The sequence below is a fragment of the Aotus nancymaae genome, unplaced genomic scaffold, assembly GCF_030222135.1.
Source record: "Aotus nancymaae isolate 86718 unplaced genomic scaffold, 86718_ANA_hifiasm-v0.15.2.pri h1tg000019l, whole genome shotgun sequence".
In the NCBI taxonomy this organism is placed as follows: Eukaryota; Metazoa; Chordata; class Mammalia; order Primates; family Aotidae; genus Aotus; species Aotus nancymaae.
The window spans coordinates 17,643,461-17,715,549 of NW_026988431.1; the positions used below are offsets into that span (position 1 = coordinate 17,643,461).

A 72,089-nucleotide genomic window follows, 5' to 3' on the forward strand; every position below is an offset into this window, starting at 1 on the left:
TGAAAAACTGATTCCAAGATTTATATATAGAAGCAAAAGATCTAGAATCACCAACACAATATCGAATGAAAAGAACAAAGTCAGAGGACTGACACTACCTGACTTCAAGAATTATTATAAAATTGTAGTAATCAAGACAGTGTGGTAGTGGCAAAAGAATACACAGGTATATGGAACAGAAGAGAGAACCAAGACATAGACCTATATAGTCAACTGACATTTGACAAAAAAGCAAAGGCAATACAATGAAGCAAATATAGTACGTTCAACAAATGGTGCTGGAACAATTGGACATCCATGTGAAAAAAAAAAAGAATTTAGACACATACATTACATCCTTCACAAAATTTAACTCTAAATGAATTGTATACCTAAATGTAAAATGCAAAACTGTAAAACTCTCAGAAGATAACAAAGGAGAAAATCTAGGTCACCTTGGGTATGGCAATGATTTTTTTTTTTTTTAAAAAGGAAGAAAGAAAGAAAGAAAGAAAGAAAAAGAATGAAGAAGAGGAACATAAAGGAAGAGAAAGAGAGAGAATGGGAGTATTGCTTTCTTGCCCAGGCTAGAATGCAGTTTAGAAATGGGTATTGAAAACCTCTTTTATACCAATAATTATACTTAATGATGTAGACAGGAAGGAATAAGGGAAGAAAATAACAAACAAGCAGCCGACCAATATTTCATTTAAACCTATGAAATGCTATGCGATTACTGAGGAGTGATTTACTTCCAATTATGTAGTCACTATTGGAATAGGTGTGAGGTGGTAATGTATGTTTTGTGTGTTTGAAGTGGAGAGTTCTATAAATGTTTATTAAGTTTACTTGTTCCAGGTCTGAGTTCAAGTCCTGGATGTCCTTGTTAATTTTCTGTCTCATTGATCTATAGAATCGTTAGCTCTTCTTGTTACATTGATCCTTTTGCCATTATGTAATGTCCTGCTTTGCCTCTTTTGATCTTTGTTGCTTTAAAGTCTATTTTATCAGAGGCGAGAATTGCATCTCCTGCTTTTTATTTATTTCTTTATTTTTACTCTCTGTTTGGTTGGTAAATCTTCCTCCTTCTCTTTGTTTTGAGTCTTTGTGTATCGTTGCATGTGAAATGGGTCTGGATGCAGCATACCGATGGGTTTTGGCTTTTTATCCAATTTGAACATATATAAGTTTAATACTGCCATTTGATGCTAGCTGGCTGTTTTGCCCATTAGTTGGTGTAAATTTTTCACTGTGTTGATGCTCTTTGCTTTTTGATATATTTTTGGAAAGGCTGATATTGGTTGTTCCTTTATATGTATAGTGCTTCTTTCAGAAGCTCTTGTAAAGCAGGCCTGGTGGTGGTGAATTCTCTAAGTACTTGCTTGTTCGCAAAAGATTTAATTTTTCCTTCGCGTATAAAGCTTAGTTTGGCTGGATAGGAAATTCTGGGTTGAAAGTTCTTTTCTTTAAGGATGTTAAATATTGGTCCCCACTCTTTTCTGGCTTGTAGGGTTTCTGCTGAGAGATCTGCTGTAAGTCTGATAGGTTTCCCTTTGTGGGTAACCTGACCTTTCTCTCTGGCTGCCCTTAGTATTTTCTCCTTCATTTCAACCCTAATAAATCTGGCAATTATGTGCCTTGGGGTTGGTCTTCTTGAAGAATATCTTTGTGGTGTTCTCTGTATTACCTGGAGTTGAATATTATCCTGCCTTGCTAGGTTGGGAAAGTTTTCCTGAATGATATCCTGAAGAGTATTTTCCAACTTGGATTCATTCTCTTTGTCACATTCAAGTATGCCTATCAAACGTAAATTAGGTCTTTTCACATAGTCCCATATTTCCTGGAGACTTTGCTCATTCCTTTTTATCCTTTTTTCTCCAGTCTTGTCTTCTCATTTCATTTCACTAAGCTGGTCCTCGACATCTGATATCCTTTCTTCTGCTTGATCAATTCGACTGTTTAAACTTGCGCATACTTCGCGAAGTTCTCATGTTGTGTTTTTCAGCTCCATCAATTCACTTGTATTCCTCTCTAAATTGTCCATTCTCGTTAGCATTTCGTCAAACCTTTTTTCAAGGTTCTTAGTTTCTTTGCATTGGGTTAGAACAAGTTCTTTTAATTCACAAAAGTTTCTTCTCACCCACCTTTTGAAACCTGCTTCTGTTAATGGAACACACTTGTTCTCCATTAAGCCTTGTTCCGTTGTTGATGAGGAACTGCTATCCCCTGTAGAGGGAGAGGCATTCTGAGTTTGAGTATTCTCTGCCTTTTTAGGCTGGTTTCTTCCCTTCATTATATATTTATCCCTCTGTTGTCTTTGTAATTACCAACTTTCTAACTAGGTCTCTGAGCGGACGTCCAATTTGTTGATTCCCAGCGCTGAGATCTGAGCAATCCACTGCGCCGGCCAAAACAGCGGTGTTAAGATTGATGGTGCTTTTCTGCCCGGAAATCTCCGGACTCTGCACCAAGAACTGCCGCGCTAAGGCGCCAGCAAAACCGCCGCACAGGCCACAAGAGTCGCTCTGGCGACTCGTGGGGCTCCTCCGCTGGGAATCTCTTGGTCCGTGAGCAACAAAAATTCGTCTGAAAGTGTGGCGTCCTCTCATTCTCTGCACTTTCACTGGGAGCTATGAGCCCGAGCTGCTAGTGATCAGCCATCTTGGCTCTCTCATGGCAATGATTTTTTAGATACAGTATCAAAGGCATGAATCACGAAAGACAGATTTGATAAACTGGACTTCATTAAAGTTAAAAACTTCTGCTCTGTGAAAGACACGGTCAAAATGGTAAGATAAGATACAGACTGGGAAAAAATATTTACAAAATATATATCTGATAAAGGAACGTTAACCAAAATTTACAATGAACCCTTATAACTCAACAATAAGAAAACAATCTAATTTTAAAATGGGCAAAAGACCTAAATAGACACATTACCAAGAAAGATATTAAGATGGCAAATGAGCATATGATATTCAACATCATATATCATTAGGGAATTGTAACATAAAACAACAAGGGTGGGTGCAGTGGCTCATGCCTGTAATCCCAGCACTTTGGGAGGCCATGGTGGGCAGATCACTTGAGCCTAGGAGTTCAAAACCAGTCTGGACAACATGGTGAAACCCCTTCTCTACAAAAAAATTAACCAGGCATGGTAGCACATGCCTGTAGTGCCAGCTACTTTGGAGGCTGAGCTGGGAGGATCATCTGAGCCCAGGGTCAAGGCTGCAATGAGCTGTGATTGTGCCACTGCACTCCAGCCTGTGTGACAGAGTGAGAAACTGTCTCAAAGAACAAACAAACAAACCCAATGAAATAGTATTACACATCTATTAGAATGGCCAAAATCCAAAACTCTGACAACATCAAATGTTGACAAGGATGTGGAACAACAGGAACTATCTTTCATTGCTGGTGGGAGTGCAAAATGTTGCAGCCATTTTGGAAGACAGTCTGGCCGTTTCTTACAAAGTTAAACATACTTTTATCATATGATCTATCAATTTTATGCCTTGATATTTACCCAAAGGAGTTGAAACCATACCCACACAAAAATCTACATGTAGATGTTTATAGATTTATTCATAATTGTCAAAAATATGGAAGAGGAAATCTGGATGTCTAATTTCATATAATTAAGCTTTCAATCAATCCTGGTTTCAGCCTTCACCCTACACTAGCATTTAGAGGTATTTGGTACTTCAAATTCTGAGATTTTCTGGTTCCGCTGAGCAAATCTGTCCCCAATTCATAGGAAGCAGGTTTCAGTTTCTCATTTCTGCTAAGTCAGCTATCATTTTTCCATGTTTTTTTGCTTTTCCACAGTTGTATTAACATTGCTCATCTGCTGCCAACTCTTCTCATTCTCTTTGTCCTCATGGGTTTATATCACTGTTTAAAATTTGCTGTCATTTTAGTAAGGTGTGGGAAGAGGGCAGAGTTAATGTGTGTGTTCAATCTGCCACATTCAGTCAGAAGTCAGAGGTGACCTTTCACCATTTGGAAATCCTCCTTGGTTGCTAGAGACTATGGCCATAGACAATCTATTTTTTGAAGGTTGGTTGTGTAGCCAAACAGTGTTTGAAGGACCCAGCACACCCCAGAACTTCTATGCCCTTAGAGCTGCAGTGCAGGTGGGGGCCTCGGGAAGGTAGAGGAAGGAGAGGTCTCAGCCCTTTGAGGAGGAGGCTCAATTATAAATACATCTATTAACTGTAACCCTCACCACAGCCCTATTTTCTGGATAAGGAAACAGTGGTTCAGAGAGATGATGGGACTTTTCAAAGGTCTTATATCTGGTTGATGGCAAAGTGGGATGAAACTGACCCTAGGCTTCTCTGGCTTTCCACTGTGTCTTTCCCAGTGTGAGAGATTATTTGGTTCCATTGTCTACCCCTCCTTGTATCCTACCCTTTACACTTTTGTGTCCTGATTTTGCATTTGACCCTGTGACTTGGTTGGGCTAATGGAATGTTAGCTTGTGTGATGTCCCCAAAGGCTTGAAAAGTCCTTGTGCATTGGGTCTGCCTCCACTGCACGACAGGTCTCAGAAGAGGAAGGGAGACAGAGCAGAGATGACCCAGCTGAACCAGCCTCTATTAGCAGCCAACTTCCAGCTGACCCACAAATCCCCAAGATAAATAATTATTGTTTTAAGGCACTGAGGTTTGGGGTGGTTGGTTACACGGCATTTTTGTGGAAGTAGCTGATATACCATGTCATAAAAACTCCTGCCATCAAGAAAAATTAACAGATGACTGCTGATGGGGAATAATAAAAAGGCCCAGCATCTGCCTGGCTCAAATTGCCAGATTTAGCAAATAAAAATACAGAACCCAGATCAATTTACATTTTAGATAAACATCAAATGATTTCTTAGCATGAGTATGTCTCATGTAATATTTGGGAAGTATTTCAGAAATGATTGTTTCCTTGCATGACACATTTCATGGGGCATACTGTTTTTTATCTGGCAACCTCATTCTGGCAGATTTGCAAGAGTCAAACTATGCAGAAAGCACTTGTGTATAAAAGTGGACCTGGGTAAGAAAAGAGGAGACATTAAAACAAGAAGTCATTTGCTCCACTCTGCACTAGGCAGTAAGTGTATTTATAAGGCAGGCTTAATTTAGGTCTCTCAGGTAGCTACTCACAGAGGGACTTAGTCAGAGAAAACCTGCCTGAAATATTAAGAATGGGCTGGTGGTTGGGGGAAGTTCCTTTCAGCTTTATTATTCAACCATTCTAAAATCGGGGATCCATCAGGGAGGCTCTGACTTGCCTGCCTTCATCATCCCGTGGCTCTATAGAGAGTATCCTTCCAAACAATCTGAAACCTACATCCTTTTAGCTTGGATCCAAGAAGTGTTTCCCCGGGCTACTGCGCCATCTGTCTCCCAGGTGCCTGCAAGGGAAATGTTCTGCGGGGGGTAGAGAAGAGAAGGGCTGTAGCCCTGGGCTCTGGAAGTAACTGTCTAAGAATGGCTTGTCAGGAGGTCAGGCCTGCTCACCAGTGGCCAGTGAAACCAAGGGGCTGGATGAAATCTGAATAAACCAAACACTGCGAGAGGTCAGAATGCCCAAACAGCCACGATGTGGGAACTCAGTCTATCCTCTTCCTCATCTCTCTTTAACAGATTCCGGCAAGCCACTGTTTTTGGCTTTGCATAGCCTAATTGGCCATTTTCACGAGTAGTCGCCAACTCAATCCAGGAGGAAATTCCACGCTGTCAGCCAGCAGCACAGATTGTTGCAGGAAAAATGACATAACTCATCCTCTGGGCAAACTTGCAAATTATTACAAATTTCCCCATCTCTCCTCCACTCACACAGCTGGCTGGAGAAGGGTGTAAATTTTTCCATGGAGATAGGAGACTTTTCCACCATGTAATTTCTTGTGATCAAACAAATCTCTATGGCTCTTGATTCACTTTCATTTCTGATTTCATTCTCCCGACATTCAAATAGAACCTATGCAGACTCTGCATGTGGACACCTCCCCAGAACTCGGATACCAAGCTCCCCTACATAGATTTATAATATAAATGTGTATTGGTATATATATATATTTATTATATATTTATTCATAATTTTCAAAAATACGGAAGAAGGAATCTGGATGCCTAATTTCATATCAATTAAACTTTCAATCAATCCTCACCCTATACAAGCATTTAGAGGTATTTGGTCCTCCAAATTCTGAGATTGGTACATTGTTAGGTTCCTGAAAGGGATGATGACCAGCTAAAATCCTGCACCTCTAGATAAATGACACCATGAAAACCAAACAGGCACAATGTGGTCATTGGTGCCGAACAGCTTTGGCATAAACCACACCTCATTCATCTGGGGACCGAGGTTGACTAATTCTGCCCCTGACCACTGACAGTACTCCGTTTTCTCCTGACCCAGGCTCTCACTCAGATGTCGCTTGTAGATTCCATAGACTCTCACACTTGGATTCAATTCAGTGAGTAATTATTGAGCCCCATACTGTGCTCATCTTACTGAGCGAGGCTCCAGGGGAACACAATAATTAATAATGCACAGGATCTAGCTTCAGGAAGCTTGCTGTTTAGAACGAAAGGAGATCTGCAAATTGCTGTTATGGAGAAGAGACAGATAAAGGTGTAGCATGGAAGTAGCCGCAGTTGGAGGAGAGATTTGGAGAGATACTGCTTGGCAGGAGAGGCTTGGGGATGCCTCATGGAGGAGGCAGCATTTGAGCTGGACCATGCGGGGCTTCAGTGATGGCCCGTGGGAGGCCAGGAAATGGAGGCACCAGGACAAGCAAAGTTGTGGAGTGAGAGTCACCCTAAAGAACAGGGCGTGTAGGGAGAGAGACGTCAGGTTTTAGTTTGAGACAAGAAGGTGAGCCTCAGAAGCACTTCCCTGAAGGAGAAAACAGACTTTGTTTTGGGTTCCCAACAAAGTCCCAAGATGCTGAGGGATCGCCATCCCATAGTGCACAGCTCAACGCTTGTACATTCCCCTCTCCTTTACTAGGCCAGATTCTAAAATATGTTACCCTGGTGGCTTAAATGATTAATCTTATGCATATCACCATTAAGTTATAATAATAATTCCTTAGGCTGTTTCTTTAGAAGACCTCAGACAGCTCTGAGTGCCAGCTGTCTCTGTGGATAAAGAGAAAGCAAATGCCCCCTGTTGCAAAAACTTTTAGAGCAGCGGAAACCAACCTGTCAACTGAAATTGATTTATTCACTCAACTGCAATGACCCGACCCACTTAACACATCCCCTGAGAGGGAGCAGTTTACTTCATTCAACCCATAGGATCAGGCTGATTACCATATAATAGTGTTACATCTTCATAAGTAAGTCAGGGTAAAAATTACCATCCCCACTTAATAAATGGAGAAAATTAAATGCAACTTTGACTATCACACAAGAGAGACACTTGCCTATAATGTGTTCACGAGATCACACACAGTTTCCTGAGGTATAGGATGAATCCGACTTCCTTTACACCTCTATGTGTATTTTCCCTTTAACAAGAAAGCCAGATGCTATAGCACTTCTTTAACATCATAGAGAAAGAGAAATCTGGTTTTGCATTTTCTTCCCCCACTTATTTGAACATACCTGGTAGTCTCTGTTTTCTTCCCGATATGGCAGCTCCTTCCAACCTCTCTTGCTCTTGTTCAGAAGAATTCCTTGTAGTCCTTTCTGTGTCTACAGCTTGCAGGCTGATGAAGAGCTCAGAGTTCCGACAAGCTAACTTTGATTCTGTGAAACGCTGGCTCTAGGAATTTGGTCCGTGAGGAAATGACATGTGCAGCAGTGTCAGCCTCCAAAACTTCCACCTGGCCTTGATCACCCCAGGTCTCCAGACACTTGTGCGTATTCATCTTGGGATGCAACACAGCTGCTGGCCTCTGAGGCATCTCAGTAACTATGGAGACAGAAATATAAACGTCAATGAGTATGGCAGTAAGCAGGTGGCCAGTCTTAGGAGTCAGAGCACTGTGATGTGTTGCAAATGATGAAAGCAGGACTACCAGGTGTCTCTTATAACAAATGGGACGACTGTAGTTCTACCATGAGACTCCTCAGCTATGTCTCCATTTTCATCCAGCTGCTTAGTTATTCACTCATTTATTCCACAAATACGTACCGAGGAGTTACTATGTGTGAGGTCGTGTTTAGGCACCAGAGACAGAGGTGAATAAGGCAAATCTCTGACCTCAGAGAACTTACACCATAACTGTCCCAGTTTGCCTGGAACTGAAGGGAGTCCCAGCACATGGGAGCTAAAACTGGAAAAGTTTTGGGCAAATTGGGACAAGTTGGTCACCTGCTGGGGAGACACACAGTTAATAAGTAGATAAATAAATATAAAAACTTCAAACAGTGATAAGTGCAATGAAGGAAGTAACACTGAGTGAGGCTGCTGAGCGGCTGGAGGTGGGAGGTGGGAGGTGGGAGCAGGGTTTGGTTGATAGCTGGGTAAAGAGGAAGTGACTCTGAACTGAAGCCTGAAGGGCCTGTAGGAGCATTGCAGGTTAGAGGAATAGGGACAAACTTGACAAGTTTGAGGTAAAGAAGGAAAGCCAGTGAAGCTGGAGTGCAATGAGAAGAGAGGAGAGGAGGTCAGGGTCTGCACAGGCCATGTCTTTCAGGTGTGGTAAGGATTTGGGGATCCCGCAAAGTCACACATACTGTGGCCCAGTGTTCTTCCAGGGTTTTACATATGCCGCCTCATTTCATCCTCACAATAAAGGCAGGCTGGTATTACTATCCTCTTCTTGTTACATATGAAGAAACTGAGGCACAGGAGGAGAACTCTCCCACATTTCCATAGCATCAGTGGCAGAAAGCTCACGCTTCCATCCCAGGTGGTCTGACTCCGAGTTTGCCCCCTTAACTGCTTCCCCATATAGCCTAGGTTTCAGGCAGAAGTGCACCAGGATCTGATTTGTATTTGAGCCAGATCCTAGCTGTGGCCTCCCTCTTTGTCTCACCTGTGACAGACCCATCAGATCCCAGCAGCTCATGGACTGTGTGAAAGTCCCAGATTATTGGTGGGCTATACCACTTGGATATTTTCCTGATGGGCTTCAAATGGAAGAAGCCAGAGAGGTAAAAATATTACGGCATATTGCTTTTTTAACTTCCTCTTTGCTTCTTTATAACCACCCTCAATATGTTATTTTTGCTTCTTGCTGAATACAGAAAACAACATAACCATCCAACTGCAAAGGCTGTTTTATCAGCAACCAAATTACTTTATCGGGTGTGGTTAACAATGGGTTTTCTTTCCTCTACCATTTCTGATAAAATGTTTGCACAGTCTTATGTGAGGAAATATAGAGTTACAGCAATAAAAAATGAACAAGGATAATTTGTGTGTTAGCATTTCCACAATAGAATGTCAAATATTTCATACTCCAGTAATATTAAGCTTTCCTATGCTTACAGCTACTTTCTTTTAGAAAATACTTTATGTTCATTTTATTATTAATCTGAAACTGCACATATATATCATATACACTCTTTTTATATGACATGTTTCTCAAACAATATTTTAAAATCTGCCATAAAAATAAATACGTCTTGAGCATTGAAAATGATACCATGTCAGGTAAACTAACAGGCGGTTGGAACTGAGAGGGAACATTCTTTCTAAAGATTATTCTTCCCTCATTTTATGTAATACCCCATATTTTCCAGAATTCCTTGCAAAGATCTACATAGGGAGTTTGTTGCTTTTTGTAGAACATGGTGATTAATCAATGTTGATGCATTTCTTCTCATTATTCTGTAAGAATTCTTCAAACAGAAACTTTCCAGGTGGTAGATATGGATAATCAGATCCCAAATTTAACTAGAAGTTATCACATTTTAAGAGTACTTACAAATCACATATTGTGAAATGAGTTGAAAAATAATCTGTATGCATCATTTGAATTTTAGGGGTTTTTTATTCTTAAGAAATAACCTTTAAATTAAACCACAATAAATATTTCGTTAATTAATTTTTACTTTTTTTTTGAGATGGAGTCTTGCTCTGTCGTCCAGGCTGGAGTGCAGTGGCATGATCTCGGCTCACTGCAGCCTCTGCCTTCCGGGTTCAAGCGATTCTCCTGCCTCAGCCTCCTGAGTAGCTGGGATTACAGGCATGCACCACCACTCCTGACTAACTTTTGTATTTTTCAGAGTGTTAGTAGAGAGTGTTTCACCATGTTGGCCAGGCTGGTCTTGAACTCCTGACCTCAAGTGATCTGCCTGCCTCAGCCTCCCAAAGTGCTGGGATTACAGGCATGAGCCACTGTGCTTGGCCCACAATAAATATTTTAGCTTAAAAACTATCAAAAAAAAAAAAAAAAGCAAAAGCCAGAGAGACCTGTAGCTAGCTCTGGTTTTACAAAACAAACAAACCAACCAACCCTCAAAACAGAAGGATCCAGTCCTCAAGTCTCCCTGTGTTATCCTGGAAGCTGGTGAAGACCTTGCTTGGATGGTCTATGCAGACATTTGCTCTCCAGGTTCAAAGCTGGTCTGAAGGAGATAGGATAGAGGTTCACAAAGCTCTCCCAAAGGAGAGTGTTTTGGAACCCGAGGTGATCTGTCTTTGTGAATTGCCAAGACTGAGTGGTTGCATAAGTGCATACAGACATCACATTTGATACCAAATACATTTTTAATTTCTTTTTTATGGCAGTAAGAGAAACACAGCCTCTTCAGCGTCCCAGAGTGAGCAATGGGGAAAGATGTCACAAACACCTGCCATCTGACAATTGGATACTGGTACCCAGATTATGGGAGTGGGGAATAGGGACAGTAGGTATGGTAGGTTAAAAACTGGCACCCAAAAGATATGTCCATGTGCAAATCCCCAGAACCTGTAAACATTACCTTGTATGGCAAATAATATCACATTACACAGCAACAGACGCAGTTAAGGATCCTGAGAGGAGCTTATCCTGGATTATGAAGATGGGCCCTGATGCAGTCATGTGTATCTTTATAGCAGAGAAAACAGAGGGAGTTTGGGCACAGACCCACACAGAGGAGAAAGTGATGTAAAGACAGAGGCAGAGATGGGAGTGCTACAGCCACAAGCCAAGAAATGCCTGTCCCCACCAGAAGCTAGAAGAGGCAGGGAACCTCCATAGGGTTGCTGTAGGGGGTGTGGCCATGCCAATACCTTGACTTCAGACTTCAGGGCTCTATAACTGTGAGGCAATACATTTTTTTTTTGAGACAGAGTTTCGCTCTTGTTGCCCAGGCTGGAGTGCAATGGCATGATCTTGGTTTACTGCAACCTCCGCCTCCCAGGTCCAAGTGATTCTCCTGCCTCAGCCTCCCGAGTGGCTGGGATTACAGGCATGTGCCACCACGCCTGGCTAATTTTTTGTATTTTTAGTAGAGACAGGTTTTTCCATGTTGGTCAGGTTGGTCTCAAACTCCTGACCTCGGGTGATCCGCCAGCCTTGGCCTCCCAGAGTACTGGGATTACAGGTGTGAGCCACTGCATCCAGCAGAGAGAATACATTTCTGTTTTATTTTGTTTTTTAATTTTTTTTGTAGGTGGGAGTGGGGAGTCTTCCTTTGTTTCCTAGTCTAGTTTCAAATGCCTAGCCTCAAGAGATCCTCCTGCCTTAGCCTCCTGAGTAGCTGGGTCTACAGGTGCTAGCCACCATGCCTGGCTAATTTTTAAGTTTTGTACTGCTGGGCACAGTGGCTCACGCCTGTAATCCCAGCACTTTGGGAGGCCGAGACGGGTGGATCACGAGGTCGGGAGTTCAAGACGAGTGTGGCCAACATGGTGAAACCCAGTCTCTATTAAAAAAAAATAAAAAGAACTTAGGATTTTGGCCGGGTGCGGTGGCTCATGCCTGTAATCCCAGCACTCTGGGAGGCCGAGGCGGGCGGATCACCTGAGGTCGAGAGTTCAAGACCAGCCTGACCAACATGGTGAAACCTCGTCTTTAAAAAAAAAAAAAGTTTTGTATAGAGACAGCATCTAGCCGTGTTGCCCAGACTGGTCTTAAACTCATGGCCTCAAGTGAGCCTCCCACCTTGGCCTCCCAAAGGGCTGAGATTACCAAGGTGAGCTTCCATGTCCAGCCTTACAGTCTGTTTTGTTTATTTTTTAAGCTACGAAGTCATGGTAATTTGTTACAGCAGCCACAGGGAATGAATACAGTGAGTAATAGTATGGAGGAGGTAAGGAGGAAAGGAAGTTATTTTTTAGCTGAATACTTTCAGAGACTAGATCCTTCCATTCACTGTATAGAGTAGAGATTCTGGGAGCTGGAAAATAGCTGTGACAGTCTGTAGCAGGCAGATTCCTAAGAAAGCTCATGACCTCCACCCCTGGGTGTTACTCCTGTGGTTATGTAACCTTTTTTTTTTTTTTTTTTTTTTTTGAGGCAGGGTCTGGCTCTCTCACCCAGGGCTGGAGTGCAGTGGCATGATCATAGCTCACTGTGGCCTCAAACTCCTGGGCTCAAGCAATCCACCCACCTCTACCTCCTGAGTAGCTAGGACTACAAGTGTGTACCACACAGTTGGCTAACGTTTTATTTTTTGTAGAGGTGAAGTCTTGCTATGTTGCTCAGGCTAGTCTCAAATTCCTCAAGCAATCCTTTTGCTTTGTCTTCCCAAAGTGTTGAGATTACAGGAATGAGCCACTGTGTCCAGCCAGTTATATTATTTTATACGGCAAGAGGATTTTGCAGAGGCAAAGTTACTAATCAGTCTATTTTAAAATAGGGAGATCATCTGGTGGCCTAATCACACGAGCCCTTTAAATGCAGAGTTTTCTCCACCTGGTAGCCGAACAGGATATAGTGAGACACATTCCAGCTGGCTGGAGAAAAGCAAACATTCATGTTGTGAACTGCCAGTGAAGAGAGGCAGATGGAAACCTTAGTTCTATAGCCGTAAAGAAATGGATTCTGCTAACAACAAGTGAGCTTGGAAGAGGATCATGAGGCCCAGATGAGAAACATGTGAGCCAATACCTGGATTCTGGCCTTGTGATGTCTTCAGCAAGAACCTAGCCACACTGTGCCCATCTCCTAACCTACAGACCTGTAAACTAATACATGTGTGTTGTTTGAGCTGCTACATGTGTGGTCGTTTGCTACACAGCAACAGATAACTAATATACGTTCCCAGGTGTTGAACTGACCAGGAGTGGGCAGGGAGGGTGCAGGGAGGAAAGGGTTCTCTCCAGCTTCCTCCTCCTACACATTCCCATCTTCCTCCACCACCTACTACACGCACACCGCTGTATACCCAGACTCTTGGATCTACCAAAGCCCAGGATACATTTTTTATTATCTGATGTATCCAAGTTAATCCTGAAGAAATCGAGTTCTTATTCCACCAGAGGTTCCTGTAAGCAGGTGCTAAAATCGTATGATATGGAAAAATAACTTGGTGGTTCACACCTGTAATACCAATGCCTTGGGAGGCCAAGGCAAGAGGATCACTTGAGTTCAAGATCAGGCTAGGCAACAGCCTGTAGAGATGTAGACCTCATCTCTCTACAAACAATAAATTAGCCGGGTGTGGTATCACGTGCCTGTAGGTCCCAGCTACCTGGGAGGCTAAGGTGGGAGGATCACTTGAGCCCAGGAGTTCAAGCCTGCAGTGAGCTGTGATCATGCCACTGGACTCCATCCTGGGCAGCAGAGCAAGACCCTGTCCTTATAAAAAAAAGAAAAGAAAAGAAAAGAAACTTGCCCATTCCCAATTGGGATTCCATGTCATTTTACAACACATACACATAATGGTACAGCTAAATGCTAAGCTGTATTTTGCTCACTTTTGAGGAAAAAAAAAAAACTATAGACATTCACCACTTCAAGCAAGAGGAGGAAAACTGCACTAGATTCACTCAGAGATGGACTTTCTCTCCACGGGCTCCAGCCCCACTGGCTCATTCCTTCATCTCTGGAATGAGCCCGCTGGCCCTTCCTTGCTCCCATGTATTTTTCCATGCTTTCTGTTTGCCTCAATAAGTCTTTCCTCTACTCTTCCAATGGCTGATTTCTCATATTTAAGGTTCCAATTTAAATATAATCCCCCCAAACTCTTTTCCCTGACCACCCAGTCTAAAATCAGTCTCCCTTGTTAGTCTTTCCAACCTCCTTGTTCTTGCTCGTCATGGTACTTTATCACATTTTGTGATTATGTATTGACTTTTTTGTCTGCTTGCTTGACCACCACACTATATAGCTTTATATATGATTCAGTACTCTTTTGGTTGCAAGCAACAGAAACTGCCTTCGGCTTGCATAAACTGTAAGACAGGTAGCTTTTGTAATTCAAAGAAGATTCCTGTCTCATCAAGGACAGGAATGATAAATATTGTAGGAGTTTTCAGACCTTCTTTCACAATTCCAGGTACTTGAGAAATCTGTGAGACGTCCACTCCTGTTTCAGATTCCTGGGAGAGAGAATCTGCCAGGTTAGATTGGGTTGAGTTTCTGCCTTTGGACATCACTGTGCTTCCTACGGCAGGCCACTCTGAGGTTAAGAAAGGACAATCCATCATTTTGTTATGAGAAGAAAGGAAGGGGTGAACGTAGATGATTCTGAGCAGGGAACATAGCATCACCACCTTTTATTGACCATGGATTGTGTATAAGGCCCCAGCTAAGCAGGCCTGCTGTGTCTATAGGCCTCTGATTTCTTCGGTCTTCCTGCAGGCCTTTCAGTTTTCTGATGACCCAAGTCCCCAGCAGGTGTTGTCACCATCAAGAGGCTCTATGCCAGTGTGCCTAGGTGAATGGGATGTCATAGGCTGATCCAGTCTGCTGCATTTCACAGAGCTGGAGGGCTCCAAGCACACCCTTAACAAGTTGATCTGGGCACCAGGAAACAGTGAGAAAACCTGTGGCTCTAGAGAGAAACTTGAGGGAACTTAGTTACTGTGATTTTAACCAAGTCACTTAGCCTGTCAGAGCCTCAATTTCCTCATCTATAAAATAGATGTAATTACATATATATGCATGCATGTATACATACACATGTGTGTATATACGTATACATGTACAGTTGACACTTGAACAACATGGGTTTGAACTGCCTGGGTCCACTTATATGTGGATTTGTTTCAGCTAAACGTAGATCAAAAATACAGTATTTGAGGCATGTGAAACCTGCTTATATGGAGGGCTGACTGTTTGATTTTGGTGTATGTGGGGGTCCTAGAGCTGATTTCCTGAGTATATTGAGGGATGACTATATGCGTGTGTGTGCACAGGTGCACATATATACGTGTGTGTATAATTGTGAGAACACTGTTTTTAAATGATTGGCTATTAAAGACTTTCAGAGATTCCTTTCTACCACATCACCTTATTTTATTTTCCCATTACTACCTGTCACCATCAGAGATTATTTTATATATGTATTTAGACATCTCTTTATCTGTCTCCCCACCTGAATGAAAGTTCTAGGAGAACTTTCTGGTTCAAAGCTATATTTTCAGTATTTGGCACATAGTAGCTCCTTAATAAATATTTTTTGAACAAGTGAGTGCACGAATGAATGAACAAATGGGGACCCAAGAGGGAACAGAAGGAAAAAACAGCAGGTGCCATCTTTTTCTGGGGTCTTATGTAGATAGAAGTGACTATGAGTTCCAGCAAATGGGCTGCACCCAGTACGCCGCAGTTTCTAGGTTCACGTAATTGTTTTCCTTTTGCATGCCTTGACTGAGTCCCTCCTATTTGAACATTCCAGCCTTGTCTCAGCTGCAGAGGAGTAAGATGAAGGCTAAGGATCTGAGGAGCCCCACTTTTGATGATGCTGGGATGCCAGTGACCACAGTGAGTCAGGAGTCAGGAATTTTGATGGAGGTGCCCCTCTCTTTTTGGAATCAACCTGGGAGCTTCTGGGTGGTCTGCTCAATGAAAGTATCAATTTCCTTAACACTTCGTTAGAGGGCTGAAGACTCAATGACATCATGTGTAAAGTACCTGGCACATAGTAGGTCCTCCAGGAATGCCAGTTCTAGAAATTAGGCTTAGACTCCATGATCCGAGCCCAGTACATGTTTCTCCTTCAGAACTGGCTAAACATTGCTGCTGAGTGATAAACTATACTTTCTCAGAATGACTGCCAGCTATCACCCTTGGCATTTTCTCTCTTTCAACAATGTAGCAACTCAGCTCAAGCAGAGAAACACAAATTGCCAGGTGCACAGGCAATCTTCAGTGCAATCTAGTGGCTCTCCGGTAACAAAGTTCCACAAACAATGAAATGGCTGACCCCTGGTTCTGAAGTCTCCCACCTGCCTTGTAATTAAACACCTGTTTATGGCCCTGGAGGAGGACGGGTGAATGGCATGATGCTACAGTATGTTTTCAAGCAAACCTTCTTTGTGGTCTTGGCAAGAAGATTCTTCTCACCAGTCTGGGCACCCCCCACCCATTGTTCACAGGGGCTCAGGGGAGACCCAGATGGATTCATAGATGTGAGGAAGCTGCCCAGACAGCCCACCAGGGTCCAGGAGTGTGGCTTCCTAAGCAATCCTGGCAGATACAGCAGGTCACCTTTCAGCGGGGGTTTTAGAGTTACTTGTGATTCGATTGTTTGCAACTCAATGGATAAATGCTTGAGGGGATGGATACCCCATTCTCCATGATGTGTTTATTTCACATTGCATGCCTGTATCAAAACATCTCATGTACCCCATAAATATATACAACTACTGTGTACTCACAAAAATAAAAAAAAAAAATAAGGCTGGGTGCAGTGGCTCACGCCTGTAATCCCAGCACTTCAGGAGGCCAAGGCAGGCGGATCGCTTGAAGTCAGGGGTTCAAGACAAGCCTGGCCAACATGATGAAACCCTGTCTCTACTAAAAAGACAAAAAAATCAGCCAGGCATAGTGGTGCGCTCCTGTAATTCCAGCTACTCAGGAGGCTGAGGCACGAGAATCACTTGAACCCAGGAGGCCGAGGTTGCAGTAAGCTGAAATCATACCACTGCACTCCAGCCTGGGTGACAGAGTAAGACTCTGTCTCCAAAATAAATAAATAAATACAAAAAAGATAATTACTTGTGAGATGTTTGTACCTTTTTAAACACTGTAACCTGCTTTATCTTGAGGACCCTTCTTTGGGAAGTCTCAAATTCTAAGATTCCAGAAATCCAAGGAAGCTGGAGAAGCAGCTGGTGAATTTCAGCATATTTCACTGGCTGAACCTCCTACTTGTGAGACCTGGTGCAAGGAAGCTACTTTGCCCCTCCGTAAAATGGGAATAATAATAACAATAATATATATCTTGTGGGTGTACACAATTGCATGATTTAGAACACTGCCCAGCACTCTATATCATTCAATACATATTTATTCCTCCTTTCCTTTTCTCTGTGTTGCAAAATGACTGTCTTGATTGAGTGGGAAATACTTCAACGTGATTTCAAAAAATATCAGAATTACACATGAATTACAGTAAAAATAAACTCTCTCTTCTACTCTTAACTGTCATTCCTCTCTCAGAGAAGGTTTCAGTTTCTTGCTTATTCATCCAGATAGTCCATACAGACGTTGGTACTTACATACAGGCACTTTTAAAATGACAAACGGTAGGCACAACACACTTCTGTGACTTTCTTTAAAAACAAAATAACAGCTTTATTGAGATATAGTTCACACACCATACAATTCGCCAATTTAAAGTGTGTTCTGCCTTTTTATGTATCACTTATCTCAGAGAGTTCCATATCAGTGTGCCTACATACATCTCACTCCACCATATGGTTGTCCCGTAATTTCATTCACTGAGTCTTTTTCTGATGGACATTGAGGTTACTGCCAGTGCTGCAATGAATAATGAGTATCGTCGGATGTGGGCCTTTGTGCATGTCCACATGTTTCTCTGAAATGTCTCTTCCTGCCGTTATCCCCTCACTGAGAGTACAGACCGGTTAATGGTCAATAACAACATCACTCACAAACGTGACGCCTGCAAAATAATCCTTCACATTGTTCTGTTGTTACTCTTGGCTTATGGTTTTAACATATACTGGGCAACTCAGGTTATTATCATTATTATTTTGTTATTAATGAGATTGAGCATTTTCACAGCGGCTTGGCAGAAAAGTCACAGGGAAAATTAGGGGGTATTTGTGGTTTAATAGATAGAATACTATTTACTATTAACAATTGTCAAGGCTGGGTTTGGCAAGAGATAATTGTGGACACATTGTGCACTTTGTAAAACCAATTTCTCCCCATTTCTCTTCCCCATCGCACTCAGAAATGAACTTACACAGACTTGCATAGAGCTCATCCTTTGTTGATGGAATAGTTCCCGACAACCTGAGGCTGAAATGAAGATGCCTGAGCATTTGTTTGACAAGATACCAGAAGCATGTTTCAGTCCGTCTTACCATAATAGCGGGAGTTACTTACAAAAGCTTTTGCCACTGGTCAGGCACAAGTCTAAGCCCCTTGCCTGTATTAACCCAGTTGCTCTTCACAAGCTGAGGAGACAGAAGCTGCTACTATCACAGTCACCCCCATTTCACAGATGAGGAAACTGAGGCAGGTGGAAGTTCTGTAAATTGTCCAAGGTCTTTCAGCTTGTGAGTAGGGAAGTCAGGATTTCTCTAGCAACCTGACTCCTTTACGTGGGTAACTGCCCCTTTCTATGGTTGCAGAGACTGTAGATGCCACAGCATCATATGTCTAAGTAAGACACACACACACACACAAAAATGCATGAGAGAATTCAGTCCCTGGCACAATGCTGGGCTCACAGAAGATGTGTGATATATCACAAGCATAATTATCATATTACTAGTGACATTCTCCTGCTTCTTGTTAAATTCTTCCCTCCAAGATGTATTCTCCTCAAGGCTTTCAAGAATGTCCTATGAAAACACAAATGTGCCTGGGAACAAATAGGACTCCCTGGTGGAAGTCAGATCGGTGAAAGGAAAGGGCCCTGGCTCAATTCTCTGCTCTGCGACTTGCCAGCTGCGTGGGCTTAGGCCACTCCCTTCATCTTTACTAAGTCTCAGTTTTCTTACCTGTCAAAGTGGGATAAGGGTGACACTGATGCCCACGAACTGCTGCAGAGCACTGCATGATGAACTTAAACTATTCACACAGGCGCCGCAGCAGGGGAGGTGGTGGAGAATCGTGGCTCATGCACAAACCTTGAGCTCTAACTGGTTGGTTTCAAGATCCTCCTTTACCATTTGCCGGCTGGGCCAAACTGGGCAAATCATTTCTCCTCTCTCTAAGCCTCAGTGCCTCACCTGTCAAATGAGGCTTTTCATGGGATCTGTATGGTGGCGGTTCAATGACGTGCACTTGCCTAACAGCCTGTATTGGATAAGAGTTAGGTAAAGCTATCTTGATTGTCTGGATTGTAAAAAATGGTTGGATTAGGGTTCTCCAGAGAAACACTTTATTGCCCATTATATTAGCTTGCTGAGGCTGTCATAACAAAATTCCAGGGCGGGTGGCTTAGACAACAGAAATTTATATCTCACAGTCTGGAGACTGGAAGTCCAATATCAAGGTGCTGTTTTCTTCTGAGGGCTCTTGCCCTGCCTTGCAGATGGCCACCTTCTCTCTGTGTCCTCATATGGCCTTTTCTCTGTGAACACACACTCCTGATGTCTCTTATTGTGTCCAAATTCCCTCTTCTTATAAGGACACCAGTCAGATTGGATTAGGGCCCACCCCAATGGCCTCATTTTAAATTCATCACCCTTTTAAAGACCTCAGCTCTAAATACGGTTACAGTCTAAGGTTCTGGGGCATAGAGTTTTAACTTATGAGTCGGGGGGCCACAATTCAGTCCTAACAATGGTCTAATATCTATTTGAAAGAATTATGTTGATAATTAAACAAGACACGTGACAGATAGATGATGGCTTCTGTCTGTAGCAGCCACTCAGTAAATATTATTTTCTTTCCCTCATCCTGGAAACCATTCAGAGTTTTAACAAATGATGAGTGTAGTCCTCAGCTGGTGGGGGCCACAAGGGAATCTGGAGAATTGGTGGGAATCCTAGCCCACTGAAAAGAAGAAATGTTTTCCCTAGGACTTGCCTAGTGCAGTGGTTCTCAAATATGCATATCAATCCCCTGAAGGGCTTGTGAATACCCAGATTGCCCATGCAGAGGATCTGGGGTGGGGCCCAAGGATTGGCATTTGTAGCAAGTTTCTAGGTTATGGTGATGCTGCTGGTCTAGGGACCACAGTTTGAGAATCACTAGCCTAGTTATTCCTTGTGCATTGGAGGCTAAGAATTAATAACACAGTGGGGAGTGCGCCAGGAAATAATGGTTTACACAGGTGTGCTGGACTGCGTTTCCGGGTGTCCATTGGGATGACCCCAAGTTAGCTTCTGCCCTATTTTTCCTCCAAGGATAGGAACTGGGAAGATTTTCCAAGCAATCTGCAAGGAGTGAATGCCGCTCAGCTCCCAGGCCCCTCCTTTGCTACCTTCCTCTCCTCCTTCCACCTGGTCCCTGCTGGCTAAAGCCCTGTTAATCAGCCAGGCCAGCTCCCCAGGCTGTTAGAGCCCTTGATGAGAGAGAGATTCACAGTGAGAAGCTGGCTCTTCACCACTCAACGGCTCCTACAGGAGGGAACAGAACCGGAGCCTCTAGAAACGTCAGCTTCTCCCACAGAGTCGATGGGATGATGGGAAAAGGGAAGGGTTTTCTCCTTCTCATTTAAGTAGTTTTTATGTGTCTAAAGATGTTTTATAGAAACAGAAATTGTACCTGATAAAGCGCCAACATTAATCCATTTGATGTGTTTAAAGGAGGCATTTTCACAGCAACACATCTTATTAATGTAATGCTGATGGATAAGAAATGGCAGAGGATGATTTCAAAAGTTTTTTTTTTTTTTTTTTTTTAACACAATGAGAAAAAAGAGAGAGTGACTTTCCATTTTATTTTTTCCTGGGAGTAAATATATCTTTAACCCTAACAGAATGTGCTGAAATAGAGTTTTGGCAAAAGTCCAAAGGGAGTTTTCAGAGTGGGGCAATTTCTTTTTACATCTGCTTTACTGACTCAGCCATCAGACAAGCAATTCAGTTCAATAAACATTTACTGCACTCCTACCGTGCGTCAGGCACTACACTGCCGTCCAAGGAGCTCAGAGGTGAGCTGGAAACACAACAGATGACGATGCAGGGTGACAGCTGGGCAACTCCCACCTTCTCCTCTCTCGATCCATGAGCTCCTCTATCATTTCTGAACGCCCAGTATGTCCTACATGATGCTCTATGACAACAAATCACACCCTCTACTCCACTTATGCTAGAATTTCAAAAAATTCTGTATTTTTAAAGTAATGTTGGCTGGGCGCAGTGGCTCATGTCTATAATTCCAGCACTTTGGGAGGCCAAGACGGGCAGATCACCTAAGGTCAAGAGTTTGAGACCAGCCTGACCAACATGGTGAAACCCCATTTCTACTAAAAATACAAAATTAGCTGGGCGTGGTGGTGGGCGCCCAGCTACTTGGGAGGCTGAGGCAGGAGATTCGCTTGAACCTGGGAGGTGAAGGTTGCAGTGAGCCAAGATCGTGCACTGCACTCCAGCTTGGGCAACAAGAGTAAAACTGTCTCAAAAAAAAAAAAAGTCATGTCTATCCCAAGTAAGTCCCTAAACATCTTCATGAAAGGAAGCATAGCATTAATTATTTTAATATTTTCAAAGGTGTTTTATATGCATATTTGAGGTCTCTGGTTTAGAATATATGGAATACATTTTGATTCTTTTTTTTTCCTTTTTTTGATTTTGAGACAGGGTCTCACTCTGGAGCCCAGGCTGGAGGGCAGTGGAATGATCACAGCTCATTGCATCCTTGAATTTCTGGGCTCAAGTCATTCTCCCACCTCAGCCTCTGGAGTAGCTGGGACCAGGTGCACATCACCTTGCCCAGCTAATTTTTGTATTTGTGGTAGAGACAGGTCTCATTTTGTTGCCCAGACTGGTCTCGAACTCCTGGGCTCAAGTGATCCTCCCACCTCGGCCTCCCAAAGTGCTAGGATTATAGGTGTGAGCTACCGAACCCTGCCTTGATTATTTATTTATTTATTTTTCCTGAGATGGAGTCTTGCTCTGTAACTCAGGCTGGAGTGCAGTGGTACAATCTCAGTTCAGCTCACTGCAACCTCTGCCTCCCGGATTCAAGCTGTCCTCCCGCCTCAGCCTCCCAAGTAGTTGAGATTACAAGCATGTGCCACCACGCCAGCTAATTTTTGTATTTTCAGTAGAGACTGGGCTTCACCGTGTTGGCCAGGCTGGTCTTGAACTCCTGACCACAAATGACCTGCTAGCCTCAGCCTCCTAAAGTGCTAGGAATACAGGCGTGAGCCACTGCACCCAGCCTGCCTTGATTCATTTTTAAGGAAAGTAACTAGTTGTTTATTACTAAGGACAGATAAAACATCATAATTATCTAATGATTGGCTTTTGTTTTGTATTAGAGGAGATTCAATGTCACTCTCATTCACTGCATTACAACAGGCTGGCTGGGAACAGCCCACCGCACCCAGTGTGCTAGTGAGAGTGGCAAGAATGCCCCTCTCATTCATCACGGGTAGCTCTGGCAGAAAACCAGACCAAGGGCAGCTGACCTAGGCAGGACAGGGTATGTTTCAGGCTGGGATTTTCAAAGCTGGACATGTGGGCATGTGGGAAACAAGGCTAAGGCTCTAATTTTATCAAATTATACCAAGAAACATTGAAAAGAAGCCAGTACTATGGAAGGAGAAGGGATGGAACGTACAAAGAGAAAGAAAAGGGAGAATGGAGAGGAGAGAAGAGAGAAAGATCACGACGGAAATAACATTAACTTCATCTTCCTTTGGGATCTAACTCCAACCTGGCCTCCCAGAGTGCTGAGATTGTAGGCATGAACCACCGTGACTGGCCGACTGGCGTTTTCTGAGAGTTATCAGACAGAGAGGATGTATTTGGCAAGAAAGTTTGTTACATGATCTTTTCATTTTTGAGTAAGACTTCGAGAACCTGGAGCCTAGGCCAGAGCCACTGTCATCTATAGGATGCTTTGCAAAGAAGAAATTGTTGGCCAGGTGTGGTGGCTCATGCCTATAATCCCAGCACTTTGGGAGGCCGAGGTGGGTGGATCACCTGAGGTCAGGAGTTCGAGACCAGCCTGGGCAACATGGCGAAACCCTATCTATACTAAAAATACAAAAACTAGCCAGGCGTGGTGAGGTTGCAGTAAGCCGAGATCGTGCCACTGCACTCCAGCCTGGGCAAGAAGAGCAAGACTCCATCTCAAAAAAAGAAAAAAGATATTGTCATCCTGAAGGCCCATAATGAAATGACCCAATAAAAGCTCTGAAGTAGGATGTCTACTGGGTAGGTATCTCATTCCTCTTTTCTTCTCTTTATCTTTCTTTTGTAAATTTCCCTCCTCTCCTTTAAAGTGCTCAACTTACTTCCTCCCTCCCTGCCTCCGTTTCCAAGCATCGTGTGAGTACGGGGCTAGGCACTATGGACACAGAGGGGCAGGTTAGTAGGGTCCTGGCCCTGCCATCTGAGGATATTCCCATCTCACTACTGGGTTTGGGGGATGAGGGTCAAGGAAGCTCCCCAGGAAGGCCCAGTTTTGCCGAGTCTTGCAGGAGGAGTTGGTCTCAGAAGTAGAGACAGGAGCAGGAGCAAAGGCCAGGAGAGCCGGGCAGGTTCTGAAACTGCATAGGACAGTGACTGGACAGTGACTGGAATGTGGTTGGTAAAGGTAACAGGTGCTGGATGGCTATAGAAGGGGAGAGATGGGCTGGAGTGCCCTAAAGAAAGCAATGGGGGCCACGCGTAATGACTCACACCTGTAATCCCAGCACTTTGGGAGGCTGAGGCAGGCAGATCACTTGAGGTCAGAAGTTTGAGACCAGCCTGGACAACATGGTGAAATCCCATCTCCATTAAAAATACAAAAATTAGCCAGACATGGTGGCACATGCCTGTAATCCCAGCTATCTGGGAGGCTAAGATAGGAGAATCGCTTTAACCCGGGAGGTGGAGGTTGCAGTGAGCCGAGATTATGCCATTGCATTCCAGCCTGGGTGACAGAGCGAGACTCCGTCTCAAAAATAAAAAATAAAAATAAAAAAAAGAAAGCAATGGGAACCACTGGAGGGTTTAAGCAAGAGTGTAATTTGATTTTGCATTTTAGAAAGATCCTTCTGGCTACACTTTGGAGATTGGATGAGAGAGAGTAGGGAAGCCAGGCAGGAGCATTTCATGATTTGTTAGAGATGTAATGTGCTATCTTTCTTGGGAATCTTACATTCCTAACAGGCCCCAAAGAAGAGAGTGACACTCAACACACAGAGACGAATTGCTCATGGTGGAATTCTCCACACCTGGAGAAAGATGTCAGGGGACCTGGGGGCCTACCTTGCTGCTGTCAAACCACACTAAAGACAGCTGCCTAGGTGGGGAAGAGCATCAAGGAGGAAGAGGGTGGGAGAAGACGCAGTTTAGGAGTGGAGGCTGGGTGTCAGGGTGGCGGTGAGGGGAGACCTCAGTAGACACAGCAGCAGTTCACTGCCTTGGCTGCATGCTGGAATTACCCGAGGGCCTCCTGATGCTGAGGTCTCAACCCAGACCAATGGAATACAAACTTCTAGGACTGCACTTCAGGCATCAGCATTTCTCAAGCTTCCACGCTGATTCCAATGTGTAGCCAAGATTGCAAACCACTGCCTAAAACAATGATCCTCAAAATGTGGTCTGCGGACCAGTGGCACCGGCGTCAATGGGGAGCTTGTTAGAGGTGTAGATTCTGAGGCCCCAGCCCAGACCTGCTGAGTCATTCCAATTCTACATTTTACTGACATCTTTGGCGATGCTATCACATTGATTGCACACTGGAATCATTTGGAGAGCTTTTAAAAAATGTTTTTAAATTTTAATTCTTTTTTCATAGGACAAAAAGACATTTGAGGGTCATTTTAAGTTATTTAAAATTTTTTAAGTTATGTTTTTAATAGGGCAAAAAGACATTTGAAGAAACGTTTTCTTTTCAAAAACTATTTATTCATTTGTTTATTTGAGACGGGGTCTTGTTCTGTTACCAGGCTGGAGTGCAGCCGTGCAATGTCGGCTCACTACAACCTCCGCCTTTTGGGTTCAAGCAATTCTCCTGCCTCAGCCTCCTGAGTAGCTGGGGCTACAAGTGCACACCACCACGCCCAGCTAATTTTTTGTGTTTTTAGTAGAGACAGGGTTTCACCATCTTGGCCAGGATGGTCTCCATCTCTTGACCTCATGATCCACCCACCTTGGCCTCCCAAAGTGCTGGGATTACAGGCTTGCACCACTGTGCCCGGCCAACTTTTTCTTTTCTTAAAGAAAATCTCAGTGCCTGGGTCTCACCTCCAGAAATTCTGATATTATGGATTTGGGGTGTGGTCTGGGCAACAGTATTTTGCAAATCTCCACAAGCGCAGCCAGGGTGGAGAAGGGCCCAGAAATTCTATCAGTGTTTTTCATGGTCCTGTAGCCTCAAAATAGAGAGGAGGGGAGGGTTTAGGACTATATAAACCTGGAATTGTATAGTTAAATGATAAGTAAGTTTAGAAAAGTTGTTGAGAGTTTTAAATACATGAGTGGAGCCTGTGTCCTCTACAGCAGATCATTCCTCGTATTGGAGTTCCTGAGGAGGCAAAGCAGCCAGAATATTTATACTGAAATAGGTTCCACTCCCTGTTTACCATGTGTAATCCCATCTAAGGGACTTAACCTTGTGTGCCTAAGTGTGTGCATCTGTACAATGGGCACAGCAAGGCCCAGTTGAAAGGATCAATAAAGGAAGCTGTAGGCTGGACTCAGTGGCTTATACCTGCAGTCTCAGCTACTCGGGAGGCTGAGGTGGAAGGATCGTTTGAGCCCAGGAGTTCAAACCTGCAATGAGCTATGATTGTGCCACTACACTCCAGCCCAGGTGACAGAGCCAGACCCTGTTTTCAAAAGAAAAGAAAATTTAAAAAGGAACCTGTGGTGCAGGCAGACAGGCTCTAAAATGGCCCCAGGCATCTTGCTCCTGGTGTTCATATCCTCGTGTAATTTCTTCCCCTTATGTGTAGGCTGGACCTGGTGACCTGGTTTCTAACAAACAGAATGTGGCAAAAGTGACGGATGCCACTTCTGAGATCAGGTTGCTAAAAGACTGCAGCTTTTCTCTCTCTCTCTCTCTCTCTCTCTCTCTCTCTCTCTCTCTTTCTGTAGTGGGAAAAGCAAGCTTCCATGTTGTGACTAGTCCTAAGGAGAGGCTCACACTTCAAGGAACTGACTTCTGCAGCCAACAGCAAGGTCCTGACTCATGTGAGTGAGCTTGGAAACAGATCCTTCCTGGGTTGAACACTGAGGATGAATGCAGCCCGCGAGAGACCCTAAGTCCTTTATGATCTAACCTCGAAAGCCACACAGTGGCTGGGCGCAGTGGCTTACGTCTGTAATCTCAGCACTTTGGGAGGCCAAGGTGGGTGAATTACCTGAGGTCCGGAGTTCGAGACCAACCTGACCAACGTGGAGAAACCCCATCTCTACTAAAAATACAAAAAATTACCCAGGTGTGGTGGCGCATGCCTGCAATCCCAGCTACTCAGGAGGCTGAGGTAGGAGAATCACTTGAATCTGGGGATTGGACGTTGCGGTGAGCTGAGATTGTGCCATTGCATTCCATCCTGGGCAACAAGAGCAAAATTCCGTGTCAAGAAAAGAAAATAGCCACACAGCAACACTACAGCCATATTCTATTGCCTGGAGCAGTTATTAGACACACAAGTTCAAGAGGAGGGTGTATTAGTCTTCTCTCACACTGCTATTGAGAACTACCTGAGACTTGATAATTTATAAAGAAAAAAGATTTAATTGACTCATAGTTCCACAGGATGTACAGGAGGCATGGCTGGGTAGGCCTCAGGAACTTACAATTATGGCCGAAGGCAAAGGGGAAGCGGGCATGTCTTACCATGGTGGAGCAAGCGAGAGGAAGACAAGGAAGTGCTACCCAATTTTAAACAACCACATCTCATGAGAACTCACTATCATGAGAACAGCAAGGGGGAAATCCTCCCCCATGAGCCAATCACCTTGCCTCAGGTCCTTTCCCCAACACTGGGGATTATAATTCAACATGAGATTTGGGTGGGGACAAGACCGAAACCATACCGCAGGGGAAACAGACTCTGCCGTTCAGAGAGGCAGCTGTCAGTCACATTGTCACCGCATGGGAGGATAGGAGGTAGATCTATAACCCTTTACGTGAGAGATTGTGATTACATACAGGCACACCTTGTTTTATTGTGCTTCTCACTTCATTGTGCCTTGCAGATACTGTGGTTTGTTTTGTTTGTTAAAAAATTGAAGGTCTGTGGCAAGCTTACCTTGAAGAAGACTATAAGCACCATTTTTCCAAAAGCATCTGCTCACTTTATATCTTCATGTCACACATTTTGGTAATTCTCACAGTATTTCAAACTTTGTCATTATTACTATATCTGTTTGGTGATCTGTGATCAGTGATCTTTAATGTTACTATTGTAATTGTTTTGGGGCACCATGTACTGCATTCATAAAACAGTGAAATTAATTGATAAATATGTGTGTTCTGACTGCTCCACCAACTGGCCATTTCCCCATCTCTCTCTCTCTCTCTGACCTCTCTACTCCCAGAGACACAACAATATTGAAATCAGGCCAATTAATAACCCTATAATGGCCTCTATGTATTTAAGTGAAAGGAAGAGTCTCATTTCTCTCACTTTAAATCAAAAGCTAATTGTCTGAAGGAAAAGGATTTATTAATAACAATAATAATAAATAAAAAACTAGAAATGATGAAGCTTAGTGAGGAAAGCATTTTGAAAGCTGAGACAGGCCAAAAGCCAGGCCTCTTGTACCAAACAGCTGAAGTGTGAATGCAAAGGAAAAGTTTTTGAAGGAAATTAAAAGTGCTGCTCAAGTGAACATACAAATGTTAAGAAAGCAAAATAGCTTTTCTGCTAATACAGAGAATGTTTGAGTGATCTGGATAGAAGATCAAACCAGCCACAACACTCACTTAGACCAAAGCCTATTCCAGAGCAAGGCCCTAACTTGCTTCAATCCTATGGAGGCTAAAGAGAGGTGAGGAAGCTGCAGAAAAGTTGGAAGGCAGCAGAGCTTGCTTCATGAGGTTTAAGGAAAGAAGGCGTCTCTATAACATAAAGGTGAAGCAGCAAGTGCTGATGTAGAAGCTGCAGCAAGTTACTGAGAAGATCTAGCTAAGACAACTGGTGAAGGTGGCTACGCTAAACAATAGATTTTCAGGGTAGATGAAACAGCCTTCTCCTGGAAGAAGATGCCATCTAGGACTTTTCTAGTTAGAGAGGAAAAGTGGATGTCTGGTTTCAAAGCTTCAAAAGAATGACTGACTCTCTTAGAGGCTAATGGAACTGATGACTTTAAGTTGAAGCCAATGCCCATTTGCCATTCTGAAAATCCTAGGGCCCTTAAGAATTATGCTAAATCTATTGCTTCTCAGCCTTTTGGCTAAGATCAAGGGGAGAATTATGCTCAGTCTGCTCTGCCTGTGCTCTATAAATGGAACAACAAAGCCTGGATGACACATCTGTTTACAGCACAGTTTACTGAATATTTTAAGCCCACTGTTGAGAACTACTGCTCAGAAAAAAGGATTCCTTTCAAAATATTACTGCTTATTGACAATGCAACTGGTCATCTAAGAGCTCAGATGGAGATGTACAAGGAGATGAATGTTGTTTCCCTGCCTGCTAATACAACATCTATTCTGCAGTCCATGGATCAAGGAGTGATTTTAACTTTCAAGTATTATTGTTTAAGAAATACACTTTGTAAGCCTGTAGCTGCCATAAACAGTGATTCCTTGGAAGGATCTGGGCAAAATAAATTGAAAACATTCTCGAAATGATTCACTATTCTATTTGCCAATAAGAATATTTGTGATTCCTGGGAGAATGTCAAAATATCAATATTAACAGGGTTTGGAAGATGTTGATTCCAACCCTCATGGATGTCTTGAAGGGGTTCTGAACAGCAGTGGAAGAAGTAATTGCAGATAGGGTGAAAATAGCAAGAAAACTAGAATTAGAAGTGGAGCCTGAAGATGTGCCTGAATTGCTGCAATCTCATGATCAAACTTTTACAGATGAAGAACTGTTTCTTAGGAAAGAGCAAGGGACGTGGTTTCTTGAGATGGAATGTACTCCTGGTAAAGATGCTGTGAACATTGTTGAAATGTCAGCAAAGGATTTAGATTATTATATGAACCTAGTTGAAAAAGCAGCAGCAGGGTTTGAGAGAACTGACTTCAATTGTGAACAAAGTTCTACTGTGGGTTAAATGCTATCAAACAGCATCGGATGCTACAGAGAAATCTTTCATGAAAGGACAAGCCAATTAATGCAGCAAACTGCATTGTTGTCTTATTGTAGGAAATTACCACAGCCACTCCAGCCTTTAGCAAGCACAACCCTGATCAGTCAGCAGTCATCTGCATGGAGGAAAGACCTTTCACCAGCAAAAAGATTATGACTCGCTGAAGGTTCAGATGATCGTTACCTTTATTTTTCTGAGAAGGAGTCTTGCTCTGTTGCCCAGGCTGGAGTGCAGTGGCTCAATCTCAGCTTACTGCAACCTCCACCTCCCGGGTTCAAGAGATTCTTGTGCTTCAGCCTCCTGAGTAGCTGGGATTATAAGCGCATGCCACCACACCTGGCTAATTTTTGTATTTTTGGTAGAGATGTGGTTTTGCCATGTTGGCCATGCTGGTCTCAAACTCCTGAGCAGGGGTGATCCACCCACCTCGGCCTCCTGAAGTGCTGGGATTATAGGCATGAGCCACCATGCTCAGCCTGATCGTTAGCATTTTTTAGCAGTAAACAATTTTAAAATTAAGGTTTCCCCTTGAACCAGGCTGAGAAAATAAATAATTAAATTAAGGTATATACATTTTTTTGACATAATGCCATTAACACTTAATAGACTACAGAATATTATAAGCATGGCATTTATATGCACTGAGAAACCAAAAATTTGTGTGACTCAGCTTATTGTTATATTCACTTTATTGCTATGATCTGGAACCAAATCCACAGTATCTCTGAGGTATGTCTGTCTAGAAATAGGTATCAATACAGATATCTATACTCATATCTCAGCATGGCTTATAAAACCCCTGAACAAACTCCTTATATTTTATTATTTATTTATTTATTTATTTGGAGATGGAGTCTTGCTCTGTCGCCCAGGCTAGAGTGCAGTGGTGCAATCTCGGCTTACTGCAACCTCCACCTCCTGGGTTCAAGTGCTTCTCCTGCCTCAGCCTCCTGAGTAGCTGGGATTACAGGTGTGCACCACCACGCCTGGCTAATTTTTGTATTTTTAGTACAGATGGGGTTTAGGCATGTTAGTCATGCTGGTCTCGAACTCCTGACCTCGTGATCCACCCACCTTGGCCTTCCAAAGTGCTGGGATTACAGGTGTGAGCCACCGTGCCCGGCTGATTTTAGTTTTTAGACACAGGGTCTTACTGTCACCCAGGCCAGAGTGCAGTGGCACAATTATAGCTCACTACAACCTCAATCTCCTGGGCTCAGCCTCCTGTCTCAGCCTTCCGAGTAGCTGGGACTATATGCATGCACCACCATACCTGGCTAATTTTTAATTTTTTTGTAGAGACTAGGTCTCACTATGTTGCCCAGGCCACTCTTCAGATTTAAATCAAGCCTGTGTGTGAGATGGGATAGCTTGCACAGAACAGACACCTCCCACCAGCCCCTAAAAGCTCTGACCAGGGCCTTCTGTGTAATGTTTAATTAGTTACCCACCTTTGCAAAATGCAATCTGTTACAAAGTATTTGCTGCTCCTATTATCATCACTAGCATTTGTAGCAGTAATAGTGCAGCAGCATCTCCACCATCTGGGCCTGGGGATGGGTGGGGAACAGTGTTCCAGGCATGGGGCTTTGAAGAAAGACAGTCCTGGGTTGGGATCCCAGAACTGTCTTTTATGCAGGTTCAACTTAGAAACACCACTTCCTCTCTCAGTCCTAATTTCCTCATTTGTAAAATGGAGATTAGAATACCTACCAGGCAAGGTTGTGAAATGCATGCAGAGAATCTATGAAGCATCTAGCTCATGTCCAGAATACAAAACGAACAGCAGGGTCATTTAGAAAATGCACTTTCTTAGGCTGAGCTGAAAGGAGTGCTTGGGCCAAAGGCCTCCCCGACTTCTTCCCCAACCTGAAAAAGTCCAGGCTCACCTAACCGCTGCCACTCTAGGACAGGGGTAAGCGTGAACCTAAAGGGTTAAGGAGATCTGGCTTCAGAAGCAAAGTGCTGAAGGGAAGACAGGAGGTGGGAAGGGGCCCTGGGCACTATTAGCATGCAGCTGGTAAATGCTGCCCACCAATCCAGGCTCAGCTGTTCCTCCTCCCAGAGCCAAAGGAGAAGGATGAAAAAACAGTGGTCAAAGCTGTTGGTGGAGGAGCTCTCTCGGTGGGAGCTGTTCCATCTCACACACTACCCTGATTTAAATCTGAGAAGGAGCCCCTGGAGGCGGTTTTGTGAGCCCTGCAATGCTAATTAACTCCATTGTTGTATTTCAACATGAGAGTCCCCCTAGGATTGGAGCACGTCTTTCTTTTGGAAGAATTTTAAATTTTGCACCAATGTATAAAAGTCTCTGCCAAACGGTGGGCAGAGGGTCCTGAAAGTAGAATCTGCAGAATTTTCTGGGTGAAGATTTGGGTGGAAAGACTGGTCTCAGACAAGTGAGAAGTTGACAACACACCATAACCACAACTGTCTTTTGATTTTTCAGTTTATTTAAACCACTCTCTAGCTTTCTGAGTTATGTTTTAATGGTTAGAGCTTTTTAAAGGAAAAAGAGGTGGTGGGGGAACCCCAAAACCGATGAACTAAACCTTGAGAGAATGGAAGCCACGTGAAGGGGCTGGTGAGTTTATCATAAATTCCCTGCAAAAGCAATTCCAGAAAATTTAAGCTCCCTCTGCCAAATGCCTGGACTGTCGGGGAGCCAAGAGAAAAAGGAGGGACCAGATGAGACATCTCTGCAGGGGGCCCGCCCCTGCCAACCAACAGAACCAACTCCCCCAACTTGATCTGATCCCAGAGAGGATCAGGTGATTCAAAAGTCAGGAAGACAATTGTTCCAGGGCCTTCTGGATTACTCATAACTCAGGCCCTGACTCACCAAGTTGGACTCGTTCCAGGCAGAGAGGCTCAGGGTGAGTGCATGGAACTGGCTGCCTCACCAGTGGCAAACCAAGATCCCGATCTGGGTGAAAGAGACTGTGGACTCTGGATTTTTGACTGTGAGGTGAAAGATAGCTGCAGTTTATGAAGATAGTGATAACCCCCCAACACACAAGGCTGAGTTGAGAGGCAGGCTCAGGTATTCCAATAACTGACTGACATCCTAAAGGGGGCAGAGCTTTGCTGTCCCTGGCTGGGACAGTGGGGGTTTTATTGTGGGTAGAGAGTAAGAGCAGCCTGGTTATTTCAGTGTCTAAGGGTAACACTGAGAGATCCTTTAGACATGCGCAGTCCAGCTGCCATATGGTAGCTGCCAGTCACAAGTACTACTGAGCACTTGAAATGTGGCTAGGCCGAATTGGAAGGTATAAAATATTCAACAGATTTCAAAGAGTGAGTATGAAAAAATAATGTAAACTATCTCATAATTATTCATATTGAATACATGTTGAAATGATAGATTTGTAAATATACTGAATTAAATTATTAAAAATAATTGCGCATTTTGGGAAGATCCAAGATGGCTGATTAGGAGCAGCTCAGGATTGCAGCTCCCAGTGAAAGTGCAGAGGGTGAGTGGACGCCGCATTTCCAGATGGATTTTTATTGCCCACAGACCAGGAGATTCCCAGGCGGAGGAGCCCCACGGGTCACCAGCGCAACTGTTTTGGCTGGCGTGGCTGTTTTGCCGGCGCCCTGGCGCAGCAGTTCTCCATACAAAATACACTGGTCTGGGTGCCCTTTTAGCTGGCGAGTAGAGCTCTGAGAAGGCAGAGTCGCCCATTCATCTGATTAAAAAAAAGGGGACTGAAACAGGGAGCCAGGCCAGGAGACTCCTGGGCAAAAAAGTGCCACGAATCTCAGCGCCGCTGTTTCAGCTGGTACAGTGGGTCACCGCATGGGAAATCACACAGATCCTGGTGCCTTTTCAACAGGCAACTGGAACACCTGGGAGAGAGTCGACCGTTCAACTAAAAAAAAAAGGCTCCGAGGCAGGGAGCCAGGTGATCAAGCTTGGCTGGTCCCACCCCCCAACACACACAAAAAACAGCAATTGGAAACACTCTGGGTTGAGAGACTCACAGCAAGCACAGCTGAACCCGGGATGGTCCAGCTCTGTGGGAGAGGGGGTGTCCACCATTACTGATGCACTCCACCACTATGGAGGTAGTCCGCCATTGCTGAGGCAGCCTGCCATTGCTGAGGCAACCCATCATTACAGAGAGAGTCCGCCACTACAGAGGTGGGCCACCATTGCCGAGGCAGTTCTAACTACAACCGTTTAAACAGGACTGCAGGGAAGTTCACACGGCAGCTTGGCAGAGCCCATAGCAGCTCAGCAAAGCCTCTGCAGGCAGACAGTGACTGGGCTTCCTCCTTGCTGGGCAGGGCAGCCCTGAAAAAAAAGGCAGAAGCACAACAGAAACTCATAAATAAAACCCTAACTCCCTGGGACAGAACATCTGGGAAAAAAAGAAAGGGGGTTTATGAGTTCTGCTGCAGCAGACTTAAACGTACCTGCCCAGCAGCTCTGAATGAACAACAGAGCTCACAGCTCAGCACTTGAGCTCTATAAAGGACAGACTCTCTCCTCAAGCAGCTCCCTGACCCCCGTATGTCCAAAGAGTCACCTCATAAAGGAGAGCTCAGACTGACATTTGGCAGGTATCTTTCTGGGACAAAGATAGCAGAAGAAGAAACTGGTAGCAACCCTTACTGTTCTGCAGCTACTGCAGGTGATCCCCAGGCAAGCAGGGCCTGGAGTGGACCTCAGCAGTCCTATAGCGGAGGGGCCAGACTGTTAGAAGGAAAACTAAGAAACAGAAATAACTTCATCATCAACAAACTGAATGTCCACTCAGAGACCCAATCTGAAAGTCAACAACTACAAAGATGACAGGTGGATAAATCCACAAAGATGGGAAGAAACCATCACAAAAAGGATGAAAACACCCGAAACCAGAACACCTCTCCTCCTACAAGGGGTCACAACTCCTCAGCAGCAAGGGAACAAGGCTGGATGGAGAATGAGTGTGATGAAATGACAGAATCAGGCTTCAGAAGGTGGGTAATAAGAAACTTCTGTGAGCTAAAAGAACATGTTCTAACCCAATGCAAAGAAACTAAGAACCTTGAAAAAAGATTTGACGAAATGCTAATGAGAATGGACAACTTAAGAGAGGAATATAAGTGAATTGATGGGGCTTAAAAACACAACACGAGAACTTCGTGAAGCATGCACAAGTTTCAACAGCCAAATTGACCAAGCAGAAGAAAGGATATCAGAGGTTGAAGATCAACTCAATGAAACAAAAAGAGAAGGCAAGCTTAGAGAAAAAAAAGGTAAAAAGGAATGAACAAAGTCAACAAGAAATATAGGACTATGTGAAAAGACCTAATCTATGTTTGATAGGTGTACCTGAATGTGATGAAGAGAATGAATCCAAGCTGGAAAATACTCTTCAGGATACTATCCAGGAAAACTTCCCCAACCTAGCAAGGCAGGCCAATATTCAAGTCCAGGAAATACAGAGAACACCACAAAGATATTCCTTAAGAAGAGCAACCCCAAGGCACATAATCATCAGATTCACCAGGGTTGAAATGAAGGAGAAAATGCTAAGGGCAGTCAGAGAGAAAGGTCGGGTTACCCACAAAGGGAAGCCCATCAGAATCACAGCAGATCTCTCAGCAGAAACCCTACAGGCCAGAAGAGAGTGGGGGACAATATTCAACATCCTTAAAGAAAAGAACTTTCAACCCAGAATTTCATATCCAGCCAAACTAAGCTTCATAAGTGAAGGAAAAATAAAATCCTTTGCAAATAAGCAAGTACTCAGAGATTTCATCACCACCAGGCCGGCTTTACATGAGCTCCTGAAAGAGGCACTACACATAGAAAGGAACAACCACTACCGGCCACTCCAAAAACATACCAAATGGTAAAGAGCATCAACACAATGAAGAATCTGCATCAACTAACAGGCAAAACAGCCAGCTAGCATCAAAATGGCAGGATCAAATTCACACATAACAATATTAACCCTAAATGTAAATGGACTAAATGCCCCAATCAAAAGACACAGACTGGCAAATTGGATAAAAAGCCAAAACCCATCACTGTGCTGTATCCAGGAAACCCATCTCACATGCAAGGATACACAAAGGCTTAAAATAAAGGGATGGAGGAAGACTTACCAAGCAAATGGAGAGCAAAAAAAAAGCAGGAGTTGCAATTCTCGTCTCTGATAAAATAGACTTTAAAGCAACAAAGATCAAAAGAGACAAAGAAGGACATTACATAATGGTAACAGGATCAATGCAACAAGAAGAGCTAACGATCCTAAATATATATGCACCCAATACGGGAGCACCCAGATACATAAGGCAAGTTCTTAATGACTTACAAAGAGACTTAGACTCCCACACAATAATAGTGGGAGACTTTAACACCCCATTGTCAATATTAGACAGATCAACTAGAGAGAAAATTAACAGGGATGTCCAGGACTTGAACTCAGACCTGGAACAAGCAAACCTAATAGACATTTACAGAACTCTCCACCCCAAATCCACAGAATATACATTCTTCTCAGCACCACATCACACATACTTTAAAACTGACCACATAATTGGAAGTAAATCACTCCTCAGCAAATGCAAAAGAACTGAAATCATAACAGTCTCTCAGACCACAAAGCAATTAAATTAGAACTCAGAATTCAGAAACTAACTCAGAACTGCACAGCTTCATGGAAACCGAATAACTGGCTCTTGAATGTTGACTGGATAAACAATGAAATGAAGGCAGAAATAAAGATGTTCTTCAAAACCAACAAGAATGAAGACACAACATACCAGAATCTCTAGGACACACTTAAAGCAGTCTCTAGAGGAAAATATATAGCAATAAGTGCCCACCCGAGAAGAAAGGAGAGATCTAAAATTGACGCCCTATCGTCAAAATTGAAAGAGCTAGAGCAACAAGATCAAAAAAACTCAAAATCTAGCAGAAGACAAGAAATAACTAAGATCAGAGCAGAACTGAAGGAGATAGAGACACAAAAAACCCTTCAAAAAATCAGTAAATCCAGGAGCTGGTTTTTTGAAAAGATCAACAAAATAGACAGACTACTAGCCAGATAAATAAAAAAGAAAAGAGAGAATAACCAAATAGAGGCAATAAAAAAGGATAAGGGGATATCACCACAGATTCCACAGAAATTCAAACCATCATCAGAGATTATTACAAACAACTCTATGCACATAAACTAGAAAACCTGGAAGAAATGGATAAATTCCTGGACACTTGCCTCCTCCCAAGCCTAAACCAGGAAGAAGTGGAAACCCTGAATAGACCACTAACAAGGTCTGAAGTCGAGGCAGCAATTAAGAGCCTACCACCCAAATAAAGCCCAGGTCCAGATGGGTTCAGAGCCGAATTCTACCAGACATACAAAGAGGAGCTGGTACCATTCCTTCTGAAACCATTCCAAATAATCCAAAAAGAGGGAATCCTTCCCAAATCATTTTATGAGACCAACATCATCCTGATACCAAAACCCGGCAGAGACTCAACAAGAAAAGAAAACTTCAGGCCAATATCCATGATGAACATAGATACAAAAATCTTCAATAAAATACTGGCAAGCCAATTGCAACAGCACATCAAAAAGCTTATCCACCATGATCAAGTAGGATTCATCCCGGGGATGCAAGGCTGGTTCAACATACGCTAGTCTATAAATGTAATTCACCACATAAACAGAACCAAAGACAAAAACCACATGATTATCTCAATCGATGCAGAGAAGGCCCTTGACAAAATTCAACAGCGCTTTATTTTAAAAACCCTCAATAAACTAGGTATTGATGGAATGTATCTCAAAATAATAAAAGCTATTTACAACAAACCAACAGCCAATATCATACTAAATGGGCAAAAATTGGAAGCATTCCCTTTGAAATCTGGCACTAGACAAGGATGCCCTCTCTCACCACTCCTATTCAATACCGTACTAGAAGTTCTAGCCAGAGCAATCAGGCAAGAAAAAGAAATAAAGGCTATTCAAATAGGAAAGGAGGAAGTCAAATTGTCTCTATTTGCAGACGACATAATTGTATATCTAGAAGGCCCCATCGTCTCAGCCCAAAATCTCCTGAAACTGATAAGCAACTTCAGCAAAGTCTCAGGATACAAAATCAATGTGCAAAAATCACAAGCATTTCGATACACCAATAACAGACTTAAAGAGAGCCAAATCAAGAACGAACTGCCATTCACAATTGCTACAAAGAGAATAAAATACCTAGGAATACAACTAACAAGGAATGTAAAGGACCTCTTCAAGGAGAACTACAAACCACTGCTCAACAAAATAAGAGAGGACACAAATAGATGGAGAAACATTCCATGTTCATGGTTAGGAAGAATCAATATCGTGAAAATGGCCATACTGTCCAAAGTAATTTACAGATTCAATGCTATCCCCATCAAGCTACCAATGACCTTCTTCACAGAACTGGAAAAAACCACCTTAAACTTCATATGGAACCAAAAGAGAGCCCACATAGCCAAGTCAATTCTAAGCAAAAAGAACAAAGTGGGAGGCATCACACTACCAGACTTCAAACTATACTACAAGGCTACAGTAATCAAAACAGCATGGTACTGGTACCCAAACAGAGACATAGACCAATGGAACAGAACAGATGCCTCGGAGGCAATACAACATATCTACAACCATCCGATCTTTGACAAACCTGACAAAAACAAGCGATGGGGAAAGGATTCCCTGTTTAATAAATGGTGTTGGGAAAACTGGCTAGCCATGTGCAGAAAGCAGAAACTGGACCCCTTCCTGACATCTTACACTAAAATTAACTCCAGATGGATTAAAGACTTAAACATAAGACCTAACACCATAAAAACCATAGAAGAAAATCTAGGCAAAACCATTCAGGACATAGGCGTAGGCAAGGACTTCATGACCAAAACACCAAAAGCATTGGCAACAAAAACCAAAATAGACAAATGGGACCTAATCAAACTCCACAGCTTCTGCACGGCAAAAGAAACAGTCATTAGAGTGAATCAGCAACCAACAGAATGGGAAAAAATTTTTGCAGCCTACCCATCTGACAAAGGGCTGATATCCAGAATTTACAAAGAACTAAAACAGATTTACAAGAAAAAAAAACAAGCCCATTCAAAAGTGGGCGAAGGATATGAACAGACACTTTACAAAAGAAGACATACAGGAGGCCAACAAACATATGAAAAAATGCTCATCATCACTGGTCATTAGAGAAATGCAAATCAAAACCACATTGAGATACCATCTCATGCCAGTTAGAATGGCAATCATTAAAAAATCTGGAGACAACAGATGCTGGAGAGGATGTGGAGAAATAGGAACACTTTTACACTATTGGGAGTGTAAATTAGTTCAACCATTGTGGAAGACAGTGTGGCGATTCCTCAAGGACCTAGAAATAGAAATTCCATGTGACCCAGCAATCCCATTACTGGGTATATATCCAAAGGATTATAAATCGTTCTACTATAAGGACACATGCACACGAATGTTCATTGCAGCACAGTTTACAATAGCAAAGACCTGGAACTAACCCAAATGCCCATCGATGATAGACTGGACAGGGAAAATGTGGCACATATACACCATGGAATATTATGAAGCCATCAAAAACGATGAGTTCATGTCCTTTGTAGGGACATGGATGAACCTGGAAACCATTCTCAGCAAACTGACACAAGAACCCAAAATAAAACACCACATGTTCTCACTCATAGGCGGGTGTTGAACAATGAGAACACATGGACACAGGGAGAGGAGTGCTACATACTGGGGTCTGATGGGGGGAAATAGGGGAGGGACAGTGCGGGGTGGGGAGTTGGGGAGAGATATCATGGGGAGAAATGCCAGATATAGGTGAAGGGGAGGAAGGCAGCAAATCACACTGCCACATGTGTATCTATGCAACAATGTTGCATGTTCTTCACATGCACCCCAAAACCCAAATGCAATTTAAAAAAATTGCATTTTTGTTTTTTAACATGGCCACTAGGAAAGTTATCACATATGTGACTCACATTTTATGGCTCACATTTGATTTCATGGGCCTGACTGCTTTCGATCCATTTAAGTGTCATGTCTTCTAAGGCAAAGCCATTAAGAATACACGCTAAGGCCAGGCATGGTGGCTCCTGCCTGTAATCCAGCACTTTGGGAGGCCGAAGCAAGAGGATTACTTGAACTCAGGAATTTAAAAGATCAGCCTGGCAACAAAATGAGACCACATCTCTACAAAAAAAAAAAAAAAAAAAAAAATTGGCTGGGGATGGTGGTGCACACCTGCAGTCCCAGCTTCTTGGGAGGCTGAGGTGGGAGCATCACCTGAGCACAGGAGATCAAGGCTACAGTAAGCCAAGATCGCACCACTGCACTCCAGTCTGGGAGACAGAGCAAGACTCACAAAGCGAAGCAAAGCAAAACAAAAACAAAAACACAGCCTCTAGATCCTGACCATTTAGGTTGAAATTCTGGATCTACCATCAATGGGTTGTAAGATTTGGTCAAGTATCCATGTCTTACTTGCCCCAGGTCTAAAATGGGGTTAATACTGGTACGTAAGCAGGTGAAGTTTAAGTGAGAAGTTACTGCCAAGAGCACTAGACAGTCTTCGGCTTGTAGCAAGCATTTAATAGATAGTTGCCTTCATTACTATCTAGTCTTAAAAGTTTCTCATAAGATGGGTTGGAATGGGAGGTATGGAGGCATGAGATTGTAGCTCTCGGAATCCACTGGTCCCACCATATTAAGTTGTGAAAAGAAGCTCCTTCTTCACATGGATTTCATTTGTGAATTTGGAGACTGAAGGTCAGAGAGGCTCTCTGGCTTTCTTAGTAAGGCAGAGCAAGTCAGCCAGCTCAGAATGGGACACTTGGGGTTCTGCCCTGAAACTGGAGGGTGCAGGGAGAAGATATCTCACTTGGTGTTAGAAGACCTCCGCCTAAATCCTGCTGTTTGACTCTCCTGAGATTCCTTATTTGTACATAAGACTCCCTGAGGCGGCTTCCAGGTCTGTATATAATTTTGAGAAGCCACAAGGTTTTCATGAGCACCTACTATGTGTCTGGCACTATAGGAACATTAGGATACCGTGCGGAGCTTCCAGTCCAAGAGGGAAAAGATGAAGTAATTATTTATAAATGTTCATGTTTTTTAAAGTATACAAAGGATAGAAAAGAAAAATATAGGAAGCTGGGTAGGGTCATACCAGGGGATCTTAACTAAATTATGGGAATCAATCAGGGCTTTTCTAGGGTATGATCATTAACCTGAGACACCAGGTAAATAAAGAAGGGGAAAGTATTACAGGCAAAGGGAGTAGAAGGAACAAAGCCCCAAAGGCTCCAGGGGTCGACAGAATGTGCAGGCAGCCAGGTACCTGAAGGGAAGAGGCGTGTGATAGTGAGTTCTGTGTTTCACTTTGGCTAGGCCATGTGCCCAGCTGTTTGGTCAGACACTAGTCTGGATGTTGCTATGAAGGTATTTTGTTCACGTGATTAACATTAAAATCAGTGGAATTTGAGTAAAGCCAGTTCCTCTCCATAACGTGGGTGAGCCTCATTAAATCAACTGAAAGCCTTAAGAAAAGAAAAAATGAGGTTTCCCCAAAAGGGAATTCTGCCTCAAAACTGTAACATAGAAATCCTGCCTGAGTTTCCAGTCTGCCTGCCCTGTGGGTTTCAGACTCAGGACTGCAACATCGACACTCACCTAAATTGTTCCTCTATAGATGTTGGATTTGGATTTGCCAGTCCCACAATCACATAAGCCAATTCCTTAATATCTCTCTCTCTCTCTCTCTCTCTCTCTCTCTCTATATATATATATATATACACACATACACACACACACACACACACACATATATGTATATATACACACATATCTACATAGGTATAGATACATTTAGATATACAGAAATAGAGATATAGAGATAACTGAGGCCAGGAGTTCGAGACCAACCTGGGCAACATGGTAAGACTCCATTTTGCCACAAAATTTAAAACTTAGCTGGATGTACTGGTACAGGCCTGTAGTCCCGGTACTTGGGGGGCTGAGGTGGGGAATTGCTTGAGCTTGGAAAGTCTTGAACTCCTGGGCTCAAGCCATCCACCTGCCTCAGTCCCTCAAAGAGCTGGGGTAACCGGCATGAGCCACCACACCTGGCCTCCCTCCTTGTCCTTCTAAACCCAGCTCAAACGCCAGTCCTCTGTGGTGCCTTTGTCATTCCTGCTGAGATCATCGAGCATTTGAACCAATTCTCTCAGAGCAGTGGTTTCTAATCACAGTTCAGCAGCAGCAGCAGCAGCACCTAGGAACTTGCTGGAAACACAAACTCTCAGACCCTACTCAAGACTTTCTGAATCAGTCGCTCTGGGTTGGGGCTCATTCATTTAAGTTTTATATTTATTTTTTTGAGACGGAGTTTCACTCTTGTCGCCCTGGCTGGAGTGCAGTGATGCCATATCAGCTCACTGCAGCCTCCCTGGTTCTAGTGATTATCCTGCCTCAGCCTCCTAAGTAGCTGGGATTACAGGTGCCCTCCTGGCTAATTTTTGTATTTTTAATGCAGACAGGGTTTCACCATGTTGGCCAGACTGGTCTCAAATTCCTGACCTCAGGTGATCCTCCCACCTCGGCGTCCCAAAGTGCTGGGATTATAGGCGTGAGACACTGTGCCCAGCCTAGTCTAGCTCTGTTTCTTAGGCTGGAGTGCAGAGATGTGATCATGGCTCACTGCAGTCTCCACTTCCTGGGCCCAAGCAATCTTCCCATTTCAGCCTCCCAGGAAGCTGGGACTACAGGCGTGCACCACCATGCCCTGCTAATTTTTGTATTTTTTGTAGAGATGGGGTTTTGCCGTGTTGCCCAGGCTGTTCTCGAACTGGGCTCAAGTGACGCTTCTGCCTTGGCCTCCCAAAGTGCTGGTATTAGAGGAGTTAAACCACCACGCCCAGGCCACTTGGGTTTTAATAAGCCCTCCAGGTGATTCTGATGTACCTGAAGTCTAAAAACTCTTTTAAAGCATTCATCACGGTGTTTTGGGGCTCTGTGTCTGTTTTCAGCCTAAGAATCAAATATTTTTGAGGACAAGAAGTGTATCTTATTTTATCTTTTTAATTAAAGTGCCCGGCACAGTACCCAATACTTGGTTGACCTCCAGTCAAGGTTCATGGTTGAAACAAAGCCATCTGCAGTTGAAAGGTGTATTAGTCAGGGTTCTCTAGAGGGACGGGACTAATAGATGTATATATGAAAGGGAGTTTATTAAGGAGAACTGACTCACACAATCACCAGGTGAAGTCCCACGACGAGCTGTCTGCAAGTTGAGGAGCAAGGAAGCCAGTAATGGCTCGGTCTGAGTCCCAAAACCTCAAAAGCAGAGAAGCTGACCGGGCTCTCGGGCCTTTAGTGGGGTCAGTCCACCGGTGTAAATCCAAGAGTCCAAAAGCTGAAGGACTTGGAATCTGATGTTCCAGGGTGGAAGCATCCAGCACGGGAGAAAGACGAAGGCCGGAAAACTCAGCCGGTCAGCTCCTTCCCTTCCTCTGCTGGCTTTTTCTAGCCAAGCTGGCAGCCGATTGGATGATGCCCGCCCACACTGTGGGTGGGTCTTCCTGAGGGCGGGTCTTCTTCCAGTCCACGGGCTCAAAAGTTAATGTCGTCTGGCAACACCTAGAAACCCCAGATACACCCAGAAACAATACTTTTCATCCTTCAATCCAATGAAGTTGACACTTAATATTAACCATCACAGATGCCATGATAAGTCCCTTTTCATTTTCCTGTCATTGAATACTTACTCTTGAGATCAAATCTAGTTCTCAGAGATGATGCAATGAAACACAGAAGAAATAAAACAGAAAACGTCATCAACTCTCAGGTAGTAGGGAGGGGTGGGAAAAGGAGAGTCACAGAAAGCTCCTAATCATAGTTTTTTATTTATTTTACTGTATTTATTTATTTTGAGATAGAGTTTCACTCTGTCATCCATGCTGGATGCAGTGGTGCGATCTTGGCTCACTGCAACCTCCGCCTTCCAGGTTCAAGCGAGTCTCCTGCCTCAGCCTCCTGAGGAGCTGGGACTATAGGCATGCAGCCACCATGCCTAGCTAATTTTTGTATTTTTAGTAGAGATGGGGTTTCATCATGTTGGTCAAGCTGGTCTTGAACTACTGACGTCAAGTGATCTGCCCACTTTGGCTTCTCAAGAGCTGCGATTAGAGGCATGAGCCAACGTGCCTGGCCCTAATTATAGTTTTTAAAAGTTATTAAAATGTAGCACCAAAATAATCTAAATACAGTATATGTTCATTTCCAGGGCTGCTATATGAAAGCACCACAAGCTGGGTGGCCTGAAACAACATGACCTTATTCTGTCACAGTCTGGAGGCTGGAAGCACAAAATCAATGTCGGCAGGGCCATGCTGTCTCAGAGGCAGCTCTTGGGCAGAACCTGTTTCGTCTTTCTTTCAGTTTCTAGAATTGCTGGCAATCCTTGGTGTTCCATGACTTGCATCCATGTCACTCCAATCTCTGCCTCTGTTGTCATATGGTGTTCTCTCTGGGTGCCTGTCTGTGTCTCCTCCTTTGCTTATCAGGTAACCAGACATACTGGGTTTAGAGTCCACCATACTCAGCATCTTAACTTGGTTACACCTGTAATGACTCTATTTTCAAATAAGATCACATTCATAGATGCTAGCTTAGGAGTTGAACATATCTTTTTGGGAGGAACAAAATTTATCACACAACATGTATATAAATTTTTTTTTTTTTGGGACAGAGTCTTACTCTGTCGCTGGGTGCCAGGCTAGAGTGCAGTGGCATGATCTCGGCTCATTGCAACCTCTGCCTCCCAGGTTCAAGCAATTCTCCTGCCTCAGCCTCCCAAGTAGCTGGGACTACAGGCACGCACCACCATGCCCAGCTAATTTTTGTATTTTAGTAGAGACAGGGTTTCACCATATTGGCCAGGACGGTCTCCATCTCTTGACCTTGTGATCCGCCCACCTCGGCCTCCCAAAGTGCTGTGATTACAGGCATGAGCCACTGCGCCCGGCCATATATAAAATTTTTAGGTAAAATTACATCTGATGTTTAGGGACACATATTACCATTCTCCAGAAGTCATTCAGAATGCTAAAAACAATAAAAATATAATCATTTAGGGACTTAAAACATTGATGATATCTGAAAGATCTACTTCTGATAAAATTACCACTATTAATGTCTGCTTTAGCTGAAACTTAATGAATACTGAGACAACGCCTTCATGACTTTAGTCAGTCACTGAGCAAATTGTCCTCACTTCTCAATTGTCAGCATTAGAAGCGATTCAATGCAGCACCAGGTCTGGGTTTGGCTAATTGGCCAGAGACTCCTCCTCTGTGAGCCCCTAGGCCTCGGTTTGAAATGACTCAACAGTTGAAAGATATCTCGAAGTTTCCGATATGGTTTGGATTTGTGTCCTTGCCCAAATCTTCTGTCGAACTGTAATCCCCAATATTGGAAGTGGGGCCTGGTGGGAGGTGACTGGATCTTGGGAGTGGATCCATCATGAATGGCTTAGAACCATCCCTTTGGTGCTGTTCTCATGATAGAGTTCTCACGAGATCTGGCTGTTGAAAAGTGTGTGGCACCTCCCCCTCCCTTCCTCCTGTGCTGAACACAGGAAGTGCCTCACTTCCCCCTTGCTTTCCGCCATGACTGGAAGTTTCCTGAGGTTTCCCCAGAAGCTGAGCAGATGCCGGCATCATGCTTTCTGTATAGCCCGTGGAACTGTGAGCCAGTTACAACTCTTACCCAGTCTTAGGTGTGAGAACAGTTTAATATAGTTTCCTTCCCTTTTGAGAGCAAGGAAGTTTTACCCATTTCCTCCTGGTTAGTACACACACTGCACTCCCAGGGATCCCTCATGGCCTCAAAGAGAGTCAGCTGACAACGAGATTGTCAATATATTTTTTAATTTTTACTTTTACTACTCTTAAATAATTTTACCAAGGAGTAAACTAAACAGTTTTCCTTTTCCATGTCACAAACCAAGTTTGTTTGTTTTTGGTTGACACTCATTAAGGTAAATATTTTCTATATTATCTCACTTAATCCTCACAACAACTATGAAGTGGGTATCAGTATTAGCTCCAATTTATGGATAGGAAACTAAGACATTGAGAAACAATTTGCCAAAGATCACTCAGCTAGTGAGTGGTAGAGCCAGGATTTGAACACAGGCCCACAGGATTCTTGATTCTTGACCTAATCATTTGACTTTTCTACCCTTTTTTCTATTTCCAAGGATAACAAAATAGTATGGTCTTATCTGTAAATAAACAACTCACATTGATTTTAAAGATTCCTAGGATTCATAAAACCAAATGCTATATATCAACCAGCTCACAATCTGTGTATTATATAACAGAGTTTTATACTGGTTATCTCTAAGTTTGATATATTAATTATTGATTACTGGCAAAATCATGCATAAAGGGTATGGACACTAAAAAAAAATATGTATTTGAGGCCAGGTGTGGAGGCTTCTGAGTGTAATCCCAACTCTTTGGGAGGCCAAGGTGGGCAGATAACCTGAGGTCAGGAGTTTGAGACCAGCCTAGGCAACATGGTAAGTCCCCATCTCTACTAAAAATACGAAAATTAGTCAGGTATGGTGACATGTGCCTGTAGTTTCAGCTACTTGGGAGGCTGAGGCAGGAGAATTGCTTGAACTCGGGAGGCACAGGTTGCAGTGAGCCGAGATAGTGCCACTGAACTCTAGCCTGAGCGACAGAGTGAGACTCCTTCTCAAAACAAGCAAACAAAAAAACCATGTATTTGGTCTCTACCTCTGGCTCCTGGCACAGAGCTCCTAAATCGCTTGAAATTTCCCAGGTGATAGGAGTATCTTTTGTTCTAATGAGGTGACTCTCGATGCACTCCTGGATGGGGGCTGGTCATGGGCAAGACCAGGCCACGATTATAAGCTTCAAACTTTCAGCACCTCACTCTCCAGGGGAAGGGGAGCAGGGATGGGGATTGTGTCAATAATTGATCATGCCTACATGATGAAGCCTCCATACAAATCCCTAAAAGACAGGGTTCAGAGAGCTTCTGTATTGATGAACACATTCATGTGCCAGAAGGGTGGTGCCACACCCCAATTCCACAGAGACAGAAGCTCCTGCTTGGAACCCTTCCAGAATTCACACTATTTATCTCGTCACCTGGATGCTCATTTGTATCATTTGTAATATCCTGTATAATAATCCAGTAAACACGTTCTCCTGAGATCTGCAAGCTGTTTTAGCAAATGATCGAATCTTAGGGGTTGTAGGAACCTCCGATTTACAGCTGGATGTTGACAACCTGGACTTGCAATTGGCATCTGAAGTGAGGGCAGTCTGTGGGATTGAGCCCTTAATTTGTGGGATCTAATGCTAGCTCCAGATGGACAGTGTCAGAAGTGAAGTGTTCTAGAAGTCTTGAGTGTTGTGAGTGTACATATAGAACCCTGTATAAGGGTTATCTGAAAAGCTCCAAGTCTTAGAACTCTTACCAGAATCAGAACTGCCTTTGAAAGCCATGACAGCCATCTGTAGAAAATAAAGTGTTCCAGGATCTAAATGAGGGGTGAGGGGCTCCCTATAAACACCAAAAAGTTCCCAGTCTGGAGGAGCAGTTACATTTCACAGCTGCAGTTGAGCTCCCAGCCAAGTGGCACAGGTCTCCATGGCCTTCGTGAGTCCAATCATGTTTTCACAGGGCTCTGGATGGAAATTACCTCCAAAACCTAAGCTGTGTACTTTTCCTTGCCAATTACATTAAAAATCAAACGAAAGACTAATCAACTTCTTCCCTCAACAAAACGCATTTAATATCTCATTAGCTTTGGAAAGTTTCACAGCAAATTGGCATAAATGGACACTCTGGAAAGAGCATATTGTCTTTCTGTCTAAATAGCTACTGACACTCTTTTTCTTTTTTTTTTTTTTTGACGGTGCACCCTGCATAGCAGCTTTATAAAAAGAGGGCACATAGCAATCTTCACTTGCTTTTCTGCATCTCACGGCAGAGATAGACAAATAGGCCTGTCAGACCACTGCATTTCCTTCCACTGCTCTCCTGTCTTCAGATAATACTGTGGAAATGAACTTGAAATATTATGAAGACCCTTTTGCTCCTTTAATTTCAGGTAAAGGAGTTATGGCTCTTATTCATTCCAGACCCACGGCACCACTCCACAGTTGTTCAGTGAACAGTAATTGCTTAGTAATAACTCTTGTATACACAGCCATCACAAAATAAAATTTAGAGTGAGGAGATCTCAATTTCAGAGATTCCTTCAAACCTAGGAGCCTCCATCCAGCAGTACACCTCAAAAAAATGTATTAAAAGTCAGACTCGGCCAGGCACGGTGGCTCACGCCTGTAATCCCAGCACTTTGGGAGCCCCAGGTGGGTGGATCACTTGAGGTCAGAAGTTCAAGACCAACCTGGCCAACATGGTGAAACCCTATCTCTACTAAAAATACAAAAATTAGCCAGGTGTGGTGGTGGGCACCTATAATCCCAGCTACTCAGGAAGCTGTGGCAGGAGAATCACTTGAATTAGGGAGGCGGAGGCTGCAGTGAGCCAGGACTATGCCACTGCACTCCAGCCTGGGCAACTGAGCGAGACTGTCTCAAAAAAAAAAGAAAAAGTCAAACTCTTCTCCAAAGAATAGCAAAATGAAAAGTAAGGCATTCCAAGTTAGAACTGTACTAGAGAAAAACCTGCTGGGGTGTCAGTGGATACGGTTTTTACTCTCCTGTTAGTCAATACAGAAGAATCATAAGATATTTTTGAGAACAATTGGGAGAAATCACATCACCAAGTAAGATGGTGTCCACACCATCTTTATTCAATTTCATAAGTATCTCTCAGGGTTTAACATGTGTAGATTGTAATGCCTGTTCTAAAATTCTTAAGGGAAAGACACACTAATGTTCTCAGTCACCATTTCAGCAAACTGTAACTCTTAGAATGCAGCAGTAGTGGTGGATGGGAAAGCAGCTATAATGAATTTCTGGGTGAAGCATGTTGCTAACAGTTGTAAAACGGGTGGAAGATGCCATTTTTTATGATACCCAATGTCTATAAAGTTTAAAGTTCACAAGGTAAATTTCTACTTAAATTTATAGGCAGGAAAAATTTTGTCTCCCAAAATAATCTTGTATGCTTCCTTTTCAATGATAAAAGAAACTATACTTGCAACATAAATTTAAATTTAATATAGAAGTACAATGATAAGCTACTCCTAGTATCTGGCAATATCCATTTTCTGTTCATTTTACTTAATTTGTTTTCTGATTGTTTTTATATCCTATTTCCATGTAGTTTAATATTATAAGCCATTTCACTTTGAGGGGCACAGAGTCCCACATTTGAAAAATAACTAATTGAGCCAGGCACTGTGGCTCACGCCTGTAATCCCAGCTCTTAGGGAGGCAGAGACAGGAGGATAGCTTGAGCCCAGGAATTCGAGACCTGTCTGGGCAATATAGCAAGACGCCGTTCTACACAAAAAAGGAAAAAACAAAAGGACAAAAAAAAAAAAAAAAACCTGAAACAATGACTTACCACTACACATCTATTAGAATGGCAAAAACAAAACAAAAAAACAAACAAATAAAACTGACAATACCAATTGCTGGCAAGGATATAGAGCAACAGGAACTTTCATCCATGACTAGTGGAAATGCAACATAGTACACCCACTTTCAAGGATAGTTTAGCAGTTTCTTACAAAGCTAAACAGAGGCTTATCATACAACACAGCAGTTGTGCTTCTAGGTATTTACCTGATTGGAAAACTGATGCCCACACAAAAACTTGCATATGAATGTTTATAGATGCTCTATTCATACCCTCCAAGCATTGGAAGCAACCAATATCCTTCAATAGGTGAAGAATAAACAAGTGTGGTATATCCATGCAATGGAATATTATACGGTAACGAAGAAATGAGGTATGAAGCCACAAAAAGTCATGGATGAATCTGAAATTCATATTACTAAATGAAAGAAGCCAGTCTGAAAAGGCTTCATTGTGTATCATTCCAATGATATTACAAAACTATAGAGACCGTACAAAATCAGTGGTTGCCAGTGGGCAGGGGATGTGAGAAGGTCTGACTGAGTGAAGCACAGGGGATTTTTAGGGCAGTGAAACTACTCTGTATGATACTATAGTGGTTGATATGTGACACTATGCATTTGTCAAAATCCAAAAGACTTTACAACACAAAGAATGAAGCTCGGCCAGGTGCTATAGCTCATGCCTGTGATCCCAGCCCTTTGGGAGGCCAAGGTGGGAAGATTGCTTGAGCCCAGGAGTTTTGAGGCTGAAGTAAGCTATGATCACACCACTGCACCCAGCCTGGGCAACAGAATGAGACCCTGTTTCTAAAAAAGAAAGAAAGAAAAAGAATGAAACTTAATGTATGCTGTAGACTCAAAAATATAATTTAGGAGGTTGGGAAATACAAGAATGGAAGGTAGAATATGACAAATCAAACTAAGTATATTACAAATACATGAAAAACCTCACTGACAGCATTGGAGTGGAAAGTACTGACCCAAGTAGCTTTGCTTCTGTTGTTGTTGTTTTGTTTTTGTTTTTGTTTTGAGAGAATCTTGCTTTGTCACCCAGGCTAAAGTGCAGTGACACGATCTCAGCTCACTGCAGCCTCCACTTCCTGCATTCAAGGAATTCTGCCTCAGAATCCCAAGTTGCTGGGATTACAGGCACCTGCCCCAACACCTGGCTAATTTTTGTATTTTTAGTAGAGACGGGGTTTTGCCATGTTGTCCAGGCTGGTCTCGAACTCCTGACCTCAAGTGATCTGTCTGCCTCAGCCTCCCAAAGTACTAGAATTACCAGTGTGAGCCACCACACCCAGCCCCAAGTAGCTTTGGAAATGAGTGGAATCTACAAGGCTAAAGGCAAAGGCAACTACATAGCACTGTGCTCTAGTTAATAAAGTTGTTGCTATAGGGGCATGGATGAACAATTCTGATACTGTAATCCATATATACTGGAATGGAACAGTTAAATAAATGGATGGTAGAAACCAGGTTTCTCAGTGTTGAAGGTTAGAATAATCTGCATGGTAATGGATTAGAACTGGAGTCATCAGTATGAATTCACATGTAGCGTAATATAGACACAGATAGTTACATAAAGAAATATCTAGAGATATACATAAGATACACACATTTTCTTGCTCTGTCAGAGAGGGCTATGATATTACAGTTCCAACAAGCACACTAGTAGCCAGATCTTGGTTTCTAATACCATTCCCCAATTAAAAACCAACCAACCAACCAACCAGGGATCCTTAGAGAAATGGCTGATTCTAGGACTGGGGCATGAAATATATGTGAGATAAATGTAGAGCATCTTGTTTTGCCAGGACATAAGGAAGTGCTGAAACAGAAACAGCTACACAAAGAAGGGGCATGTCGAAGGGACACAGGACTCAAATGAAATGGCTCCCAGTGGCCAACGCTGGAATAATTGAAGCAATAAGATAAAGTAATAATGGATTATAACCCAAAATACAAAACAAATACCTATAAATCTATACTAGTATAAATGAATGACTGAACAAATAAAGAAATAAAGGACAACAGACTAATCTCCGGTGTGGAAGAATTCCAAATATTTTAAGCAAATACTCTGCCTTCTAGGTACTGCGCTTACATCCCTATCACTGAGTGTGAGCCGCACAAAGTGACTACCTTCAAAAAGCACAGCTTGGAAACGGAGAAAAAAGTAACTCCACAGTGGAGAAACCCAACAAACATTACCTCCAGCCAGGTATCACAATGACAAGTGCTAAGTCATGTTGACAGTAAGTACCCTTGCTATGATGTGATAAAAATGGCACTTTTGCCTCTGTGGTCTTCATCTCAAAGCCACATAAGCCCAGGCTAGTCATGAGAAAAACATCACACAAATCCTAATTGAGGCACGCTCTCCAGAACACCTGACCAATATTCTTCAAAATTGTCAACATTATCAAAAACAAGGAAAGCCTGGAAAACTCTCACAGCCACGAGGATCATAAAGAGACAAACCCATTAAATGGTAATGGGTAATGTAATGAGATCCTGGGACAGAAAAAAGGCATTAGGTAAAAATGAAAGAGATCAGAAATAAAGTATGAACTTTACTTAATAATAAAAATGTATCCATATTGATTCATTAATAGTGACAAAGGCACCTTTCTTATGTAAGACGTTAAGAGAGAAGACTGGTGCCGGGTGTATGGGAACTCTGTTTAGTGTCACAAAACTTTTGTAAATCTAAAACTGCTTTAAAATAGAAAGTTCACTTGGTTCAATGACTCACACCTGTAATCCCAACAGTTTGGGAGGCCGAGGTGGAAGGGTGGCTTGAGTCCAGGAATTTGACACCAGCTTGAGCAACACAGCGAGATCCCTATCTTGACAAAAAGTAAAAAAAAAAAAAAAAAAAAAAAAAAAAAAAATTAGCTACTCTGGAATCTGAGGTGGGAGGATTGCTTAAGCCCAGGAGGCCAAGGCTGCAGTGAGCCATAACTGCACCACTGCACTGCAGCCTGGGTGACAGAGTGAGACCCTCTGAGAGAGAGAGAGAAATAAAAAAGAAAAAGAAAGCCAGAAAAGAAAAGAAAAAAAGAAGAAAAAAGAAAAGAAAAGGTCAGGCATGGCAGCTCATACCTGTAATTCCAGCACTTTGGGAGGCCGAGACCCATGGATGACTTTGAGCCAGGAGGTTAAGCCAGCCAATGGGAAAACCCCATCTCTATCAAAAATACAAAAAGAGCTGGGAGTGGTGTTGCAGCCTGTAGTCCCAGCTACTCTGGAGGCTGAGGCAGGAGAATGGCTTCAGCCTGGGAAGTGGAGGCTGTAGTGAGCCCTGATTGTGCCACTGCACTCCAGCAGGGGTGACAGAGTGAGGCCTTGTTTCGAAAGCTAACAAACAAAAAGATATTCTTTCTAAAAGAAGAAAGGAAAGAAAGAGAGAAAGAACAAAGGAAGGAGAAAGAAAAAGGAGAAAGGAGAAAAAAGGAAGGAAAGAATGAAGGAGGGAAAGAAAGAAATGAGAAAGGATGAAGGAAGGAAGGAAAGAAGGAAGGAAAGAAAGAAATGGAGAAAGGAAGTAAGTAAAGAGAAAGGAGGATAGAAGGAAGGAAAGAAGAAAGAGAGAGAGGGGAGAGGGGAGGAGAGGGGAGCGGGGAGAGGAGAGGGGAGAGGGGAGAGGAGAGAGGGGAGAGGAGAGGGAGAGGGAGAGTTTACTTAGGAAATCACACCTGCACCTGCATCCTCAGACTAGTGCTCACAGGCGCCCTCCCGAGCTTCAGGCGCGTGCGGATGGCCGGGAACCCCAGCGGCTCTCTGGGGCAGAGTTCGCCACCCTTGCTCCGGCACAGCCTCGAGGTGCGGTTCCGACCCGGCCGGTGTCAAACGTGACTGTCACTAACTTCCACTCCCAAAGACAAGGCTACACAGCAGGGAATTGCCATAATTCAGCCTGAGGGAGTGGAGGAGACTTGGAGGAAGGAGTCTCGTCCCGATGCTGCAGGTGCGGTGCCCGCTCTCGGCTCTCCTGCCGTCTTGCGGGACCGGCGCGGCCTCCCCGGGGAGCGCTGCGAGCTCGGACCTGCGCCGGGAGAGGTCTCCCGTCCGTAGGACACGCTGCCTCCAGGCTTCGGCTTCCGCATGAGAAGCCAGACCCGCCACGCGGCAAGTGCACTCAGTAACTTCGCTGAGGAAAAGTCCACGCTGGCTAAAGGAAAGAAACTCATCTGCGGGCCGAGATCGCTGAGGAGGAGGAGCTGTCAGGGCTCCCGGGGCCAAGGCTATTCATTTAACACCCAGGAAGAGGGGGCGAGCTGCGCTGTCCGCTTTGTGAACACATTAGCCACGCGGGACGTGTGGCTCTTTAAACTGGAATTAATCAAAATTAAATATAATTTAAGATGGACTTCCTCAGTCTCACTGGGCCCATTTTAAGAGCTCAGCAGCCCTTGCCATCATTGTGGAAAATTCCACTGGGCGGCACCGCTAAGGACAAGGAGATCCTGGGACAACTGGCGACATTTGAATGCAAAGCCTGTATAGGGGGGTTTGTATGTTGAAACTATTGTATCCATGTTGCTTCCCCTTTTCTTTTCTCTTTCTTTCTTTTTCTTTTTCTTTCTTTTTTTTTTTTTTTGAGACAGGGCTCTTGCTCTGTTGCCCAGGCTGGAGTGCACTGGTGACACTCACTGCAGCCTTGACCTCCTGGCTGCAAGTGATCCTCCCACCTCAGCCTCCCAAGCAGCTGGGACCACAGGCATACTCCATCATGCCCGGATAATGTTTTCATTTTTTCTGTAGAGATGGCTCTTGCTATTTTGCCCAAGCTAGTCCTGAACTCCTGGGCTCAAGCGATCCTCCAGCCTCAGCCTCCCAAAGTGCTGCATTACAGGCACGAGCCAATGCCCAGCCATGTTTCCTAATTTTGGTCCCTGTCCTGCAGTTACATAAAATAATGTCTTTGTTCTCAGGAAGTATACATGGAAATATTTAGGGGTAAATGGAACATGATGTCTGCAACTTAGTCTCAAATAGTTCAGAAAAAAAATGTAGATACGTAGAATGATGAAGCGAATGTGGCAAATTATTAAGGACGGGTGAGTCTGGGTGCTTATTCTTGCAACTTTTCTGTAAATTTAAAATTATTTCAAATGTGAGGGTTAAAAAAGGAAAAATGAAGAAACAAAAAACTCCAGAGAAGCTAAATTAAAGAGTTGACTGTAATGAAACACTAAGAATGTATCCCAAGTGGCAGCCCTCACTCTCGGTAGGGACTTCTCATCTCACAGCATACGTCCATGGGTTTAATTGCCCACAAACTTATTCTCCACCCATACCCCTGGTGGCCCTTTGGAATTCACACTGCCCTCATGGAGCCTTCTTACATGCTCACAGGGCAATGGCTCCCAAATTCCAGGACACTCCATTCTTTGTTTTCAGGACCCAACTCTAGACCCCAGGCCCTGAACTTCAGTGATCAGTGTTCCACTTGGAAGAGAATCATCATAGCATTATATGTGTTCCCAGCTGCAGCCCAGATAGTTTTCACGCATTGAGTAAAACTGGGTGGCACACCTGAGGGGCATTCTTGGTGCTAAGATGCCTCTACCTACCCATCTAAGGATCACTGCTCCAAGAATTTAAAAAACTGATTTGAGCTTAAAGGTGAGAGTAGACATGGATTTAATTTCTATTTTCTTTTTTTTTTTTTGAGTCGGAATCTCACTCTGTCACCCAGGCTGGAGTGCAATGGGATGATCTTAGTTCACTGCAACCTCCACCTCCCGGGTTCAAGCAATTCTCCTGCCTCAGCCTCCTGAGTGGCTGGGACTACAGCTAATTTTTGTATTTTTAGTAGAGATGGGGGTTCACCATGTTGGTCAGGCTGGTCTCGAACTCCTGACTGAGTGATCCACCCTCCTCGGCTTCCCTAAGTGCTGGGATTACAGGCATGAGCCGCTGTACCCGGCCGGATTTAATTTCAGGGCAGTTTTTGTTGTTGTTGTTTTGCTTGTTCTCCCACAACACTTTTCTCTCTTTCCTTGGCTTCTACAAAAGGTCACATGTCTTGCTACTGTCGTCTTTATTACAACCCCCACGGATCCCTGGCTTCAGACACAGAGAGTTGTCTGTCCACACTTCCTGGCAATGGGCGTGGAGGAGAAAGAAGCAGTGGTCCCAGAAACCCCTCAGCTGATTTTCTGTATAAGTCTGTTGTTATGAGAGCACCTCATTCTTACTCACCTTTATTAAGCAGCAGGGCACTGGATGGTCAGAGAACCTGCAAGATGTTGTAATCAAATTCAGCAAATGTTTCTTGGGAGTGTACTTTTGGGCCCAGGCACTCTGCCAGGTGCTGCTGATACAAACATCATCATGACATCTTGCCCTTGAGGAGTTCCCAGGCAGCGAAAAACAAAGAATAGGATAAACGGTGTTTTTATGAGTGCTGTGGTAATATTGGGCATGGGGCTGGAGAAGGGCCTCACCTGCGGGAGGCAAACCCCACCTTCTTCACTGCAACAGGCTCTCTCCGCGTATAATTTCTGACGCCATCAATCCAGCACCTTTTGATGTACACGCCTTCTCAACTTTCATCTCATGTGTAATGAGCATCCATTGTACTCTCAAGGTCCCAGCCTTGCTGTAGCTCCCAACTAAAAGGCAGTTTCAATTCACACCAACTGGAGTCCAAAATAAAGGATCTAAGACGGGAATGTGACTGCCCCTCTTTGTGTAGATAGAAATTGTTTATTGCTCCAGCTTTCTTCTCTTTTGTGAGAGCTCCACGTTTCCTTTCCAAATGATTCCCATCCTTTGCAGAGTTGTCTGTTAGCTCCCCACCACAGCCAGGCTCAGGTTTTGAAGTTTATGGATAATTCCGCATTTCTTCCCTGTGGATATGAGGCACTTAGAGTCAGGCATGGTGGTGTGTGCCTGTAGCCTCAGCTACTCGGGAGGATAGCTTGAATCCAGGAGTTCAAGGCTGCAGTGAGTTATGATCATGTCTGTTAATAACCAGTGCATTCCAGTCCAAGTAACATATTTTTTAGAGGTCCTGTCTCTAAAAAAATTAAATAAAATAAAATTTAAAGTTTAAAGAAGCACTTTGGCATCAGATGAAATACTCAAGGTAGGATATGTGCATTTCCCCCTCCGGCTCTGCCAGCAAGAGCTTAATTGTACAAGGAAGTGACTGTGACTTCAGGCGCGCACCCCATTAAATCCAAACTAAATGTATTCCAAGCTTAATGGACCCCTTAGCAGAATTTTCAGAAATGCTGTTGGACAAGCCAACACCTACCACTTGATAGGAGGGGAAGTCAGAAAAGAAAGAGACAGGCATCTTAACCTACTGCAGAAAAAAAATCTTACTTTTGTAAAATGGGCAAAAACATATGATCCTGTGACTATTCACTGGGCCCCTCCATGGCCTCCAAGGGCAAACAAGGGCCTCTGAAGCTCGGTTTCAGTAGCTGGCTGGTAAATCCATCCCTGCTTACATCAAAATGCTCCGAATGAGTCACTCTCATAAAATCAGTGACTCCCACTAAGCATTTCTTCAGAGAGCCTTTGATTTCAGAAGCTCTCTCTGGAGAAGGCATTCCTGGGATCCTTCCTTTTCTCCGGGACATATTAATGAATTCACTTGGAGCCAAGTGGAAAGCCAAAGCTCTTCTAAGTCCATGGGGCTCAGACTAGGTTGACCAACTATCTGGGTTTGCCCAGTGTGTCTAGCTTTATCTCGGGAAGTCCCAGATTCCAGGAAATCCCCTCAGTCCCAGGAAGAATGAGATGGTTGGTGACCTACCTTGAGCTCTCAGAGGAGGTGTAGATTTAACGAGCACAGACTTTGGGACTGCATGGCGACCTGCCTTCCCAGCACTGCCTCGACCATCTTAACCTTGCAAGCAGTGGAAAGCAGCTCTGAATCAGACTGGAGCAGGAAAGGGATTTATCATACACTCCTCCTCAAACTTGTATCTCACGTGTAATGAGCATCCGTTGTACTCTCAAGGTCCCAGCTTTGCTGTAGCTCCCAACTCAGGAAGTACACGTGGAAGCCTAAGTATTAAAGTGATAGTGTAGCCTGAACGTTGAAAGGATAGTATTCTCTTTCTGCTTCTTTCCCTCCCACCAGGAGCATCAAAGCCCTGGGCAGGAGCATCTGGTTTGCCATACTGAGACACGTGTCAACAAACTCATGTTTGGGGCAGGAATGAAGCAAGAATCTACCTTCTTTTTGACTTTCATGATGAGTGGTGCACCCCACCAATCCCCAAACATATACAGTGGGTGTCTTAGTCCATTCAGGCTGCTATAACAAAATATCTTCAACTGGATAATTTATAAACAACAGGAATTTATCACTCACAGTTCTGGAGATTAGGAAGTCCAAGATCAAGAGCTGGCCGACTTCATGCCTGGTGAGGGCCTGTTTCTCATAGACAGCAATGAATTACTGCATCCCCACATGGCAGAAGGGGCAAAAAACCTCCCTCAATCCCTTAAACCATCCACGATGGGGGCACCCTCATGACCTGATCACCTCTCCAAATCCCCATCTCCTTTTCATTTAGTTTCCACGTACAGCAGTGACAAAGTCCCCATCTCTTAACACCATCACTTTGGGGATTAGGTTTAAATATATGAATTTTGGAGAGACATAAATATTCAGACCATAGCAGTGGGAAATTCCCCAAATTTAGGAATAAGGTTCAGATGACTGCCATGCAAAGAAGCCACAAAGTAAAATAATAAGAGTTTATGTTGTATAGTCACGTATCACATAACGACATTTCAGTCAGTGATGGGGAACAAATACAACAGTGGTCCCATAAGCATGTAATGGAGCTGGAAAATGGCTATTGCCTAATGATGTTGCAGATGACTTAATTGTGTTGTAGTTACATGTGTTGCATGTTTGTGGTGATGTTGATGCAAACAAACCTACTGTACTGCCAGTCATATAAAAGCACAGCACATACAATTGTGCACAATGCATAAAATAACTGAAAAAAGAAAACAATAAATAATACTTGATAATAATAAACAACTAGGTTACTGGTTTACGTATTTACTGTACTATACTTTGTATCATTATTTTAGCCTGTACTCAGCAGCCCTGTTGCCATTCTTAAGGATACAGCTATTTCTGAGGGTATGGACATCCCTAAGGTTATAGCTGGGCTTTGTCATATTTTTTTTTTTTTTTTTTTTTTTTTGAGAAGGAGTCTCACTCTGTTGCCCGGTCTGGAATGCAGTAGTGCAATTTTGGCTCACTGCCACCTCTGCCTCCCGGGTTCAAACAATTCTCCTGCCTCTGCCTCCTAAGTAGCTGGGACTACAGGTGTGTGGCACCACACCCAGCTAATTTTATTTGTATTTTTAGTAGAGATGTGATTTCACTGTGTTAGCCAGGATGGTCTCAATCTCCTGAACTTGTGAACCGCCCGCCTCAGCCTCCCAAAGTGCTGAAATTACAAGTGTGAGCCACCGCGCCCGACTGGCTCTGTCATTCTTATACTTTGTTCCAAGAGGCAACGCTCAAACTATTTAACATCAAAAATGGCACAGATCACCCAATCAGAAGGGATGCTGACTATAAACAGCTACAGTCATGTGCCACATAACGCTTTGATCAATGATGGATTGCATGTATGACAGTGGTCTCCATATGTAAGATTATCATGGAGCTGAAAAGTTCCTATCATCTAGTGACATATAGCTGTTGTAATGCTATAGTCATCGTAACATCATAGCACAACGCATTACTCACGTTGTTTGTGGTAATGCTGGTGTAAACAGACCTACTGGGCTGCCAGTCAGCTAAAAGTCTAGCTCATATAATTATGAACAGCACGTAACACTTGGTAATAAATGACTATGTTGCTGGTTTATTTACCATACCATACTCGTTATCATTATTTTGGAGAGTACTCCTTCTACTTAGAAGTAAGTTAACTGTAAAGCAGCCTGAGGCAGGTCCTTCAGGAGGTATTCCAGAAGAAGGCATTGTTATCACAGGTGTTTTCAGCTGCATGCGTATTATTGCCCCTGAAAACCTTTCAGCAGGACAAGATGTGGAGGTGGGAGACAGTGATATTGGTCATCTGGACTCTGCTTAGGCCTAGGATAGTGTGTGTGCTTATGTCTTGGTTTTTAACAAAGAAGTTTTAAAAGTTAAAAAAAGTTGAATAGATAAAAGCTTATAGAATAAAGATACAAAAATATTTTTGTACAGCTGTATAATGTGTTTATGTTTTAAGCTGTTATTACAAAAGAGTCAAAAAGTTATGATTTTTTTAAAAGTTATAAAGTTAAAAAATTATATTAAGCTGGCTGGGTGTGGTGGCTCACACCTGTAGTCCCAGTACATTGGGAGGCTGAGGTGGGCAGTTCATGTGAAGTCATGAATTCAAGACCAGCCTGGCCAACATGGTAAAACCCCACCTCTACTAAAAATACAAAAAAAAAAAAAAAAAAAAAGAAAGAAAATTAGCTGGGCATGGTGGTGAGCATCTGTAATCCCAGCTACTCAGGAGTCTGGGAGAGGAGAATTGCTTGAACCCAGGAAGCAGAGATTCCTGGGTTCAAGATAGTGCCACCGTGCTCCAGCCTGGGCGACAAAGCAAGACTTTGTCTCAAAAAGAAAAAAATTATCATAAGTTACGGTTAAATTACTGTATAAGAAAGAAAACCATTTTAAAATAAATTTAGTGTAGCCTAAGTATACACTAAGTCTACAACAGTGTAATGTCCTAGGCCTTCACATTCACTCACCACTCACTCACTGACTCATCTGGAGATCTTCAAGTCCTTCAAGTTCTAGTCATAGTAAGTGCCCTATCCAAGTCTACCATTTTAAATCTTTTACATTGTATTTTTACTGTACCTTTTCTATGTCTAGACACACAAATACCATTGTGTAATAATTGCCTACAGTACTCAGTACAGTAACATGCTGTACAGGTTTGTAGCCTAGGAGCAATAGGCTGTGTACCATATAGCCTAGGTGTGTAGGAGGCTATGCCATCTAGGTTTGTGTAAATACACTCTGATGTTGTCACAATGACAAAATGTGTTAGGCGTAACAATGCATTTATTAGAATGTATCCCCCTCAATAAGCAACACATGATTGTCCATGAATCAAGCATCAACAACTTTGGGGCAGAGGATAGGAGGCAAGCTACATGTGTCAAGACAGGTTTATGGAAGACTAACACCTGCCATGTAACTTCAGGAGGGAGTGTGGAGGATGCTGGGCTGTGGGCTGTGTGCTCAGGATGTTTGAACGCAGGAGGACAGCCAGCGTGGAAGGCTGATAGAAGAAGCACTGTCAAGATCACTGGTTTTCAACCCTACCTGCATCAGAATACCCTGGGGAGTTTTAAAACTTCTGGGTTTTAAAAATCTCTAGGGTTTTAAAACCACCCCTAGAGATTCTGATTGAAACGGAGTGCCACCTGGACATTAGGATTTCTATAAATGTCCCAAGTGATTTTAACTTACAACAGGGTTTAAGAACCACTGGTGGCCGGGAGCAGTGACTCACGCCTGTAATCCCTGCACTTTGGGAGGCCAAGGCAGGAGGATCATTTGAGGTCAGGATTTCGAGACCAGCCTGGCCAACATGGTGAAAACCCATCTCTACTAAAAATACAAAAAATTAATGAGGTGTCTTTAATCCTAGCTACTCAGGAGGCTGAGGCAGGAGAATTGCTTGAACTCAGGAGGTGGAGGTTGCAGTGAGCCGAGATAGCGCCACTGCACTCCAGCCTAGGCAACAGAGTGACACTCCGTCTCAAAAAAAAAAAGAACCACTGCTTTAGATATGACCAGCTCAACCTTTGTTCCTTGTGCCCTGAAATTCCAAAGACTTCCATGAGATTTCTGCTCTGCATTTGTATTGGACAGCAGTGGGGATATGGGGTTAGATAAATTCTCCTCACCATCACCTCCTCCTCTGGCCTTCTCTTACATAGCACATGCTGTCTCCCTTCATACCTCACCAACCTAGCCACTTTGTTGAATATCCTCAACCCCAACCCTGCCAAAGAAAAAATCAGTTCCTATAAGACATCTGTGGGTTTGTTAGGCTAAGGGTCTGGGAATGTGGGTGAAGCAGGGCAGGCACTTACAGAGCAGCAATGCAGATGACCTCCGAGGGGAATTCTATCCTCAGTGGCTAGGACAATAAAATGTCTCCTCAATATATGTTTTATGTATATAATAACTTTTTGTTGATCTTACAGTCCTGCAGGTATATCTCTTAACTAGATTCAGTCTCCTTGAGGGCAGAAACTGTGCCCTGTTAATGTCAGTGTTCCTCTAGTTCTTCGCCAATAGCTGGTTCTCAAAAAGTGATGCAGAATAACTGAATTCTGCTCTTAAATCTCAAGATTTAAGAATAGAAGTGTGTAAGAGGAGCTATGCTTTTGACTTGAAATTACTCTTCAGAGGTAGAGAAACTTTTTTTTTTTTTTGAGACAGAGTCTCGCTCTGTCGCCCAGGCTGGAGTGCAGTGGCACGATCTCAGCTCACTACAACCTCCACCTTCCTGGGTTCAAGTGATTCTCCTGCCTCAGCGTCCTGAGTAGCTGGGATTACAGGCATGTGCCACCATGCCAGGCTAATTTCGTATTTTTAGTAGAGACGGGATTTCTTCATGTTGGTCAGGCTGGTCTCGACCTCCTGAACTCAGGTGATACACCTGCCTTGGCCTCCCAAAGTGCTGGAATTACAGATGTGAGCCACCGTGCCTGGTGAGAAACTTTACAAGCACAGCTTAGGATTAGTTACTGCCTTAAGCCTGCACTGTCCAATGTGGCAGGCACATATAGCTCCTGAACACTTGAAATGAGGATAGTCTGAATTGAAATGTGCTGTAGGCATGAAATACACACCAGATTTTGAAGAATTAGGGTGAAGAAAAAGAATGTAAGACTTTTAATTATCGATCGTATGTTGAACTGATATTTTAGGATATATTGTTAAAATGAATGTTACCTGTTTCTGTTTACTCTTTAATGTGGTTACTAGAAAGTTTAAAAGAACATACATGTTTCTTGGTGCAGGGGCTCATATATATGCCTGTAATCCCAACACTTTGGGAGGCTGAGGAGGTTGGATTGCTTGAGCACAGGAGTTTGAGACTAGCCTGGGCAACATGGCAAGATCCCACCACTACTAAAAAAAATACAAAAAATTAGCCAGGTGTGGTGGTGCACTTCTGTAGTCCCAGCTACTCAGGAGGCTGATGTGGGAGGATCAACTGAGCTTGGGAAGGTGAGGCTGCAGTGAGCCGAGATTGCGCCACTGCACTCCACTCTGGACTATGGGATTGGGACCCTGCCTCAAAAAAAAGTGTATATGTAAAAAATTATATATGTGACTCACATAACATTTCTATTCAACAATGCTGATCAAAACACTATATTCCAAGAGAAAGCTGGACAAACCAGGGGTTGGAAGGAGACTGACCTGTGGACCTGCTGTGTGACAGGCTCTGTGCTGGTCCCACAACCAGCCCTACAATCAGTAGCATCATCTCCACTTTACAGATGACTAAGTGGAGGATCACAAAAGCTAACTATCATTCCCAAAACCGCACAACTAGTAAGAGGAAGAGCTTGCATTAGAACTTAGATTTACTGAATTCTAAATCCCAAAGTCAGATCCCTCCTCAGGAGAGGGAATCCACTGGGGAAAAGGTCAGAACCAGCCATAAGGGAGCTCTTACAAGAGTAGGAAGATGTTGGGTTTGGAGAATAGATCTTGGAAGAGAACTGTGAGTGCCATCTTCCAACACCTGAAGGCTCACCAGTGGTTAGACTGGCTCTGTGTCATTCCAAGGGGTAGCAGTAGATTCTTCCACAGAGACTGAGGACCACATTTTGTAACAGTCAGAGCTGCGCAAGTTCGAATGCTTTGGACGATACGGAGGGCCAGGTGCTGGAGAAGACCAAGCAAAGGCTTTTGATACTTGGCAGGGTCCCCAAACCCTGCAGCGCTGTTTTGTGGAGTGGCTACATCCGTTCGCCTGGGTGTAATTCAAAATAAGTAGGTCCGTCCCAGGCCTACTGCATCAGAATCTCACAGGGGTGAGGCCCACTGACTTTTATTTTGAACAAGTGCCTGCAGTGATTGTGATGTGCAGCCAGGTTTCAGAGCTGCTGCTGCATAGAGGACATTCAAACAGTGCTGGATGGTTGGACTATGTGACTTTTTGAATCTCTTCCAGTGTTGAAATTCTGTTATATCATATTGGCTAAAGCTTGCCAACCAAATTATGATGAGCGAACTTGACAAGATTAATCATTTCCTTATTTGGCCTGTATACTACTTAATGGGGGGCGAGGGGTAGAATTCTTTGGCTAAAACAGCAAACTCGCTGGTTGCTCACATTAGTTGAGATGCATTAGATTTTAATTCTTTTTTTTTTTTTTTTTTACCTTTGGTAAGCCAGGCATTCAGGGCAAGGGGCAAGGTAAAAGAAGAAATATTTTCTTATCTTTTCTTGCTAATAGAAATGTCAAATTTTAGCACCCATTGCCAGGAACCATGGAGTTCCCTGCTCTTTTATAAAAGGCAATTAGGAACTTTGGGTTGGTCTACTATAGATGAGGATGGCAAAGGGCTGCAAAACTTGGCCTGTGGAATGAGACCATGTTAACAGTTTCCCAGGAAGCGGCTTTTACAAGCTTTATTCATAGCACACCATTGACTAAAAGAAACAAGTGCCAAGCCCCATCAAGTTGAGGTATTGTTGAGAACACAGCTGGGGCACAGACGGAGTTGGAAAATGCAACGAGAGGAAAACGAAGAGCAGCAAACTGAGAACGAGAAAAGGGGCCATTTATCACTGGAAAGACAGCCGCGGCCCTCAGTCCAAATAGAAAGGAATCCTTGAGGAGTGAATTTGGGGTCATAGAACGTCTAAATCACCAGATCCAGGTGCCACACGCTCTTGATCAGAGTGAGGACTGCACAAAAAGAAGAACAGGATCCCCTCTCCTAAAAGCAAATGAGATTGGCACTTCTTTGCCCAAAAGAATGGAGAAAAGCTCATCATTTTGCTGCCTTTTTTTTTTTTTTTTTTGAGACAAAGTTTCGCTCTTATTGCCCAGGCTGGAGTGCCGTGGCGTGATCTCTGCTCACTGCAGCCTCCACCTCCTGGATTCAAGCGATTTTCCTGCCTCAGCCTCCTGAGTAGCTGGGATTACAGACATGAACCACCACACCTGGCTAATTTTGTACTTTTAGTAGAGAAAGGGTTTCTTCATGTTGGTCAGGCTGGTCCTGAACTCCCGACCTCAGGTGATCCACCCGCCTTGACCTCCCAAAGTGCTGGGATTATAGGTGTGAGCCACCGCACCTGGCATTTTGCTGCCTTTTTTAAGCAAAGATAGCCTGAAGGACAGGTACTGGACTCAAAAAATTAGCTAAGGAGGCCAACAAGAAGCTAGGTAAAAAGAAAGTGTGGTAATAAATGTCTTAACTCGATTAAGTTTGAGCCAATAGCTGCTCAGTCAGGAAAAGCCATAAACGTGGAGGAGGCAGTTATTGGCTTCAGGTTCTCTATTTCTCCCCAAAGGGCATTTATTTTGTTCTTTGCTTCACTCAGCTATTAAACATGGTCTTTTGAGAACAATATCTGGATTTAAGACACGTGGAATCTATTTTTTTCCCCCTAGAACTTCAATCAAGTCATTTGTCTCCACTCTTTCTAGCTTATCATATTTCTGGTACAGCTATAACAACTGTTTTATCGTTTCATATGGGATAATCTGATTCCAGTCCTCACAGCTGCTTCCGGTTCTACATTCGGGTTATCTCCTCCTCTGTAACCGAGAGGGCTGCTGTCATTTCAGATTTGTGCCTGCGGTTTGTGTGCCTCGGCAAGTCACTGTCGTGTGGTCACAGCTCAGAAAAGTGTCCATATCTGGAAAGAATGGGGAACAGCTCGTCTATGCACTCCGTAATAAACGCTCCCGAATATTCCCATACTAGGATTTCTACTGGGAATTCAGAGAAAGCCACTGCGGTCTGACTTTTGTTTTCGTTTAAGGAAGTGGTTTTCAAAGTGAGGTCTCTGGTGGCTGTGAGCTAATTCAAACATGCAACTCCTTCCCCGACTTCCATTTTTATGTACCACTCAGGTCTTCTTACTAGGAATTTATAAACTTAAAATAGAGGATGCACAGAATTTTATTTCATCTTCTCCTTAGAGGTCTGGCTGTGAAAACACTTGGCATCATGTCTTTGACTTATTTTTTTTCCTAATAAACAGATTTCACGACCTAGTATGCATCGTTGTTAACCACAGCTACAGCTAAATATAACATCTACATGTGTTGCTCTTCCATTGGAGGGTTGAAATGGGTGGACCGTTACAGTCTTTTCCCTCAACAGAATGATCTGGAACCATAAAAGTTTGTGAGGCACTAGTCTAAAACAATGGGATGGAGGAGAAATGAAACAAGTTTTTGGAGTCGGACCAACCTGGGGTCAAGCCTCCATTCACCGATTTCAGTCGGCAGGTTGAAATCCAGCCTGGACTCTGCCAGTCAAGCCTCTGTAGAGCTGTGTCTCCCCTGGGAGTGAGGGGAAGAAGTAGGAGCAGACTTTGTAATCGAATGTACTTGAAGGTGTGTAGAGCAGCTGCAGCCCTGAAAATATACCTTAGAGCAGTGTGACTTTGGGAAAATGCTTATTGTCTCTGTAGCCAGTCTGCTTGTCTGAAATTGCAGGCTAATAACTCCTGCTTTGCAGGACTGCCTTATTAGATGATGTATGTAAACTGCCTGGAGCACTGTGACAGATGTCAGCAAACGTGAGCTCTGCAGAAGGTCACCATCTAGTTCCAGCCCTGAACTCAAATGAGCTGAGGTGAATGACTTCTTCTAGACGAGGATCATTAGTATCCCAGATGAGATATTCTGTCTAGCCAAACATTCTTTAATTTTTGTGGCAGAGAGGTCAAGGTCTTTGGGGACACATAGACTTGAGTGTTATTCCCAACTCTTCTACCCACTCACGATGTGACTTTGAGCAAGTTATTCAATTCCTCTGGGTCTCCTGTTTTCTCATCTGTAAAATGGGAACAACATAAAACTGGTTTTGAAGCACAGAAGATGAAAGGAGTTAACACAACAAGCCAAGATTATGCTTGGGACAGTTTAGGTGGTTGACACACTCGAGTTCTTTTCTCCCATACTCCCAACCCTTCCTAATCTGGTTCTTGGTTTTATTTAATGCTTACTAAACCCCATCCAAAGAGAATTGCAGTCCGCACCTTCCTCAGAGCTCTTTCCTGAAACCAAAAAATTACTTACAGCTTTCTGTGCATATTTTGATCGAAACAAATAACCACTTCATAGATTTACTCTATCCTGGCAGCTGTGTAGGTAAACCAACTAGAAAAGGGAGAAAAAAGATTCAATTGATAAGACTGAATAAAGAGCACAGAGGCTGGGCACGGTGGCTCACGCCTGTAATCCCAGCACTTTGGGAGGCTGAGGCAGGCAGTTCAGAGATCAGGGAGTTCAAGACCAGCCCAGCCAACAAGGTAAAATCCCGTCTCTACTAAAAATACTAAAATTAGCTGGGCATGGTGGTATGTGCCTGCAATCCCAGCTACTCAGGAGGTTGAGGCAGGAGAATTGCATGAACCGGGAACTGGGAGGTGGAGGTTGCAGTGAGCTGAGATCATGCCACTGCACTCCAGTCTGGGCTCCAGAGCAATACTCCATCTCAAAAAAAAAAAAGCACAGAAACCATCCTAGCTATATTTGGGACTTGGAATGTGATAGCAATGGCCCTATAAATCAGGATATTATGACAGCTGGCTATTGAAATGGAAAAAATACAATCAAATTAGGTCTCTACCTTGCCCATCGTAAGGAAATAAATTCCTCATGGGACCGAAGACCTATATAAAACTTTACAATATTTAACCTTAGGGACAGGCAAAGATTTTTTAGGATGCAAAACAAAGCTGAACTCAAAAAGTGGATACATCTGAATTCAAAATGAAAACCATCTGGAATTATATGTAGCAGACATCATAAAAGTGTTGAAAGACTGATGACAGGCTAGGAGATGTTTGCAACAAATAAAACAGATGAAAGATTATATTCAATATATACAAAGAACTATACATTATTATTATTATTATTTTTAAAAACTCCATTAGAAAAACAGAAAGGACAGAGACAAAGAGGGCAGGCACATCGGAGTAAGTATGGCCAACATCCCCTGCAGAGCGTGTGCTCAGCCTCCCCAGTCATCAGGAAAATGAAGGTTAAAACCCCAAAGAGCTCCCATCGGATTATCAGAAATCAAAAAGTCTGACAAAATTGAGTGCCTGAGAGAATGCAGGGAAACAGAAGCTCTAATACAGGAGCTGCTAGCGGGAGGGTCAATTGGTTACCACCACTTTGCAGAGCAATTTGGCTACACATACAAAAGTGGAATCCACGTGTACTCTACAAAATCGCAGGATCGTTTGAAATGTCAGCAAATTGGAAACAACCTGAACTGCCATCAAGATGGGAATAAATACGCCGAAGAATGATTATCGGGTGAAATATGGGAGTGAACACTGTCTCTATGCACATACATGGCTCATGCTCAGTGCTGAGTGAAAACAACAACTTACAGAAGGATATACTATAGCTGTAAAGTCATAACCCAGCCACACCATGCACTTTATGACACACATGCATTTACTAGAAGCACAGAACAAGAACCGGAGGAACACGCTAGGTTAGTGACCATGCATGTCTTAGGGAGAGAAGGGAATGAGATCACGTCAGGGACAAAAGAGCCTTTCATTGTATCAGTAATGTTCTCTTGCTTCTAATTATTTTTTTTAACAACAAAATGTCAATCTTTGTTCATTCTGCATGGTGGGCATGCTGTGTTTTTAGTCTGTTGTGTTGAATTTTTTTTTTTCAAACAAATAGAAAGTATTACCTAAAACTATGAAACTTTGAAAAGGAACAATGAAGATCAAGTTTGAGGCTTGCCTGAGGAACTCAATTTAGAATGTTTATAGGATTTTAAAATTATTTTTAAAATTTCTTAGGAAAAAAAGAAAGGAAAGGGAAGAAGAAAGAGAAGGGAAAGGGAGAAGAAAATCCGAAGTGTGACGAGGTGGAGACTTGCTCTGAGAGGGCTGCTGAACACCAGGAGTGACACCACAGCTGAGGACTCAGACCCTGAGGGGCACCTCTGCTTTGATGCCAAACAGAGGTGCCATCATCCACAACCTCGTGTGTTCAATAAATGTTTATTTATACCAGGTAGCGGCTGGGCATGGTGGCTCATGCCTGTAATCCCGGCACTTTGGGAGGCCAAGGTGGGCGGATTACCTGAGGTCAGGAGTTCGAGACTAGCCTGGCCAACATGATGAAACCCCATCTCTACAAAAAATACAAAAATTAGCTGGGTGTGGTGGGGCACACCTGTAGCCCCAGCTACTCGGGAGACTGAGGCATGAGAATCACTTGAACCTGAGAGAAGGAGGTTGCAGTGAGTTGAGATCTCGCAACTGCACTCAATTCAGCCTGGGCAAAAAGAGCAAAACTCCTGCCCAATTCAGCCTGGGCAAAAAGAGCAAAACTCCATCTAAAAAAAAAAAATTATACCAGGTAGCCAAGAGTTTCACTTCCTCTAGTCCATCACCAGCTAACGGTGTGGGTTAGTTTCTTTTCTTCCTTCTTTTCCATTTAGTAATTGCATAGAGGCCTAAACTTGTTTTTCTTATGTCTAGAAGTTTGTGACTAGAGTTTTTATAATAGCTTGTATACAATTATTCTGTTATTTCTTTTACCTTAGAGTTTTTTTTGTTTGTTTGTTTCTTTAATGTCATCAATTTATACTTAAGATCTTTTTATGCTGACTTACAGCTAGGCTGGGTGAATTCAATAATGCCCCCAAAATAAAACCTCCCTCACCAACACCCGTGTTCCTTGAGTACCTGCTGGGCATCAGCGCTGAGGGTTATAAATGTAAAACACACAGGCAGGCCAACTCATGCGTTTTTATTGTTTTATCTCTATTTATATGAGGCTCCTCTCCTTTAAAGCACCGAGAGATCTAATTACATGGTCATAGCCAAAGACCTAAGTATATAATAGATCCAGTAATTTGTTATTAAGTACGTGGATGTGCTAACCATTTGCATAGATTAGAAGCGCCAGGGAGGATGAAGTTAAAGGCAGTGAAAAGGAGCCCAGCAAGGTGCAGGCATCTTCAGAAACCACACTTGAGTAATCACAGCCTTAATAAAGTATTTTATGCTTCAATACATTTGTAATTGACCAATGATTTGTTTCTATGGGGCGTAATACCAAATAATAAAACCCAAAGACTAGGACCTTTATCACATAATTAAATATCTTTAGTTCTATTATAGTTAGTTCAGAGTGGGGTTTATGGTATGGGGGTGATACTTCATTTTAGTTTCTTATAATTTTTCAGATTATTTCACTCAAGCAATTGAACAGTCCTTTTTAAAATGTATTTTTTCATGATAAAATAAGTGCTATGGTTGTATACACTGTCTCCTGTTCTCAACAGCAGAGTTCCATACATCTAGTAGGCAAAAAATTAAAATTTATTTATTGTTTAAGAAGATGAAACTTTCCTTAAAGGTTCAGTTTTAATTTTACTTAAAAGATGTATTTCATCTTCCATCTTTTTGCTCAGATCTGATGATTTTTTTTTTAAGGAAAAAAAACAGGGAAGACTAAGGAAAGAAATATTAAAAGTTACTAAGAGAACTTGTTCCTTCCTGGAATCTGTAAAGTGATAAAATATATTAGCGTTAACTATTTTGAACCTACACAGGTGGCCATTTCATCATATAGCTATGGCTTGATTTCTGTAAATGCAAGATGTTGAATTGCTAATTATAGTATGTTTAGCTCAGCTCCTAAATCCTGGGCTGGGGAACCTCACAGGGCAGATGAGTTGGGCCTCTTTATGGCTGACAAAAAGAACGCTCCCTCCCAGCCCTCTCTGGGGTGATTCTTCTGCAGAAATGGGCAAATCCTTCCCATATGTGAGCGACTTCATAGCTGGCCCGATTACCCTTCCTTTATTCTTTGGGAGAGAAGTTTAACAAGGAGACAAGAGTTAGAATCAAGTGGTTCTCAGTCTCAGAGGGTCTGGAGCCATTAGTTTCCTCATGTGCCTGCCTGCCTTCCTTCCTTCCCTCCCTCCCTCCCTCCCTTCTTCTTTCCTTCCCTCCCTCCCTTCTTCCCTCCCTCCTTCCCTCCCTCCCTTCTTCCTTCCTTCCCTCCCTTCCTTCCTTCCCTCCCTCCCTCCTTCCTTCCCTCCCTCCTTCCTTCCCTCCCTCCTTCCTTCCCTCCCTTCCTTCCTTCCCTCCCTCCTTCCTTCCTTCCCTCCCTCCTTCCCTCCCTCCCTCCTTCCTTCTCTCCTTCCTTCCTTCCTTCCCTCCTTCCCTCCCTCCTTCCTTCCCTCCCTCCCTCCTTCTTTCCTTCCTTCCTTCTTTCCATCCTTCCTTCCTTCCTTCCCTCCTTCTTCCCTCTCTTTCTTCCCCTCTTTCTGTCAGCTCTCTATTCATTATTCCTACTTTAAACTTGGTGGATTGAGAAGTGAGGAAGTTAATTGGCTTTGCCTGAGGCCAGAGACCCCTGAGGGACAGTTCTTGAGCCCAGAACTCGGGCTGCAAGTCCTCCTCTTTCCACCAGCCCACCCTTCACCTCACCGCGTCAGCTTGGCCACAAATGGGTGGACTCTGGCTGGGTGCTGTGACCACCTGTCCAGAGCTGGGGCTGTCCACCTGCTTTTCAGACCGTGCCTGCTGGAACCTCCCCTTTCTCCCCTTGCTAATGACCTTAGCATGGGGCGAAGAGTGGACAGCTGTTCCACAGCGGCTCTTTTGCTCACATCTTTCTGCATTTCCCCATCTGGTGGGATAAACAGGCAGTTAACAGTTAGGCAGACCTCAATTTTAATTCCAGAGCTGCTACCTACCAGTTATGTATCCTTGGGAACCTCTTTGTGTCTGTTTTTTCCTTAGTACAAATAAAGCTATAGTATCTCCTCGGAGTTGTGACGATTAAGTAAGTGAGTGGAGGTGAGTGGCTGGTACATGATGAAGAGTAATAAATGTGTTTTTTCCATTCACCTCTTCTGTTATTTATTTATTTATTTATTATACTTTAAGTTCTGGGGTACATGTGCAGATCGTGCAGGTTTGTTACATAGGTATACACGTGCCATGGTGGTGGTTTGCTGCATCCATCGTCCCGTCATCTACATTAGGTATTTCTCCTCATGCTACCCATCCCCAATCCTCCAACCCCCCTGCTATTCCTCCCCTAGCTCCCCACCCCACGACAGGCCCCAGCATGTGATGTTCCCCTCCCTGTGTTCGTGTGTTCTCATTGTTCAACACCCACTCATGAGTGAGAACATGCAGTGTTTGGTTTTCTGTTCTTGTGTCTCTTTGCTGAGAATGATGGTTTCCAGTTTCATCCATGTCCCTGCAAAGGACATAAAATCATCCTTTTTTATGGCTGCATAGTATTCCACGGTTTATACGTGCCACATTTTCTTTATCCATCTATCATTGATGGGCATTTGGGTTGGTTCCAAGTCTTTGTTATTGTGAACAGTGCCACAATAAACATATGTGTGCATGTGTCTTTATAATAGAATGATTTATAATCCTTTGGGTATATACCCAGTAATGGGATTGCTGAGTGAAATGGAATTTCTATTTCTAGATCCTTTAGGAATAGCCACACTGTCTTCCACAATGGTTGAACTAGTTTACACTCCCACCAATAGTGTAAAAGTGTTCCTATTTCTCCACATCCTCTCCAGCATCTGTTGTCTCCTGATTTTTTAATGATCGCCATTCTAACTGGCATGAGATGGTATCTCAATGTGGTTTTGATTTGCATTTCTCAAATGACCAGTGATGATGAGCATTTTTTATTCATCTCTTCTGAATACTTATATTTTTTTCCATGCACCAAAGGGAAAGGTAGTCTGTAGCTGACAATATTAGTTGCATTTTTAGGCAATTCTAAATGCTAAAAGCTTCATTCATTT

General features: G+C 43.3%; 1 pseudogene; it reads left to right on the plus strand.

The window, feature by feature from the left end:
* Nucleotides 1-27,711: 27,711 nt before the first annotated feature.
* Nucleotides 27,712-52,950, plus strand: LOC135275911 (tigger transposable element-derived protein 1-like; annotated as a pseudogene).
* The last annotated feature ends 19,139 nt before the right edge of the window (nucleotides 52,951-72,089 follow it).